The sequence below is a fragment of the Grammomys surdaster genome, unplaced genomic scaffold (assembly GCF_004785775.1).
Source record: "Grammomys surdaster isolate TR1022 unplaced genomic scaffold, NIH_TR_1.0 572, whole genome shotgun sequence".
Lineage (NCBI taxonomy): Eukaryota > Metazoa > Chordata > Mammalia > Rodentia > Muridae > Grammomys > Grammomys surdaster.
The window spans coordinates 218,065-273,434 of record NW_021604991.1 but is presented as its reverse complement, the minus strand read 5'-3'; the positions used below and the strand labels follow the sequence as shown (position 1 = coordinate 273,434).

Here is a 55,370-nt window from a genome sequence, read left to right as displayed (position 1 = left end):
ACAGGAGAGAAACCTTACAAATGTAGTGAATGTGACAAATGCTTTACCCAGAAAGGTGATCTTATAAGACATCAGAGAATTCATACAGGAGAGAAACCCTATAAGTGTAGTGAATGTGAAAAATGTTTTACCCTAAAAAGTGAGCTTAGAATTCATCAGCGAATTCATATAGGAGGTAAACCATACAATTGTAGTGAATGCGACAAATGCTTTACCCAAAAATGCAGTCTTAGTGTTCATCAGAGAACACATGCAGCAGAGAAACTGTATAAATATAGTGAATGATATATTCTTTACCCAGAAATGTAATCTTAGCACTCATTAGAAAATATATACAGGAGAGAAACATTACAAATGAGGTGAATGAGACAAATCCTTTATAAGTAAATATTTTAGAAGTCATCAGAGAGTACATACAGGAGAGAGACCTTATAAATTGCAGTAAATGTGCAAATATTTCGCTGTTGACTTATCTCTTAGAATATATCAGAGAACACATAGAGGAGAGAAACCATACAGCTACAATATATTAGAAAAGTTCTTTTCCAAAATCTCAGATCTAAAAAAAATATCTTGTAATCATGGAGGGAAAAAGTTTCCACTGGGAAAAGTGTGGCATATGCTTTATTCAAGCGGTACTTTTGTGGCACTTCAGGCTCTGCACTATGTCATGTCATCTGCACTATGTTTCTTATGTCATGAACATAAGAAACTTGTGAAAACCCTTATGTAAATGCTCAAATCTTAGGGACTATTAAGCACTTATGCTAAGAGAACTTCCCAAAATGTGACAATGAAAGAAATTTTTCTTTAAACCTTTTTACTTGTTTACCCTTCAAATAGTTCATAATAATAACCAAGTGGGGAAGCCAGAAAAATGTGATTATTCTATAGCAGTTCCTTGGAGACTGAAATATCCATTGCAAAGGGGATTACCCACTGATTAAGATTGGTAATGCTCTCAAAATAATGACACCAATAGCATTCTGTATGTCTAATTCAGATGAAAAATCTCAGACAAATTATACTTCTTAAAAGAAGATATGGCAAACTAGGCCGCCAAGATACGATGTTCTTTATCCTGTAGATAGATGTGCTTACAGATAATACAGTTTTTTCCAAATGTCCAGTATTTATAATCTGTATCATATGCTGGTTTTAAGTTTTAGGATATCAACTATGTTTGAATCTGTTGGCTTTGACCACTAACTCCTTGCCCATACTCCTCTGTGTAACTCCAATAAATCTCATTGATTCAATAAGTTGACTTGTTTGTTTTCAGTTTCCACTTGGGGTGGGTAGATGAATATATATGTTGCATTTCCCCAGAAAATTTTTCTCATGAAACATAGCTGAATCCACTAAGAATTTCTGCAAACTTGTAACATGACATTAATACTAGAACAGTGTTTTTCGTCCAGTGGTTGGCAACCCCTTTGGGAGTAGAATGACCTTCTCATGGGGATTGCTGAAGACCATAGGAAAACACATATTTTCAATGGTCTTAGGACTAAGACACCATTTCTTTGTCTCCAGATATGTCTGCCTGCATAAGAATACATTGAGTTGTGTGACAGTGCTGCATTTGTGAGAGAATGCATTTGTGTTAACTAAAATATGGAAGATTGTGTTCAATGCTCCAGGTTTACTGCCATAGTTGTACTAGGTAACGTCACAATGGCTCCACATTGAAAGAATGTAGAGTCTTTGGGAGCCTGAGCGATAAGCATGTTCTCTTCCTTGAATTCAAATAAGATAGAACTACCAAAGAACAAGTGAAAAATCTTCGTATTTGTCAGTAACAGGCATCATCCACTGGGTTGTGTCCCTATGTGGATCTTAACTCATATTAATAGGCCTTGATTCAACCCAAATCCAATACCCTCAGAATAATGCTTCCTATGGGCAAATACTACAGACCATTGTGGTGTCTTCTTGTCCTGTTGTACCTTAATACTACACTTTATATACTACATGAAATGAATTAGATTTCAAACTCACATAGATCTAGCTGTGTCTACCTACCAAGAGCTGAGTTTAAAGGAATGCACAACCATGTCTTGCTCATGTGTTCATCCAAATATTGATGACAGTTGCTTTCTTTGAACAAAATGGTGGATGCCTGCTTCTACTTCACATGGACACTCATCTTCATCCGTGTTTCAGTAATGAAGTTTGGTTGGACCATTAGCCATTGGGTACTGATATTAGTGATGCCTTGTTAACAGAGACTGGATTTCAAGTGTCAGCAGGCATTGAGCTGCAGTGGCTGCTCTTGGAAGCTGTGGCAACTGTGAAATCCTGCCCATAGACAAGGACAACTGAACCCTGCAACAGATGAGTTGAGCAGTTCAGACAACATTTATTAAACATACAATTAAAGAATAATCCCAGAGGGTGCAGGGGTTCCAAAATCAGATTCTGCTCAAATGGAAATGGCTGCCATGAAATGGTGTAGTTATTCAAGGATCATCAGTGAGAGGGACATTGGTCTCTGCAGTTTCTGTATAGAGAAGCCATTAATTCAGAGAGTCTATGAACATGCCGTCCTGTGTCTGTCCCAATTGTGGTTCCCATGTCATTAGTCACCAGTTCCTAAATACCTAACTACCTTGACTACTATTGTCTCATGTTCATTGGTGCTGATTCAACAAAACTCGATGGACCTTCTCACATAACTATGAAAAAACAAGAGAGCATAATTTTTATTGTTTTTGCGTTTAAGCAACAAATTGTAATTTTATGTAAGCGTACCTCAAAACTGGGATCACAAAAAGTTTCTCAAGGAGTATTTTTACATTTACTTAAATACAAATGTCCTATTCCAGTAAAATTCAAGTAATCTTTTGTATTTGTTCTTTGTAACCCACTAACTTCTCTACTGTCCATAAATCTTTGTTTCTTGGTATTTCTATTATACATCCTGTGGCTGAATGTTGTGATTGGAGTAAATAGTCCTCAAAATTTCTTGGGAATGGAAATATGAATTAGCTACATGCTCTTGGGAATTTCTAAGCTCTCCTTGTGTAAACATAAGTTCTCACATTTACCTTCTCTCTCAGTTCCTCATATTTTTGCTATTTCTACAATTTGCCTCCAGAATATTTTGAAGCTGCATAAAAGATGAAACATTATTAAATCATTTCCTTTCATTTTCCTTCAGTAGGTATTATCTGATTTGTTTGCAGTTTTAACATTAAGTAATGATTTGACAAATATGGTGCATTTGATGAGATTCTCTAATGTAGAAATTAGGGTTTTTTTTTATAATGCTTGTTTTTTATTTTTCTCTTTGTTTTTATTTATTAATCATTTTATTTGTTATTTGTTTATTTATTTGTTATCCCCCTTTCCAGTCTCCCTTCCATTAACCACCCTACCCTATCCCTCTCCTCTTTGCCTCTAAGAGGGTGCTCCTCCAACCCACCCACTCCCACCTCACCCTTCTCGCATCCCCCTTCTATGGGGCATCACACAGGACCAAGTGCCTCCCCTCCCACTGATGTCAGATGAGGCAGTCCTCTTCCATATATTCACTCTGGTTGGTGGGTTAGACCCTGGAAGCTCTGACATTAATTAATACAGTTATTCTTCCTATGAAGACAGGAACATGTTTGGGTTAAAAATTTTGAGATGAGTTGCTGGTCCCATCCCTCGACTGGAGGCCATGCCTATCTACTGGAGGTGGCCTCTACAGGTTCTATATCCCTGTCTCTGTTTCAGCTAAAGTCATCCCCGTTGGGTCCTGGGAGCCACTTGTTTCCCTGGCATCTGGGACCTTCCACTGGCTATCCTCAGTTCCTCATCCCTCCTGCTATATATTTTTATTCCATTTCCTGACCCTCTGAACTTCTCTCCTGTCCCCTCCAGTACCTGATATTGCCCCTTATTTCCTCCCTTTCCTCTCTCCCTCCCACGCGCCCTCCTCCCTCTACCTCCTACAATCACTCTGTTCACCCCCCAATGGAGGACTGAAGCATCCACACTCTGATCTTTCTTCTTCCTAAGCTCCATATGGTCTGTGGGCTATATCATGGGCATTGTGAGCTTTTGGGCTAATATCCTCTTATCAGTGAGTACAGGGGCCTTTTACATTTCATAACAATGACCCAGCTATACCACTCCTGGGAATATACTCAAAATAAATCCTCCACCATACCACAAAGACACATGCTCCACTATGTCCATACCAGCCTTATTTATAATAGCTATTAAAAGAAACAAGGACATCATGAAGTTTGCAGTCAAATTGACTAAACTAGAAAATATCATTTTGAGTGAGGTAATCCAGACCGGAAAGGACATGCATGATATGTACTCACTGATAAGTGGATATTAGCCTAAATGTTCAGAATACCCATAATACAACTCACAGACCATAGGAAGCTTAAAAAGAAGGGAGACCCAAGTGTGGATACCTCTAACACACTTAGAAGCAGGAACAAAATAATCATGGGAGGTAGAGGGAGGGAGGGACCTGGGTGAGAGAGGGGAGGGGGACAGGAAAGGAGAGCAGGATCGGGTATTGGTCGAGTCAGGAGAGAAGCCCAGAGGGCCAGGAGAATGAATTGAAATATACAGCAGTGGAAGTTGAGGGGCAGGGAGGGGGAACCTCTAGAAAGTCCCAGAGACCTAGGATATGCTATCAGGACTCGATGGGGATGACATTAGCTAAAATACTCAACAGTGGGAGATGGAACCTGAAGAGACCACCTCCAGTAGATAATCATTGCCCCCAATTGAGACAGGGAACAGCCACCGATCTTCAAGATTTTTAACCCAGAATTGTTCTTTTTTTTTTATTTTTTTATTGGATGTTTTATTTACATTTCATATGTTGTCCCCTTACCCCATCCCCCACCCACCCAGGAACCCCCTATCCCCTCATCCCTCCTCCTTCTTCTCTGTGGATGTAACCCCTACCTACCCCCCACCTCCCACCTCCCCACCCTCAAAATTCCCACCCCCTGGGGCATCCAGCCTTCATGAGGTCAAGGATCTCTTCTTCCACCTATGCCCAGCAGGGCCCTCCACTCTTACATATTCAACTGAAGCCCTGGATCCCTCCCTAAGTGCTCCCAGGCTGGTGGTTTAGACCCTGGGAGCTGTGGTTGGTTGGTATTGTTGCTCTCCTCATGGTGCCGCAAACCCTTTCAGCTCCTTCAGTCTTCACTCTAACTCCTCCATTGAGAACCCCATTATCAGTTCAATGGCTAGTTGTGAGCATCTGCCTCTGAATATGTCAGACTCTTGAAGACCTCTGAGGAGACATCCATATCAGGCTCTTATCAGCATGCACTTCCTGACTTCCACATCAGCATCTACCTTTGGTGACTGCACATGGGATAGATACTCAGGTGGAGTGGTCTTCAGATGGCCCCTCCTTCAGTTTCTGTCCCTCACTCTGTCTCCATATTTGCTCCCTTGAGTATTTTGTTGCTCCTTCTAAGAAGGACCGAATCACCCTCACTTGGTCTTCCTTCTTGATGAGCTTCATGTGGCCTGTGAGCCCAGAATTGTTCTTATCTAAAGAAAATGCAGGGACAAAAATGGAGCAGAGACTGAGAGAAAGGCTACCCAGTGACCAGCCCAACTTGGTATCCATCCCATGCATTGACCCTATTACTAATAGCATATTGTGCTTGCAGACAGGAGCCTAGCATGGCTGTCCTCTGAGAGGCTCTCCCAACAGCTGACTGAGACAAATGCAGTCTACCATTGGACTGAGGTTGGGACCCATATGGAAGAGTTAGGGGAAGAACTAAAGGAGCTGAGGGGGATTGCAACTCTATAGAAAGGACAACAGTGTCAACTAGCCTGGACTCTCCAGAACTCCCAGAGACTAAGCCCAAAACCAAGGAGCATACATGGACTGGTTCATGGCCCTGGGCACATGTGTAGCAGAGGTCTGCCTTGTCTGGTCTCACTGGGAGCTTAATCTTGTCAGGGAAGAGGGATGCTGTTGGGGGTGAGGTTGGAGTGGGTGGGCAGGTGGGAGAGCACCCTCTCAGAGGCGGTGAAAGGAGGGGGATGGAGGGAAGAACTTGTGGAGGGAGGACCAGGAAGGGGACAACATTTGGAATGTAAATAAATGAAATAATAATTAAAACAAAAAACCCAACCAAACAAATACAATGAATATGGCAACAGCTTTATCCAGAAACCTCTTGGGATACAATAGACAATTCATACAGGAGAGAAGCATTATAAATAGAGTGAATGTGAGAAATCGTTTCAGTGGGTTTAGGTCTTAGAAGTCATCAAAAAATTTACATAGGAACAAACTTACAAATGCAGTGGATGTGAGAAAAATTTTATCAATTCTTCAAGATTCCTGAGGATGAATACAAAAGCTGGGCATGGTGAGTACTGTATGCTGGAGGCAGACACAGGCCAATCTCCGCACATTCTGTGCTGAGTAAAAAGACCCTGTCTCAAAAAATAAAAAATAAGAAAAAAATTTAAAATAGAAACTTATTTACAATTTAATTTGCATCCATCACAGGTGTAAAATTAATGGTAAAATGGTATATAGTAATTGTGGATGATTATAGCCACACTTGTGTAGCTTGCAAAAGTATATGTGGTGACCTAATCACATCTTCAGTTGATCCTTATGTGATTAAAAACTAAAGGCATGTAGCACGAGAATTCACAGGCTTTATGTGTCACTCTCTTGCATAAGTTAGTGATAGAACATGGAAATTGGAAAGGATGGGTTAAATTAAATGACAAAAGCGTTGTATTCAAACTAGAAGAGAGAACACTGTTTGAAACTTCAGTACATATATTCAATGCTTGTGAGATTATGTTTAAGAGAATATTCAGGGAAACATATGAAATAAATGAAAAAAATCAAGATAAGGCCCAGCTCATAAGATCTCACCCATACAAACAGCAGTAAGATATACACAGCAAAAATGTGAGCTCCATCCCTACGAGCAGCAGAGGACCTCATCAGAACCCTGCTCATTCTGCGTACCTACCAGCCTTGCGGTTCCTCTGACTTGGTAAGTTCCAAGCAGTTATCACCTGTGCACTGATGACAAGTGACATTCGCAGGACAAGCCATATGGCTCTTAAAGGTGTGGTGAAAAATCTCAGGCCTATTTGTTCAACCCCTGATCTCAATCCATGAGGATACTGGAGGTCCCTCAGAAGAGGTTCTTTTTCAGTCCCTCAATGTTTTGAGTCTTTAGGGCATCCCCAACCCCAAATGTCCATGCTTACGGTTGTATTCAAGCTCTAGTTCTTCCCAAGCTAGGCAATTACTCCTAGCCTAACCAATTTTCCACTCCATCCCCTGACCTATCTCTCTCACACTCTGTCTCAGATAGACTTCCAAATAGCTTCAGGCTGTCCTGGATACATTTTATTTATTTATTTTATTTAGGCATAGTCACCCTACAAGCATGTAACCTGCCTACAACAGAGGTGGCTCTAATAGGTTGTTCTACCTCAATACCTAGCCCCCAATCCTAGATTCTCAACTCTTTTTTTTTGTTGTTTTCGTTTTTGTTTTTATTAGATGTTTTATTTACATTTCCTATGTTGTCCCCTTACCCCATCCCCCACCCACAAAGGAACCCCCAATACCCTCACCTCTCCTCCTTCTTCTCTGTAGATGTAACCTCTATCTACTCCCCCCACTCCCACCTCCCCACCCTCAAAATTCCCACCCCCTGGGGCATCCAGCCTTCATGAGATCAAGGTTCTCTTCTTCCACCTATGCCCAGCAGGGCCCTCCACTCTTACATATTCAACTGAAGCCCTGGATCCCTCCCTAAGTGCTCCCAGGCTGGTGGTTTAGACCCTGGGAGCTGTGGTTGGTTGGTATTGTTGCTCTCCTCATGGTGCCGCAAATCCTTTCAGCTCTCCTTCAGTCTTCACTCTAACTCCTCTATTGAGAACCCCATGATCAGTTCAATGGCTAGTTGTGAGCATCTGCCTCTGAGTATGTCAGGCTCTTGACGACCTCTGAGGAGATATCCATATCAGGCTCTTATCAGCATGCACTTCCTGACTTCCACATCAGCCTCTGCCTTTGATGATTGCACATGGGATAGATACTCAGGTGGAGTGGTCTTGAAACGGCCCCTCCTTCAGTTTCTGTCCCTCACTTTGTCTCCATATTTGCTCCCTTGAGTATTTTGTTGCTCCTTCTAAGAAGGACCGAATCACCCCCACTTGGTCTTCCTTCTTTATGGACTTCATGTGGCCTGTGAGTTGCATCTTGGGCATTTCAAGGTTCTGGGCTAATATCCAATAATCAGTGAGTGAATACCATGTGTGTTCTTTTGTGATTGGCTTACCTCACTCAGGATGATAATTTCTAGTTCCATCCATTTACCTAGGAACCTCTCGAATTCATTGTTTTTAATAGCTGAGTAATACTCCATTGTGTAAATATACCACGTTTTTTGAATCCATTCCTCAGTTGAAGGACATCTGGGTTCTTTCCAGCTCCTGGCTATTATAAATAAGGCTGCTATGAACATAGTTGAGCATATGTCCTTGTTATATGTTCGAGCATCTTCTGGGTATATGCCTAGGAGTGGTATAGCTGGATCCTCGGGTAATGCTATGTCCAATTTTCTGAGGAACCGCCAGACTGATTTCCAAAGTGGTTGCACCATCTTGCAGTCCCACCAACAATGGAGGAGTGTTCCTCTTTCTCCACATTCTTGCCAGCATCTACTATCACCTGAGTTTTTAATCTTAGCCATTCTGACTGGTGTGAGATGGAATCTCAGGGTTGTTTTGATTTGCATTTCCCTGACGACTAAGGATGCCGAGCATTTCTTTAGGTGCTTCTCGGCCATTCGAGTTTCTTCTGTTGAAAATTCTTTGTTAAGCTCTATACCCCATTTTTTAATAGGGTAATTTGGTTGTCTGGAGTCTAATTTCTTGAGTTCTTTGTATATATTGGATATTAGCCCTCTATCAGATGAAGGATTGGTAAAGATCTTTTCCCAATTTGTTGGTTGTCGTTTTGTCCTATTGACAGTGTCCTTTGCCTTACAGAAACTTTGCAATTTTATGAAGTCCCATTTGTCAATTCTCGATCTTAGAGCATATGCCATTGGAGTTCTGTTCAGGAACTTTTCCCCTGTGCCCAAGTATTCGAGGCTTTTCCCCACCTTCTCTTCTATTAGTTTCAGTGTATCTGGTTTTATGTGGAGGTCCTTTATCCACTTAGATTTGAGCTTTGTACAAGGGGATAAGAATGGATCAATTTTCATTCTTCTACATGTTGTCCTCCAGTTGAACCAGCACCATTTGTTGAAAATGCTGTCCTTTTTCCACTGGACAGTTTTAGCTCCTTTGTCAAAGATCAAGTGACCATAGGAGTGTGGGTTCATTTCTGGGTCTTCAATTCTATTCCATTGATCTTCCTGCCTGTCTCTGTACCAATACCAGGTAGGTTTTATCACTATTGCTCTGTAGTACAGCTTGAGGTCAGGGATGGTGATTCCTCCCGAAGTTCTTTTATTGTTGAGAATAGTTTTCGCTATCCTGGGTTTTTTGTTATTCCATATGAATTTGAGAATTTCCTTTTCTAACTCTGTGAAGAATTGAGCTGGGATTTTAATGGGGATTGCATTGAATCTGTAGATTGCTTTTGGCAAGATGGCCAGTTTTATTATATTAATCCTGCCAATCCATGAGATCTTTCCATCTTCTGAGGTCTTCTTCAATTTCTTTCTTCAGAGACTTGAAGTTCTTGTCATACAGGTCTTTCACTTGCTTGGTTAGATTCACACCAAGGTATTTTATATTATTTGCAACTATTGTGAAGGGTGTCATTTCCCTAATTTCTTTTTCAGTCTGTTTATCTTTCATGTAGAGGAAGGCTACTGATTTGTTTGAGTTGATTTTATAACCAGCCACTTTGCTGAAGTTGTTTATCAGGTTTAGGAGTTCTCTGGTGGAAGTTTGGGGGTCACTTAAGTATACTATCATATCATCTGCAAATAGCGATATTTTGACTTCTTCCTTTCCTATTTGTATCCCTTTGACTTCTTTTTGTTGTCTAATTGCTCTGGCTAAGACTTCCAGTACTATATTGAATAGGTAGGGGGAGAGTGGGCAGCCTTGTCTAGTCCCTGATCTTAGTAGGATTGCTTCAAGTTTCTCTCCATTTAGCTTGATGTTGGCTACTGGTTTGCTGTAAATTGCTTTTACTATGTTTAGGTAGAGGCCTTGAATTCTTGATCTTTCCAAGACTTTTATCATGAAGGGATGTTGAATTTTGTCAAATGCTTTCTCAGCAACTAGTGAGATGATCATGTGGTTTTTTTTCTTTGAGTTTGTTTATGTAGTGGATTACATTGATGGATTTCTGAATATTGAACCATCCCTGCATTCCTAGGATAAAACATACTTGATCATAATGGATGATTGTTTTGATGTGTTCTTGGATTCGGTTTGCTAGAATTTTATTGAGTATTTTTGCATCGATGTTCATAAGGGAGATTGGTCTGAAGTTCTCTTTCTTTGTTGGGTCTTTGTGGGGTTTGGGTATGAGTGTAATTGTAGCTTCATAGAACAAATTGGGTAGTGTTCCTTCTGTTTCTATTTTGTGGAATAGTTTGAAGAGAATTGGTATTAGGTCTTCCTTGAAGGTCTGATAGAATTCAGCACTAAAACCATCTGGTCCTGGGCTTTTTTTTAGTGGGGAGACTTTTAATGACTGTTGCTATTTTTTTAGGGGTTATGGGACTATTTAGATGGTTTATCTGCTCCTGATTTAACTTTGGTACCTGGTATCTGTCTAGGAAGTTGTCCATTTCATCCAGGTTTTCCAGTTTTGTTGAGTATAGGCCTTTGTAGTAGGATCTGATGACTTTTTGAATTTCTTCAATTTCTGTTGTTATGTCTCCCTTTTCAGTTCTGATTTTATTAATTTGGATACTGTCTCTGTGCCCTCTGGTTAATCTGGCTAACAGTTTATCTATCTTGTTGATTTTCTCAAAGAATCAGCTCCTGGTTTTATTGATATTTTGTATTGTTCTTTCTGTTTCTGGTTGATTTCAGCCCTGAGTTTGATTATTTCCTGCCTTCTACTCCTCCTGGGTGTATTTGCTTCCTTTTGTTCTAGAGATTTTAGTTGTGCAGTCAAGTTATTAGTGTGTGCTCTTTCCAGTTTCTTTTTGTAGGCACTTAGAGCTATGAGTTTTCCTCTTAACACTGCCTTCATGGAGGCCCACAAGTTTTGGTATGATGTGTCCTCATTTTCATTGAATTCTAAAAAGTCTTTAATTTCTTTCTTTATTTCTTCCTTGACCAAGTCATCACTGAGTAGAGAGTTGTTCAGTTTCCATGTGCACGTGGGTTTTCCATTGGTTTTATCATTATTAAAGACCAGTCTTAGTCCGTGGTGATCTAATAAGATGCAAGGGATTATTTCAATCTTTTTGTATCTGTAGAGGCCTATTTTGTGACCAATTATATGGTCTATTTTGGAGAAGGTACCATGAGGTGCTGAGAAAAAGGTATATTCTTTTGTTTTAGGATGAAATGTTCTATAGATGTCTGTTAAGTCCATTTGGTTCATAACTTCTGTTAATGTCAAAGTGTCTTGGTTTAGTGTCTGTTTCCATGATTTGTCCATTGCTGAGAGTGGGGTGTTGAAATCCCCCACTATTATTGTGTGAGGTGTAATGTGTTTTTTGAGCTTTAGTAAAGTTTCTTTTATGTATGTAGGTGCCCTTGCATTTGGAGCATAGATGTTCAGAATTGAGAGTTCACCTTGGTAGATTTTTCCTTTGATGAGTATGAAGTGTCCTTCCTTATCTTTTTTGATTAATTTTGGATGAAAGTCCATTTTATTTGATATTAGAATGGCTAATCCAGCTTGTTTCTTGGGACCATTGGCTTGGAAAATTGTTTTCCACCCTTTTATTCTGAGGTAGTGTCTGTCTTTGTCACTGAGGTGCGTGTCTCGTATGCAGCAAAATTCTGGGTCTTGTTTGTGTATCCAGTCTGATAGTCTGTGTCTTTTTATTGGGGAATTGAGACCATTGATGTTAAGAGATATTAAGAAAAAATGATCGTGGCTTCCTGTTATTTTTGTTATTAGAGGTAATGTTATGTTTGTATAGTTATCTTCTTTTGGAGTTGTTGGAAGATTACTTGCTTGCTTTTTCTAGGTTGTAGTTTCCCTCCTTGTGTTGGCGTTTTCCATCAGTTATCCTTTGAAGTGCTGGGTTTGTGGGAAGATATTGTGCAAATTTGGTTTTGTCATGGAATATCTTGGTTTCACCATCTATAGTGATTGAGAGTTTTGCTGGGTATAGTAATCTGGGCTGGCAATTGTGTTCTCTTAGGGTCTGTATGATGTCAGTCCAGGCTCTTCTGGCTTTTATAGTCTCTGGTGAGAAGTCTGGTGTAATTCTTATAGGTCTGCCTTTATATGTTACTTGACCATTTTCCCTTACTGCTTTTAGTATTTTTTCTTTGTTTTGTGCATCTGATGTTTTGATTATTATGTGACAGGAGGTATTTCTTTTCTGGTCTAGTCTATTTGGTGTTCTGTAGGCTTCTTGTATGTTTATGGGCATCTTGTTCTTTAGGTTAGGGAAGTTTTCCTCAATAATTTTGTTGAAGATATTTACTGGCCCTTTAAGTTGGGAATCTTCATTCTCATCTATACCTATTATCCTTAGGTTTGGTCTTCTCATTGTGTCCTGGATTTCCTGGATGTTTTGAGTTAGGAGTTTTTTGCATTTTGCATTTTCTTTGACAACTGTGTCAATATTTTCCACCGTATCTTCTGCAGTTGAGATTCTCTCTTCTATCTCTTGTATTCAGTTGGTGATGCTTGCATCTATGACTCCTGATCTTTTTCTTAGGTTTTCTATCTCCATGGTTGTCTCCCTTTGAGCTTTCTTTATTGTTTCTATTTCCAGTTTCAGATCCTGAATGTTTTTGTTTAATTCCTTCTTTGTGTTTTCTTGCATTTCTTTAAGGGATTTCTGTGATTCCTCTTTAAGGGCTTCTATCTGTTTACTTGTAGTCTCCTGTATTTCTTTAAGGGAGTTACTTAATTCCTTCTTATAATCCTCTATCATCATCATGAGAAGTGATTTTAATTCTGAATCCTGCTTTTCAGGTGTGATGGGGTGTTCAGGGCTTGCTATATTGGGAGAACTGGGCACTGATGATGCCAAGAAACTTTGGTTTCTGTTGCTTATGTTCTTGCGCTTGCCTTTTGCCATCTGGTTAACTCTAGTGTTACCTGCCCTCACTGTGTAAGACTGGAGTCTGTATTTCCAGTTATCTTGCTTATTGCAGAGCTCCTCGGAGTCCAGATGTCTCTGTGGTCTTATGCTCCTAATCTCCTGGGTGGAAGAACTCCTGGGACTCAGGCCACCTGTTGGATCTGGAAATCCTTCTGCTCTGAGTGCAGTGGGTCCTCGATGACTCAGGATTCAGTTTCAGCTGCTCTGAGTGCAGTGGCTCCTCGATGACTCAGGATTCAGTTTTTCCACAGGACAGGAGCAGACTGACTCTGTGTCTGCACCAGCCCAAAGGACCAGGCAGGAGTGGAAGGGAAGTGGAATTCTGGAGGGGCGGGGTTTGGGTAGCTGCTGTGCCCTGAATGTCCCTGGCTCCCAGATGTATCTCTGGGGCTTAGGGAGTGAGATGGATTTCTTACCAGCTGCTCTGAGTGCAGTGGCTCCTCGATGACTCAGGATTCAGTTTCTCCACAGGACAGGAGCAGACCGACTCTGTGTGTGCTCCAGCCCAAAGGCGATTCTCAACTCTTAAGGATAACATCCCACATTAAAATCCCAGCCTCTTGACCTAAAATCACATAGCAAAAGACAACTGGAACCAAAGCAATATTTCAAGCATTAATAAATATCCCTAGCCCAAAATCACTAGAACAATCACAGTCCTCCCTACAACATTCAATTTAAATGAAATTGAAAAGACACAAGTCAAAATAGAATTCAAAGACTCTAAAACAAGGTCAAAGGGCATAAAGAGGAAACAAGGTCCTAAACTCAAAGAGAACAGGAACAAACTGATTGAGGGACAAGAGAACTCTTACAAATGGCTGAGAAAATAATGAGGATATGGCAGGATGTGAACATCACAAGCTACAGAGAGAGAGAAGTCTATGAAATCCTCAATTGGAAATAAAACAAGAAATAAAGAACTCCGTAAGCCTGATCGTAACGCTATAAAGAGCCTGTTCATTGAGCTGTAGCATGCAGAAGACAAATATCAGTGTTTCAAAGCAAGGAGAAGGAACTGGATCACCCCATCAAATAAATCATAGCATAACTAACTAACTAGCTAACGAATAAATAAATAAATAATAAATAATCAATCAATCTTGCTGCATTTTTGAAGCAATATTAAAACAAAAAAGTGAAATTCATGCCAGGCACAGTGGAGTAAGTCTTTCAGCCCAGCACTCAAGAGGCAGAGGCAGGCATAGCTATGTGAGATAGAAGCAAGCCTGATATCTGTGTCAGGTCACAGTCCAGGCAGGGATACAGAGGGAGACTCTGTTTCAGAAACAAACAGAAAAGCTAGTTAAATGTCCATCCTACCAAAAGTAATCTACATATTCAATTTATTCCTCATCCAAATTCCAGTCTGTATGTTACAGACAAGAGTGATAAAGTGATGTGCCAGGCACAAATGCCCTTTCCCTTGAAAATTCCCGCAGTTCTGTGCCCATTTTCCTTACCATCGTGATCCTGACCGTGAATCCTCTGTGCACAGAATATTAAATATTATAAACTCATGGCATCATTTCATATTTTCCTCACTACCAAAATTCTGTTGTGCTATCGTTATATTTTCGCTTATATGAACTGCGGCTTATGCTGATGTTTTCATTCATGTTATGGTTGTTAGACTTTTTCTCTGAGGGGTTCAGAACTATCAGATATCGGGGTGAAACATCCTACCAGATCCAGTTCTGGTCTAGCTGGCAGCAGGCATTGATTGGGGCGAAGGGTCATGCAGAGCAAGTCCAGCGCAGCTTGACAGCTGGAGCTGAGTAACAGGAAGCCTAAGACTGAGTCAGAGGGACAAGTATCCCTGGGGCGCGGATACCCTTAGGACTAAGAGAGTGACGCAAAAAGAAAAAAGGCTGGGTGGAGTCTACAAAATAAGGAAGGAAAGCGCGGAGTTTGAAAGGCTTTAGGGGAATCATATGACCATAACCCGAGTGTAGTGGGCGGATCTAGAAGTATCCCAGGTCAGAGTGACAGGAAAATCTACCATTCCTCTTGCTACCTGAGTGAGCCACGTGTGTCCTAACCACAGGCCGGTTTCCACGTCGGAATTCTCATCGGACCTTGGAAAAGTCTCCTCAGACCCGGTTCCCTGGCTGCTGGCCTGGGAGAGTCAGCAGTCAACAGCGCGGCGGCGGGGACCGCAGCCCGGCGACCCTGGAACCTCCCAGGTCAGAGGAGCTGCGGGGCTGGGAACCGGGCGGGAGCGGAGCAGGGGGTGTTTTCCGCAGCTGCTCTTAGGAGGCGGCTCTCACAATGCTGTTGTGGATATCTTACCGATGTCGGAAAGTTTGAGATCTGGTGTTTATCGTGGTGGGTTTGTTTGTTTGTTTGTTTGTGTTTGTTTGTTTTTAAACCCTACGGTTACCAGAATATTCAGTCATTAACTCATTAAAAATGTGGTAGAGCAGTTGCGTTATCTGCTGTTTGCTGGGTTGGCAATTACAAAGCTCCTGGAACGTAAATTCTTTTATGCTTTCTAACTTCCTCGTATTACTAATTGCTTATTAAAAAGAATGCCTTCATCCCTGCTTAACAGGAACCCCCAGAGAGCTTTGTGAAGAAATATTTTGTAGAGATTTGCTGTGAAGAGGGTTGCATAAGAAACCGGTGCAGATTTTATTGAACCGGAAAATATGCTCTATTGAGCGCTACAGTTAGGGCTATACACATTAACATTTACTAAGCAGACTTTTTAGTGGCCATGAATGTTTCATCTGAGTTTTATGCAGTTTAGGATGTACATAAAACATTCAGAAATGTGTCTTCATATGCTGAGTTTTTATGTTACACCTTAGACCAGGCAAACCCAGTATTGCTGTGTGAGTGTATCACACCACACTATTTGTATAATTAGAAAATCCACTATAGTTTAAAATAAAGTTTTAGAAAGTATCTTTTGAATAATTATTATCAATCACCTGTATCAGAAAATTGTCTCCTTAGTTGAAGGAAAGCACTTTGCCAATACGCATGTAGCCAAGTTGTTGTTTTTTATTTTAGGGTTTGTTATTCAGGGATGTGACTGTGGACTTCTTGTAGGAGGAGTGGGAATGCCTTGACCCTGCTGACTGTGCTTTTTTGCAGAAATCTCCCTTTGGTCAAATGCAACAGTCTGGTTTCTGTGGGTGACAATAGTTTTCTTGAAGTCTCCCTAGCTTCTTCTCAAGATTCCTGGGAAAACGACTCTGCATGTGTCTGAGCTGTGAGCGAATGAGTCTCACATCTCACAGAGTGAAGTGAAATCGTTAGATGAAAAGGGACATTCTTTTTTTTTATTGGATGTTTTATTTACATTTCATATGTTGTCCCCTTACCCCATCCCCCACCCACCCAGGAACCCCCTATCCCCTCATCCCGCCTCCTCCTTCTCTGCGGATGTAACCCCTACCTACCCCCCAACTCCCACCTCCCCACCCTCAAATTCCTACCCCCTGGGGCGTCCAGCCTTCATGAGGTCAAGGATCTCTTCTTCCACCTATGCCCAGCAATGCCATTCTTATTTGTGATATTTTCTCTCTCCCTCATGTTTATCCTGTTGGAGGCATCATTTATTTTTGTTCCATGAAAAGTTCTGAGTGCTTTCTGATGAATTTTTTCCATATGCAAGGGCCCACTACTCAGTCAGTGCTGCTCACCTGTGAGTCTGAGAGCCCTGGATGGTGAAGAGAGGAAACTATAGCAAAGGATCCAGGTATGCTAGAGGGATGGAGGAAGGGATGAGGAGGGGCACAAGTCCCAGTACAAAGAGGACATGAGATTCCTTTTGCCAGATTCTATTTCATTCCAAATATTTCTGGACAATTTCACAGACAATAACATCAGAATATTCCCATTGTAGGTATTAGAAGACTCTCTATGTGAGAATTAATATAAAGAGATAAATGTAATTTAATTTGGTTTTGTATGTGAAGGGTGCTGTCCCCTTCTCATTCACATCACTGATCATATCTTCTTATCAATCTAAATATTTTCATTATTATAGCTTTAGTATTCTGTTTAGTCAGATCAGTTGTTGCCTCTTAGTCTTTCCTGCTCTTCGAGTTTTGGAGCATTTTGTAGATTTTTTTAAGTTCTCTTATCTTTTATGGTTAATTTCTCCATTTCCTAAAATAATGCCAGCAGGATTTTGATAAGATTTGGTTAATATCTGTGAAGACTATAAAGTTACAGCTACACTGCCTTCCACTGATAACTCTGTAGTCTGTCTTTATGTTAACAATACATGGTTTATGTAGCTTTAATTGTTGTATATTTTGAAGTCACCTCTGGGTATCCCCCGCCTCTCAAAATTTTTGAAGTCTTATGGCTCTTCAATTTTAAAAATTTTAGGAAGATTTTCTTTACATAAAACATACCTATAGGATCTTGGTACCAATTTCTTACAATCTTCATAAAACACAAACATGTTTTTATATTTCTTCACCCGTTTGAATGAGAACATGCAAGTGGTGAGTCAGTATTCACATGTTTTTAATGTATTTTTCTGTTCTCTATCTACTGTTGATGTAGGCATTCCAGGACAATGGAATTCTTGGAGAAGACACTTCTGAAACATTGATCTTTCCTAGGTTAGTAGACTTGTTCTATTTCTAAGATATGGTCACAGTAGTGCATGCTGGTTGAAGTTTGAGAAGATTGAGCATCTTTTACTGTTGTGTGCATGATTCTCTGCATCCCTGCTAGGTATCATTAGTTTTCTGTGTTGTTCATGGTTATCTTTCTCAATAGTTGACATGAAGCTTCCTGTATCACTGTCTATCTGCTTCCTACAGTTCTGTCATTGATTGTTTCATGTATTTGGACATTGTTTTCTAAAATTTGTGTGTTGATAAATAGCTTTCTAGAAATGGAACATTTGATCCTTTGTTAATAAACTTTGTTTTGTGTGTTGATATGTCTGGCTTTTCCTCTTACCTGCCACAGTTGTGACCAACCTTCTTCACAGCAAATCTTTACAAAATATTTCTTCACTCTAACCCTTTGTATCCTTACATTTGAAGTAAATATTTTCATAGAAAGTATATATTTTGAGTTTAGTGTGTTTTTGTTTTTCTTTAGAAGCTGTATCTCATTTTCATGTTTGGTTTGGGGAATAGTATCTATGTTCATTCACAAAATTACTGAAGGAATATAGAAACACCTAAAACCACTTTGTTCATTTTTCTTTATGACATTTTTTTCCTCTTTCTGGGTTTCTTTGTATTTCATTGATATTTTGCAGTATATTTCATTCCTTGAGAAACTTGAGTAGTATTTTCTCTAGGTTCTTGTTTGGTCCTTCACAAAGTTGCACACTGCTTGGCTGGTGGCTTCGGTGAGTTGAATTCCTATGACACTGTTTCTCTGTGTTCTCCTTCCTACATTGTCTCCAATTTTTGTTATTGTTTGGGACCTTGAGTGTGGACACTGGCTAGACAGGAAGAAGATCATGGTGTACATGAAACGTGCATTTCTTTGTGACTAAATGTTTTGAGCATGTACTATTAAATTTTGGCTCTTTCAACTGTTTTTTTTTTTCTTTCACTTTTTGGAATTACAATATTATTTGCTTTGTGTTTTATTTTTAAACTTGGGAAAATCTGCAGATTTGTTTATTATACTATGAAATGTTTGTGATAGATATCTTTAGTCTCTAGGCTGATTCTTCATACACTCAGTTATTACAATTTCCCTGCAAGTTTTTAATTGCATGCAATCCAGTTGGTGGGATCTAGCTTGTGTGTCTTGTTAGTTGGTGATCTGTTCAGAAACTAGGCCCCTATGTCTGTATATGGATTTATTTTTCCTTGTGTTCCTCTGTAAGTTTCACCAATTCATTAAATTTGACCTGATTTCATTAATTTATATGTTATTTACTTTTCCATACAGCACTTGTTGATAAAGCTGTCTATTTTTGTAACATAACTTTTGATGCATTGGTGAAATTTAGTTGATCCTAGATGCTTGGGCTTTTTCAGACTCTGCTGCTCTTATTGCCTGGGTGTTTGCCATGCTGCTTTTTTTTTTACTTGTACATCTGCAATATCATCCAAAATCACAGATGCTATGACTCAAGCTGGCTCCATGTTTCTGGGGTTACTCAACATACTCATGATCTTTGTGCCACCATATATATTTGTAGGACTTTTTTTTACCATATCTGTGAAGTAAATCATGGGGAGCTTGTCGGTGAGTTTTAAGTTAATCATGTAAATCTTCAACACTGAGATTTTTCACCGTAACATATTCAATTCCATGTGCATGTTTTCCATCTTCCCATGTCATTCTTTATTTCTTCAATGCATTTAAGTTTCCATTTTAAAGGTCTGTCTTGTTTTTGGTTAGTTTTTTAAAAAACTATTTCTTCTTTGTTTACTGTTCAGATTTAATTGAATACATAAAGCAATAATATAGTGTAAGACTTTTCTAATTGTGTGGTTTTATAGATGATAAAAAATTCTTCCTCCAAATAGACATTTATCTCCTTTAACATCCTATTTGTATAAATTGTTTGCTTTTTATAATTAACAAATGGTGATATTTATTTATTGCATTGCTCTGTTCACTTACAGCGTTAGCCCTTTGTCATCCTCTGTCCCATGTTGGGTTAGAAATGTTTTCTTCCCAGTTGTCTTCCACATATTTCATGAATGATTTTTGTCCAGGATTGGGCCAGGTAGCCAGGATGTCACATGTCCATAATTTCAATTGTCATGTCCTATAGCAAGTCTGTTTTTTATGTGCCACCTCCCCATCTTCCAGCTCTTGAAATCTTTTCTTTTCTCTACTATAATATTCTTTGAAATTTAGATGTGGAGGGTATGGAATTTCCATTATAGCATAGGCAGTACGAAGTCAATGGTTCTCAGTATTTGAGCAGTTGAGTCTCCTTCTTACATAACTGTTGCCCACTGAAAGCACAGTTTCTTGGACCAAGGCTGAAAGTAGTACCAGGCTATGGTGTGAACAGAACCATACAAAGGCTGCTTGAGTAGTTGAACACGTAGATAATGTCAAGCCCTTCTAGGACTTACGATCTTTCCAATCACTGGCTTTTGTTTCTGCATATTTCCTTCTGTGGGGCTGGCCTCAGAATCAGAAAACCTTCTGTTACCCACAAAATCATTGACACGATGACACCGTTGGGCATACCTTGCCTTGCAGATTGAGATTATAGCACACAGATCCAAATGTGGGTATGGCCATTTTTAACATGGCCCCTTGCCCAAGCCGGCATGGCAGTTTTTGACACTGTGAGGGTCCAAGATATATTTGTAGACATTGTGTGTGGTCTGCTGAATTCTAAGCATCTTCTTATTGGTATAGGAAAAAAACAAAAAACAGGTGAGGTTGTATGTCAGGTGTGTAGCATATTATGATACTGTTAGGTGTCAGCTTTCTCGTGGATTTATAACTTTAAATTGCAGAATTCTATTTTTTAAATAAGCAGCCCACTTGCTTTCTTACTCTCCCATATTGTCTCATTTAAAATTTTCTCTGTCCATGAACTGTGTACCCACTGATGAAATGTGTTGGGTGTGAAGGACACACTTCTCTGTTCTGATTAGAGGGAATTGATTTCAGCTGTCCTTTTGTATTGTTAGGTTCAGGTTTGTGTCTCGTTGTATTCATTGGGTACAGGTATATTCCTTTTGTTCTCATGTTCTTCAGAGGACATATTTTTACAAGGGACATATGTGATATTTAGCCACAGGCTTTTCAGGGATCTATTGTCATGGTCATGTTTCTTTTGAATCTACATATTTGTGTCTTAACACTGATTAATTCTTAGGTGCTAAAAGAGTCTTATATTCTTGGCATTAAATCTGCTTGTATTCCATTCTCATGTAATTTAGAGACAATCTCTTTGTCTCTGTACATCCTTGGCAACATCCTTTGATTTTTCTTTGTGTATATTTGTTTGGACTTAACTGCTTTTTGGGTGTTGAGGTAAAGCTATGATGATTTCTAGTGTTCTTTTTATTTGAGTTTGAGACAATATTCTTCTTGTGCGGTATTAGTATAAAATTTGTTTAAAGGAAAGAAGCCTTCTTTGGTGAATCTGCCCATCTCTCAGACATCCTTAGAGCAGTTGTTTACTACTTAAGTCTCAGTACTGCTTAATGCCTTTCCTAGGTTTGTAGTGTAGAAGATTGAATTGTTCACTTGTTTCTAAGAGGTTGTCCTTTCTTCTTCAATACTTGTGTGTGTGTGTGTGTGTGTATTTGACTTTCCACAGCACTCCATAACGTATCATTGATGTCCCTAGCATACATTACGATGTTCCCTGTTCAGCTCTAGTTCCCTTACTTGGGGATTCACATTTTTAGTTTGGATTAGGTGAAAAATGGATCCTCAGATTTTTTTTTTTTGGTCCCTTCACAGAAACAAGTCTGTTGCCTTGACTCATTAAAATATCTTTGAGACCTTATTCTATCATTTTCTACACAACCTTACTAATATCTTTCTATATACTGTTTCAGAGTGACTTGTTCTTATGCCAGAAGCCAGAAACCACATAATTATGGACAAATGCTTTTTACAACCAGCACCTCTTATTGCCAAAATTTCTCAGTGTTTCTGTGTCACCTCATTTTTGTGTGTCTGTATCTTTTATGAGCTGGCTGGCACTCAGGGTTATATTCTAAGAAAGTTTCTTCAGTAATCCATGAATTCTCTCACTGTTCATTGATTTGAGTGTCTACAATAGCTAATTAAGGAACAATTAACCAAGTGCTGTAGAGGTGGCTCAGCAGTTAAGAACAGTTGTTCATCCAGTTTCTAGGCTCAGTTCCAAGTATATGCATGGTGACTTTACAGTCTTCTGTAACTCAGGTTCTAAAGGATCCATTGTCCTCTTATGGGTACTGCAGGTATAGCAAGTAAGAAATGCACTGTCCTACCTCCAGGCAAACACCCATACATAGCAAATTAAAATTCATAAATCTTAAGAAAAAGAAACAGTAAATAATTTGGAGGTATTATATAATGATTCAAGTTAACAGTACAGGTAAGAGTTTAGAGGTTTTTCTGCTAGTGTGAGAGTAAGTGTGGAGCCTGAATAAGTGATTTCAAATGGCCAAACTTAAGGAATAAATGTCAAGTCAGTGATATGTATTGGTTTTTATTGTTTTGTGCTGGGGACCAGCCCTGACTGTTCTCCTTTCTGGTTCTGTTTCAAAGGTAGCAGAAGAGGAGAAGAGTGCTGGCCAGGGAAAAACTTGGTCTTGGGAGATATTAGGGTTGCTGTTTGAATACATTTACCTGTCTTAAGTCTAAGTGACTTTCCTGTGGTAACTGACCTGCTTGTCTGAGTTCCTCTGAGGCCAAGAAAACTTTAGTCTCTTGCATTTATCACCTCACAGTAAAACAGTGGGGGATTAAGTAAAGTAGCCTTTGTTCTATCTTTACAGAAATTGTTTGATTCTAACTCCCAGCTTGTTAGTTGAAGTCACAGGAAGAAAAAGGTATAATTTGAAAAGTGATTTTAGCCTTTATTTGTAAGTTATCTGTAAAAAGTTTTTCTCTTGCTCTCTAAAATGTTCTCCAAAGCTTTCTCTAAAAAAGTTCTCTGCTCTCTTCTAATCTTGCTCTCTCCTTCTGCTGTGATGTAACAATGCCCTTGCTCCAAATGCCATCAATCGTTCTTTCATAGTCTTTTGTACTCTTTCAGTGAGAATATGTCACATGGTTTATCCAAGCATCTTTATATACACACACACACACACACAAAGTTCACTAGAATTGAATAAGTTTACAACAGAGATGTTTACATGCATATCCAATTAGTGTAATTATCTAGTTAAACATTCATTTTCTGTCACTAGTTCTCTAGGTTCATGGAGAGTTAAAGAGCATAACTAAGTTGACATTGAAATTCCATATAGATAAGCACAGTCAATATTTTATACTCTGTCCTTGAACCTAGAGTAAATTTCTAGTTCCCTTTTTATGACCTGTGGTTAATTGTTTTACAGTCTCTTGGAATGTGTTCCTGCTTTCTATCTCAGAAGGAATTAACTGATGACACTTGAAGACTGGTCAAGTACTCATTGCAGTTTTGACATCAGACAGGACTTAATAGCAGTCCTATTTTAAAAGATTTTAATAATTACTAATATAATTTTAGGAATTCTTATAGGATCATCATTAAAAATTAAGCAATCATCTATTTGTCTACATAGCATCACTATAGTGACAGTACATCTTCCTTGTTAAGCACAAATCTGCTCATAAGGGTGAGTTAATACCTAGAGATTATTATATATATTTTTACCAACAGGAAAGGCATATTAATAGCAGGAATCTTTCCTCAAGTGTAATTTCCTTGGCCTTGCCTAAAGGAGCGAATCTGTCCTAAGTTTACAGTCCATGGTGGAACCCTCTAAATAAGATCACCTGCTAGTTTTTAGCTTCTTCTACTTGGCTTCTGGCAGTTTGGGGAATTTTATTTATGTTTGCATCATGTGTTTGATCAAATTCACCACATCTTCCTCATCTCCAGTTACCCAGTTCAGTAATGTTCTTCGCATCTCCATATTCACAGTTTTTATACTTACTGGGTTTGGGTTCACTTCATGCTTAGCTTTATGTGTGTGAGCTACATTTCTGAAGAAAACTTCCTCTGCCTCTTCCAATGTCAAGAGTTTCCTATAATATCTCTGGTAGTGGTGTGATGATACCTTTAACCCAGGCTGGCATTTGAGCTGGCTTAATATTGTACAGTGTATTTTCCTTTAGGCACAACAGGTTCCATGGAATTGGTTGTGCGATGAAAATCATGTAAGAGATATGGAAACCAGATCAGTTATGTCTGTTGAAATTTGATCAGAGCTCTGAGTCCCATGGTAAAATGAGCATGCTCATATCACACAAGCATGACCCCTTTGGGTGGCCTGGCAAAGTTACCATTGAACAAGGCAAGGGTGGAAGGCATAGAGGCAGCCATGGAACTTCTCAAGGTAGAGGGGCTGCAATGATGGGAAACAGGCAGTAACAGGACCAAGAGTGTGATCAGTTCTTTGCTGTGGCTCTTCAGAATATGGGGGTCTGAAATTCTGCTGTGGCTGTTTTAACTCTGTCAGAAGATAATAGATCACGTGAATTAGGGCTTATCCTGATGTTAGAGCATGGTGTGCTAGAAGATTTGCCTTATCTGTTGTCTGAAAACGTGGTGCTCTTGGACATTGTGGCAATTACAAAGATGCTGAACTTTAACTTCATCCATTATTTCTCACTTTCCTGCTTTACGAGTTGCCCATTCAGGAGAATAGCCTTTCCTCTCATCGTGTGGCATCCCTAGAGAGCTTTTTAGATCATCACATAAGTAGCCACTGTAGATTTGATTGAATAAGGAAGTATATCTTAGCAAGCTATACAGCTATGGTTGTTAACTGTTACTGAGGAAACTTTTTTTGTCCCGTTAACTTTCTGGGACTTATATGTATCTGCAAATACCACGTTCAAAAATGTTGTTTTATATATTTGGTTCTTAATATTGCAGCTTAGAGTCTGGAAAAGTGAGCATGTATCAGGCCACACTCTTTTTACAGTTATTAGATGTACTATAGGTTAGGGCAAAATTCTTACCTGTGAATCGCCTCAGAGCCCTGGATGTTGAACAGAGAGGAGACTGTAAGCAAGGGATCCAAGTGTGTTAGGATTGTGTAAGGTGTGAGGTGGGGCTCAGGTGACAGTAGAAAGAGGACATGAATTTGGTTTTGTCAGCTTGTATTTTATTAATGGTTCTGGAAAATTTCTCTGAGAATACTCTTAGATGTGGTAATATGGGTTTCCTATATTAGGTTGTACAGTAGGCAATCAGATGTTCTCAGTATTTGATTAGCTTTGAGTCTCTGAAATAGCCTTTGCCTACTGAAATAAAGTTTCTTTGATCCAGACTGAAAGCAGCAACACACTCGCTATGAGTGTGATTCAACACTTTTGAACTTGTAGGAAATGTCAGTAGTGAATTCTCTTCTAAGTCCTGTTATCTTCATAACATTGGCATTTGTCCAGGTTCTCTCTGTAATCTGTTCTCTGTCCCTCCCCTCCCCAACTGTTCCCCCCAACACACACCTGGTAGGGCTCTCCTGAGATTGAGCCAGAAAGCCTTCTGTTACCCACAAAACAGTCTTGCTACTATCACAGCTATGGGTATGTTTTGCCTGAAAAATTGAGATTGTAGCAAACAGGATCCAAATTTAGGTATGGACATTGACAGTTCTGCTTCTCATCCCAGTCTACATAGCAGTTTTTGAGACTATGAATGCTACCACCAGGGAGTCCAAGATATTTGTAGATAGTATGAGTAGTCTGATCTGAGGTTTTTTGTTTTGGGGGGGTTGGGTGTTGTTATGGTTGTTGTTTTGTTTTCTCAAGAAGGTTCACTTGCTTTCGAACTCTCCTATATTGTCCCCTTTAAATTTTTCTCTGGCCTTCTTGAAATGTGTACTCACTGATGGACTGTTTTGAGTTAGTTCCAATTAGAGGAGAAGAGTTATGAAGAGTTACAGTTTTTTTTTTTTTGGAGTGTTTGCTTTAGCTGTGCTTCTCTTTGTCTTTATGTTCTCACACTCTTGGAAGCTTTTATACTCAGCAAATGTCATATTTTACCACAGGGTTTCTATGTGTATATTGGCATGATCATTTTTCTTCTCTCACTTGTGTGTACATATTTGGTGTGTTCCATTGATTAGTTTGTAGGTGGTGAAAGAGTCTTATGCTCTGGTGTTAACTCATCTCTGTTTCCATTTCCATGGAATTTAGAGACAGTCTCTGTGTCTGTGTAGTTCCTCGAACCTGCTCTCTGATTTTTCTTTGCATATAATTGTTTGAGCTTTCCTGCTTTGGGCATTCAAGTAAATCCAGCTTTATATAATCACTTTCTAGTGTTCCTCAGATTAACTTATTCACTAGTTTCTAACAAGTGATCATTTAATCTTCAATTCTGATTTATTTGTGTATTACTTTTCACAGCACTGCATAATATAATGCTGGTGTCATTGATGACATTGGAGTACCCCCTTTTTATCTCTTGTTCTAATACATAGTCATTTTGTTTGTTTGTTTGATGGTTGTTTGTTTCTATTAGGTGAACAAAGCTTTGTCACTACTTTAGTCTCTGCACAGAGACAAGTTTGTTATATTGAATAATTATGTTATCTTTGAGTCTCTTTCATTAATTGTGGAGAACCATTTTGCCACTTCTCTGAAGCAGAGAAAAAAAGAGAGAGAGAGAAAGTCTACCTGCCTAGCAGAGTCAAGACAGGGCAGAGCCTGTTGGCAGATTTCCTGCCTGCTGAGGTATGAAATGATAAGAAGAGGTGCACTTGAGGCTCAAGGTTAGGGACTGGAGATCCTTTTCAGCTTGGTGGAAGGAACAGAGGTTTTTAGGGATGGGAACAAATATCTCCTGTACATTTTAACAAAATCGTTTCTGTTAGCTTGTGATGGTACTGTATCCCATGGTACTGTAGTATAAGAAAGCTATGAGAAATATACTCACAGCTGGCATGGTATGAACCAAGCAGCCCTCCCATACCTGTCTCTTGAATCTTTTTTTTTTTTTATCTTTCCTATAATCAGCTTCTCTCCCCGCTTAGAGACTTTATACTGTCCAGACCAGTACAATTAATTACTATATAAACTTACTAATATCTTTCTACATTCTACTTCAGATTGACTGCTTTTCATGCTTTTAAGCACTGAGACATGTAGCTGTGGACAAAAGTCTTTCCAAACCAGTGTCTCTTGCTGCCAAACTTTTCAGTATGTCTTGGTCACCTCACTTCTATGTGATTTTCTTTCCTGAGCTGGCACTCAATTTGACACTTTAAGAAAAGGTTCTCCATGCTCCATAAAGTCTGGCTCACTGTTCTTTGACTTAAATCTCTATAGTAAAGAGTTAATAATTAAGACCAGGAGATGTAGCTCAATGGTTAAGTGCACATGTGTTTGCAGTTTCCAGATTCAGTTCCCTGTACTTGCCTGGAGACTTTCTATCCATCAGAACTCAGATTCCAGCCTTCTTGTGCCTGCTATAGGCTCTAGGTGCATGATGTACACAGACCTACATGGAGGTATTGAAAAGTATTCAAGATAACAGTACAGGAACAAACATAGTGTTGTCAGTCCTGACGTGAGAGTGGAGATGGAGCCTGGATATGTGACACAACAGCCGACATCTTAAGTTAATATTGGAAGAATTAGGAATTGGAAGAGTTAGGAATGATCCCTGTTTAAGATAAATAAAGTTGTTTGTGTACATGGACCCTACGGTGCTGAATATCCTATGTTCATTGTAATATGGCAAAAGATTTATCATATTGATGATGAAGTTAGGCACATAGTTGTTAAGTTTTATGAAGAGCCACCCTAATTGTGGAATAATTTACAATACAGGAAAATGTTCTTACCCAGCATCTGCATTAGCATAATATGTTGGTTTAAGGGCTCTGTTTTAATTGTGTCCTAAATCAAACACAGCAATCTCTTCCATGCTATTCTTTTGAGAAGTACATTGAAACCAAACACATTGAGTGACATTCTCATAGTCATGCTCACTCTAGTGCCTGGGGGACCTAAGCAGGTACATGGTTCTGAACAAAAGAGGAAGACATGAGCATTTGTCTCATGGGTACATGAAACCTCCCTTCAGTGCCACATGGAGCCTCTGGGGAAGACCCTCTCTTGATTCTCTGTCCCATGACTTGCTACTCAGATTTTCATTCCATTCACCCCCCCCCCTTTATGGTCCATGCATGTTTTGAGGGAGGTTTGGGGTGGCTACCCAGGGTATCATATATTCATAATTCTAACTACCCTCGTCTATGGTAGTAGGAGTTACTGTAACTCACCCCTCTTCCTCTGACTGTTACAGCCTTTCCTTCCACTTCAGTCTTTGTACTCAGAGGTCTCTGAAATGATAATTTGCATTGCAAATTGTGTTTGTCTCATTTATTAAGCTTTCAAGCAGCATGAGGCTATGGTTTAAGTAGAAGCATTTCAAGGCAATTCCAGTATTCCTCCATGTTGTAGTACATCAGTCATAGTTTCCTTCTTGGACCTGTGATCTTTCCAGTCTTTATAATTCGGCCTTGGCATTGCCTGGAAAAGTTCTCAACCTGAGGGTCATGACCTTTTGAGGGGGTCAACTAACCCTTTCACAGGGTCACCTAAGTCTACCATAATCATATATTTCTGAAGGTCTTAGGAACTATACACCACTCCTGAATCAATCTACAATTAGGACTGCCACATGTGGATACATCAACTCATAAGTTCCTGGTATTGTATTGAAATGTCACAGCATTATAAAGGTCAAGGACCAGTGACTTAGTACACTTAGCACACGGACACTCCATTTAAAGATATGTGCGTCTTGAACTGGAATAGTATACCTACAAATGCATTCAAATGGATTTCATTGATCAATATTCTCACACAAAGGTGTGCATGCAACTTAGAAAAGAGGTCCACATTGAAAGGAAGAATAAATTGGAGATATACAGTTTATCTCAGGGACAATTTAAAGCCTTCTTAGAGGATGATAAAAAAGTGATCTGATGACAATTTATCAGTTTAAGAAAAGCATATTTGACAGGTAGAATGTGTGTCTGTACTCCAAGACTTCAGGACACATGGAAAATAGATGTACAGTATCTTCCAAGTAGAATGAAATTAAATGTAACCAAAGTGACAGCTCCAGTGCTGCCCGAGGTACCGAGCTCGGGCGTAGGTCTGGGGGATTAAAGAAATACTCAGACTCAGGTCATTAATTGTGAGAGAATGCCAATGCCTTTACTGAGCAGTTTCAATATATATACAACAAGCCAGGGAAGGAAAAATATAAACTCAGGAAAAAACAGGAACTCAACTTGGGGGCAATAGGATATCAAGTGTAAATTCCCTTTCTGGGGCACCATGCCTTAGTCAGGATGTTTTGATCCTAGAGGAACCACAGAATGTTACTTAGTAGACAGCAGCATACGGAAAGGCTCAGCCAGGGCATAGCAGCCCTTGGGGGTCCTACACCAAAGGGTCAGATATTATATTCTAGTGTGATGGCTAATCAAACTCCATTAATGCTAGGCATCCATCATAGTACCCACTAGCCATTTGCCCGAACTCAAGTCTTTGAATGACAAGTTTGCAGTAATAGTAGTTTGGTCCTGAATAGTAGTGTTTTGTAGCAGATATAAAGGTGTTCTTTGTTTGTGCCTAGTGCCTGCAGAGGATAGAAAAAAAGCCTCAGATTGTAGTCATTTTTCTTGTCACATTAATATATCATCTTATGCTCTCCTGTCTGTAGGAATATTGGTAAGATTTCTGGTATCATTTTTGCTTTTGTGTCTTTTTATGTGCATTGTCCATAACAGGGTTGTATTTATTTTAGCTCTTAATTTTGAAAACCTTGATGTGAATAGTTATTCCAGTCAGTATTTCTGACACAGAAACTTGGAGAAGAACAATAAGAAGAATGGATGCTTCTCTGGTAAATGCTTCCCAGGTCAGTGCCTTGTCCACATTTTGCTTTTTTTGAAAATTCCTTTTATTATTTAAACCATTCAAAATTTTAGTTCTTTACCTCTTGTAATGTTATACAAAGTGTTTGTTTTCTGTGATTTATCTTTGTTCTTCTCCAGTGATCAAAATTAAATCTTGAGATCTTTCACTTCTAATGGGACAAGCACAGGCATGTCCCATTGTATTGTCACTGGATTTTATACTGTGAGGACATAAATTTCCAAGAACTGAAGACCTGAAGTTCTAAAAGAGATTGTATTGTAAATGATGTTCAAAGAATATGTTGATGGCTAATTTCTACATAGGATGGACTTGTGTACTTTAATATTAGTGGAGAAGGAAAGTCTTCTTTGCCACATAAATTGCATTTCAGGAATAGTCAGGTTTCCAGAAACAGCTCTGTGAGTGTACTCCTGCAAATACATGGACACTGACATCACTGAGCAAAATATAGAAGGGTAGAATTTATGGAAGAGTAGAATTAGAAGATGTTCACAGTCTTGAATCCTAATAGTAAATATTTCAGGTCCCTAGAGGCACAGATGATGGAAGGAGTAAGTAGCTTTCTCTTACCATAACACTAAAGTGTTTGTGAGGAGATGCGGGTTGTGTACTCTGATATCTCTTTTTGGCATTTTATGTCACACAGTGATCATATTCTTTCATAATCTACCTGTTTGTTCTAGAAAGGGTACAGCATTCTTACCTAGGTCTCAGGATGTCAACTAAGTATTTTAGAATAGAGTCAGGTAAGACCCAGCTGCATATAATGTCCATAGTTGAGCAAGGCTGACTTCTATAGAATTTAGAAGCACAGTTTTACTCATAGTAACTTGACCATCTGTGATGTGTCACTGGGATTCTGGTTGATAACAACTCTATAATTCATAATGGTACATTCCTACATGTAGACTTCACATGTGTATGTTATATTCCCTAAAAGTTTGCTGTTTATGATTCCATTATGTAATCCTGTTTCAGAGAAAAAATAAAATAAAGACTAAGACTATTTTAGGAAACATCCTTTATTAAAATTAAATTTCAGTTTTCTTTTATGTATGTTGGTACATTTGCCTGAATGCATGCATATGTGCACTGTATTTCTGCATCCTGTAGAGTTCAGAAGAGAGCATTGGATTTCAAAGAATTGGGATTAAAAATCTGTTATGTAGTTCCATGGGGGTGCTGGGGAACAACTTTGGATTATGGAATTCAAACTGGTGACAAATTGTCAGATGAAGTGATGGTAACAAATCCTTCACCTATTCTTAAGGTCTTAAGAATAATCACCCCTTCACAATAGTCACAAATAATATAAAACACCTAGGTGTGAATCTAACCAAGCAAGTGAAATATCTGTATGACAAGAAAAAAAAATAATCAGAAAATTCATGAAGAGGAGAGACCTTATGAATATAATCAACATAGTATGGCATTCAAAACATTGCTAAATGAGAGCAGCAATACTTAACTTCTGACATATTTCTACAAGACTTCTAGAAGACGTTTATCCTTGAATATTTGCTGTGACTCATCTTTATCACAAATTACCTCTTGAGGTCTTTTGTACCTAGGAAAATACTTTTGTCCAGAAGCACATGATAAACAGATAATTTTCTATTACAGGATCAGTTAACATTCAAGGATGTGGCTGTGGACTTCTCACAGGAGGAATGGGAAAGTCTTGACCATGCTCAGAGGGCACTGTACATGGATGTGATGTTGGAGAATTACAACAATCTCTTTTTTGTGGGTAAGAATACTCTTCTTGTAGAATTCCTGATTCATTCTTTGAATTAACCTCCTGTGGAAACTCTCTGACGTATCTAGAGACTCCCAGAATTAGGGAAATTCTGATTAACAACATATCTTCTTCATTGTGTTTCCTTTACATTTCTCTCCATTCTTTGCAAGAGGAACCATTGTTGTATTCAGTGTAATCTCTCCAAACATCGCATCTACTTTTAATTAAAACATCCAAGTTTAAAAACAATTAAATATTCAGAACAAGAAAATATATTGCCACACCTGTAATAATTGGAATAAACTAGTTTTACTGTTTACATTAAAGTTCTCACTTGTTTGTGAATTTAAAAATGCAGAAAGTTCTAAATAAAGAACTGTTGGTTCTGAGAATTGGGATTTTGCTTATTTATTTACTTATTGACTTGTGGTCTCTATGTTTATTACTGTTACAGCATGGTTTTTATATCATAAGTTCCATGTTAATGTGGTTTGCTTAATGAATTCCTAGCTAACCAAAGCTATACATTATCACTCTGTCACAAACCAAGAAAATAGAGAAACTTTATGTGATCCTCAGAAAGTTCCTTTTTCAAAGTCTTTAATGCTCCATCACCTATCTTTCTTACCTTCTGCAATGCACAGTGTTTAAATAGAATTCAAAGGACATTTCCTGTCATTTGATTTAGATGAGTTTTGAGGTTGTTCTCAGCATCTATGTAATGATTGTGAAACCAGAAAGACCTCTCTTGAGAGCTCTGTCCTTGAGAATGGCTAATTTACCTTAGAAAATTTCAGGAAACATGGGATATTGTCTTACTCATTCACTAATCCCTGTCATCTCTAATTGCAACTTTTTCAGAGAATCATTGCATATGTCATAAATATGAGAACTTCTTGGATCAAGATGTACAGCATATTGTCCACGAGCATATGAATATCCAAGAGAAGTCTTATAAATGTCATGAGCTTGTTAAAATCATTCATGAATCCACCCAGAGTACACCTTACAAAACTAACCTCAGGGATACACCTGTTGAATCATCAAACCTCAAGAGACATGAAACTGGAAACAACAGAGAACTTTCCAAATATAAAAACTGTGTAAAATGTTTAAATTTGTGTTCTAGAATTAGTCTAAATCAAGAAATCCACATAGAAAAGAAAGATGATGAGGTTTTTAACTCTAAACAAAACCTCATGCTCAGACAAACCAATAGTGGAAAGAAACCTTACAAATGTAATGAATGTGACAAATGCTTCATCCAGAAAGGTGATCTTAGAAGACATCAGAGAATGCATACAGGAGAGAAACCTTACAAATGTAGTGAATGTAACAAATGCTTTACCATCAAAAGTGATCTTAGAATTCATCAGAAAATTCATACAGGAGAGAAACCTTATAAATGTTGTGAGTGTGACAAATGCTTTACCAACAAATATCATCTTAGAACTCATCAGAGAATACATTCAGGAGAGAAACCTTACAAATGTGGAGAATGTGACAAATCTTTTACCCAGAAAGGCAATCTTAGAAGTCATCAGAGAATTCATACAGGAGAGAAACCTTACAAATGTACTGAGTGTGACAAATGCTTTACCCAGAAATGCAGCCTTATTATTCATCAGATAATTCATACTGGAGTGAAACCTTACAAATGTACTGAATGTGACAAATGCTTTTCTAACAAAGGTGATCTTAAAAGTCATCAGAGAATTCATACAGGAGAGAAACCTTACAAATGTAGTGAATGTGACAAATGCTTTACCCACAAATGCAGTCTTAGTATTCATCAGAGACTACATTCAGGAGAGAAACCTTACAAATGTACTGAATGTGACAAGTGCTTTACCCAAAAATGCAGTCTTCTTATTCATCAGAGAATTCATACAGGAGAGAAACCTTACAAATGTACTGAATGTGACAAATGCTTTACCAACAAAAGTGATCTTAGAAATCATAAGAGAATTCATACAAGAGAGAAACCTTACAAATGTAGTGAATGTGACCAATGCTTTACCCACAAGTGCAGTCTTAGTATTCATCAGGGAATTCATGGAGGAGTAAAACTTTAGAAATATGAATATCATAAACTTTTTAGCCAGAAACAATCTTAACACTCATCAGATAATGCAAACAGTAGAGAAACTTTACAAATGAAGTAAGAGGAAAATCATTTAACAAGGAAGATCATCTTAGAGCTCAACAGAGACAATATATAGAAATGACAACTTACAACTGTAGTAAACGTACAAATCCTTTACTGTTGGCTTATCTCTTGAATACATCAAAGAATACATACAGGAGAAAAATCTCAGAAATGCAATGTATGAGGACATGTCTTTACCTGACTCTCAGGTCTAAGGAAGTATCTGGACATTGATAGCACAGAAAGTGTTACCACTGGAAAAAAAAATGTGCCATGTGCTTTATCCAAGTAGTATTCTTTCCAACACTTGACACTAGAGAATTATTATCAACATAAGAAATTTGTGAACCCCTTTGGTTAATGTTCAGATATTAAAATATATCCCAGCATTTGTTCTGAGAGAAACTCTGAAAACGTGACAGTGAAGGAAATAGTTCATTAAAAGTGTTCACCAGTTCTCCCCTCAATATTCAATAATGAAGACAAAATGGGAAAGCCAGAAGAATGTGGTGTTGTGTAGCAGTTTCCTGGAGACTGAAATAATCCATTGCAAAGGGAAACTGATTAAGGCAGGTAATACACCTCAAAATATTAATATTCTGTATGTTTAACTCAAATGAAGAAACTCAGACAAGTTATACTTCTTAAAAGAGGGCTTAACAAACTGAGCCACTAAGATAGGATGCTCTTTATCCTATAGATATGCCTACTGATATGCAGTTTGCTCCAAGTGTCCATTTATAATCTGTATCATATGCTGGTTTTAAGTTTCAACATAGCAGTTGTCTTTGTCTCTCCATAATTGATTCTGCAGTAATTTATCATGAATAATTGCCAGATTTTCCTAATGTTAATGTAATTGACTTTCTATATTAAAAAGTAATGATAGGGGAAATTATAATTTACTAAACTGCATGTCACTGATTATGTCACTATTCTTTTCATATATCTTTTGTGTCCTCAGCAGTAGGAAATGATTTTCATTATAATTTTAATGTAATGTTAATTTGGGGAAATTCATTCTTCTTTGTTTAGGTTTTTATCTCTTTGACGGTTTTGAAGGTTTGGGTAGTTTCTCCAAATTCTACTTGTTTTGTGGTCAAGTTTTCCGTTTTCACAAATGATGCCAACAGAATCTTGATAAGAATTGCTTACTACAATCACAGGATTTAAAACTCTGTTTGGACTGCCTTTCCATTAATATCTTCTGTTGTCTTCCTCAGCCAAAACTCAGTAATTTTCACTACTATAATTTTAATATTGATTTTTTTTTGCATATTTGGATGCTTTCTCAAATTTTCATATCATCTTCACATTACTTTTTCTAGGTTGTAGGGATGGTTTGATTTGTTAAAAACAAATTGTTTAGAATATTTACATAAGAAAAACTTACTTGTCATTTGTGTTTCCATGGTTGAATGAGAATATTATACTGTGTAAGTATTCACATGTCATATATGTATTCTTCTGTTTTACATCTTCTGTTGCTGTTCTTACGCATGCTGGTCAGTGAGTCATTCATTATTGGAAGAATGTATTTCAGTTTGTCATTTCATAAGCAACTACCTGTATGATGTATTTGAGTTTTAGTTAATTTTTTGCTTGTTTGGTTGTTTGAAAACTGCACATTGACTTGCATGATGGCTACAATAAGTTGCATTACCACTGACAGTGTATCTCTGCTTTTCTTTTGTTTCATTGTTGGCAGTATTTGTCAGTTTTGAGGACCTTGTGTATGGACAATGAGTAGGCATAGTGGAAATCTCCCTGCCTAGGAGATGTGCATTTTATTCATGACAGAATGGAGCATGTTTAATGTGTACTTATTGTCCTTTTGAATTCCTTTTTACCAAGATACATGAAAATCATTCACATATTCTTTAATTTAATTATCATTTGTTTACTTTGTTACTTTTTCTCTATTTTATTCTACATTCTGGCTATTAACCAGTTGTACTATATGAATAGCTAACTGATCAATTTGTCAATTGAAAGAAAAAATTTCAATCACAATACATGGAGAAACCAATATATCCAATATATTCTATGACCAAACCACATTTATACAATATTTTTTTACTACTCCAGCTCTACAGAGGACACTAAAAGGTAAACTCCAACACAAAGAGGGTAACTACACCCAGGAAAACACAAGAAAATAATCATCTCACAGTAAAACCAAAAGAAGAGAAACACACACACACGCACACGCACACGCACACACACTGAATACTACAACAACCATCAAAATAACTGGAACTAACAATCATGGGTCATTGTTACCTCTCAGCATCAATGGTCTCAATTCACCAATAAAAAGAAACAGGTTTACAGACTGGATGCCAAAACAGGATCCATTATTCTGCTGCATACAAACACGTCCCAGCAAAATAGATAGACATTATCTCAGAGTAAAGGACTAGAAAAAGGTTTTCTAAGCAAATGGACTGAAGAAAAGCTGGAGTAGACATTCTAAAATGTGATAAAATAGATTTTCAACCAAAAGTAATCAAAAGGGATGAGGAAGAACACTTCATACTCATCAATAGGAAAAGTCCACCAAGATGAAGATTCAGTTCTGAACACCTATACCCCAAATTCAAGGGCACACACGTTTGTAAAAGAAACTTTACTTAAGCTCAAATAACACATTGAACCCCACACAATAATTATAGTGGGGTACTTTAATACCCCATTCTCACCAATGGATAGGTCATCATAACAGAGTCTAAAGAGAAAAACAATGAAACTAATAGATGTTATAAACCAAATGGATGTAACTGATTTCTACAAAATTCTTCATCTCAAAACAATAGAATATGCCTTTTCAGTACCTCTTGGAACTCTCTCGAAAATTGAACTTACAATCAGTCACAAAACAAGCCTCAACGAATACAAGATTCAGATAAACCCTTGCATTTTATCAGTTCACCATGGTTTAAGGCAGGACTTCAACAACAACAGAAACAAAAGAAAACCCACAAACTTATGGAACCTGAACAACTTTCTACTCAATGATCACTGTGTCAAAGAAGAAATAATGAAAGAAATTAAAGACTTTCTAGAATTCAAAGAAAAGGCAAAACATACTCAAACTTATGGGAATTTTGCGGGCAAATGGATGGAACTTGAGAATATCAACCTGAGTGAGGTAGCCCTGTCCCAAAAGGACATGCATGATATAAACTCACAATTAGATATTAGTGATAAAATACAAGATACTCATGTAACTTCAATTTTTTTCAAATCTTATTTTTTAATGATGGTTCTTAAATGCTTTAACCTTCCTTGTAACCCACCCACCCACCTGAAGTAGTGGAAAAGAAAGAAAAGGGGGGAGAAGTGGACCTGCTTAGGAAGGTTCTTTGGAGCAACTCCTGTCTGTGTTATCTGGAAATCAGCAGTTCAGTTCCCAGGTTAGCATGCAGCAGCAGCTTGGATACACCAGCAGTCCAGTTTGGTAGAGTTGGGTTAGCTAGAGTAGTGACAGGACCTAGCAGAGACAGCCAGGCCTCAGCCTTGGCTCAAGTCAGCAGGAGGGACCAACAGGAATATCAGGAGAAGTTCTCAGCTGTGCCTATCTCAGGGAAGCAAAGATCCATGAAGACTTGAGAACATTGCACAGCTTGCTGTAGCAGCAAGATAAGCTCTGTCTCCATCACTCCATGGAGTCCTATTCATACCCTCCAAACATCACGTGTCCTCCACTTGCCTTGCCTCAGCATGGCTCTTGCCTCAGAATGTGCCTTGTCTCAGCACAGGTCTTTGGAAGTGGCAGCACACTGCAGTACACCACAGATTTTTCTCTCTATGGCATCCCAACAACTGCAGGTCAACTACACGACATAAAGCCAATCAATACATGTGTGTCCTTAGCAAAGAATCCTTCATCACCTGTCCTTACATGGTTGCTTTAGCAGAATATCCTCTCTCCTGTGTCTACTTCAGCGAAACGTTCCTTCATGAGTCTGACTTAGCCTGTCACAACTGTGTACACTTTAATGAAATGTTCTTTCATGTATTTGTCCCAGCAAAATACCATCCAACCAACTTTCCAAAGAAGCCTTTAAGATTCTACTTTTTTCCCATGCTATATTCCAGAGACCCAAAGAAGCTAAATAAGAAGGAAGGCCTAAGCAAGAGTGCTTGAATTTCACTTAGAAGGGCTAATGAAATAGTCATAAGAGGCAGATGGAGGGAGGGAATTGAGTGGGAGAGGGGATGGGGAGGGAAATTGTGGGGTTCAGGATCAGGTGTCAGGAGAGGTAGTAGAGGTTGCTGGATTGCCATGAGAATTAATGGCATCTGCAGCTGGTGGGGTTGGGGAGCATCTTGAGTACATGCCAGAGACCTGGAATATAGGAGGCTCCCAAGAATCAGTGGGGGTAACCTTAGCTGAGACAGTAGTGAGGATATAGAACCTGAAAAAGCCACCTTCTGTAGCCAGACAGAAACCCCGGTAGTGTGATAGGGACACCAGCCCACTCACAAAACTTTCAACCCAAAATTTATCCTATTTTTAAGAAATGCAGGGATTGTGGATGGAGCAGAGACTGAGGGAATGCCCAGTCAATAACTGGCCCAATTTAAAACCCATCCCATAGGCAAGCACCAATCCTTGACACTATTAATGACACTTTGGTATGCTCGTTGACAAGAGTCTAGCATAGCTGCATTCTGAGAGGCTCCACCCAGCAGCTGACTCATACATATGCAGACACCCACAGCCAAATAGCAATTGGAGCTTGGGGATTCCTATGGAAGAATAGGAAGAAGGACTGTGACCTGGACTGGGATAGGAACTCAACAGGAAGTCCAACAGAATCAACTAACTTGAACTCTTTGGGCTATTAGAGACTGAAGCACCAACCAAAGAACATACACAGGGTGGACCTAGGCCTTGTTGCACATATGTAGTCAAGGTGCAGCTTGGTCTTCGTGTAGGTACTGAACAACTTGAGCAGGAGCTATCCCAAAAGCTGTTGGCTATACATGGGATATGTTCTTCTAGCTTGGCAGTCTTGTCTGGCCTCAATGGGAGAGGATGTGTCTAGCCTCACAGAGCCTTGATGTGCTGGAGTCAGGGAATATCCAGGGGAGCCCCCACCTGCTCAGAAGAGATGAGGAGGGAGGATGGGGAAGGATATGTGGGTGGGACCAGGAGGGGGACAGTGAGCAGGATGTAAAGTGAATAAGTAAAAAAACAGTAATAAAAAAAAAAAACTTGGAGATATCTCATACCAGGAACTTAATAGCACACATGAATGCTCTAGAACAAAAAAGGTAACACACCAAAGACAAGTAGGAAGCAGGAAATAGTCAAACTCAGGGCTGACATCAATCAGAAACAAAGCAAACAATACAACGGACGAATCAACAAAACCAGGAGCTGGTTCTCTGAGAAAATCAACAAGATAGATAAACCCTTAGCAAAACTAACTAAAAGGCACAGAGACCATATCCAAATTAACAAAATCACAAATGAAAGGGAGACAAAACAGAGACTGAGGTGACCTAAAGAATCATTAACTCTAACCTCAAAAACCTTCACTCCATAAAAAAATGGAAAATCTAAGTGAAATGGATGATTTTCTAGACAGATACAATGTCCTGAAGTTAAATCAAGATCCAGTAAACTATCTAAACCATCTGAAAACACCTAAGGAAATAGAAGTAGTCATTAAAAGTTTTCCAACCAAATAAATAAATAAATAAATAAATAAGTAAATAAAAATCCCAGGGCCAGGTGGTTTTAGTATAGAATTCTACCACACAATCAAAGAAGAGCTAATATGAATACCCTTCAAACTATTCTACAATGATAGAAACAGAATAAATACACTTAGTTTCTTCTATGAGGCCTCAAACACCCTGGTAGCTAAACCACACAAAGACTAAACAATGAAAGAATCTCAGACCACTTTGGCTAATGAACATTGATTCAAAGATTCTCAACAAAATCCTCACAAACTGAATCCAAGACCACATGAAGAATGTCATTCACCATGATAAAGTGGGCTTCATCCAAGGGATGCAAGAATGATTCAATATATAGAACAGTGTAATCCAGTGTGTAAGAGAAAACTGAAAGAAAAAACATGGCATGATCATCTCATTAGATGCTGAAAAAGACTTTGACAGAATCCAACACCCCTTCAAGTTAAAAGACTTGGAGAGTTGAGGGATAAAAGGCACATACCGAAAATAATAAAGGTAATATACAGCAAGCAAATAGGTAACATCAAGATCTTCACTAACCCTATATCTGACAGAGGGCTTATATTTTAAATATATAAAGAACTCAAAATGTTAGACTCCAGCAAACCAAATAACCCAATTTAAAATGTGGTAAATAACTAAACAGAATTATCAGCAGAGGAATTTGAAATCACCGAGAAGCACTTAAAGAAATGTTCAACATCCTTAGTCACTAGGAGGCAGAAGCCAGGCTGGCTGGGAATGGTTTGAAGTAGGACACCACATCAGATGTAGTTTTAAAACTGATGCTAACTATACTGAATGCTTGCTAACAGATTTTGCCTCTTGCATATTCTATGGCTGAAGACTGCCGACTTCTTTCCTCTTTAACGCTCTGGGTTTTTTGTTTGTTTGTTTGTTTGTTTGTTTGTTTTTTAATAAATCTATGGTATATTAACTGCTGTATTTTTATTTAAGTCTGTAAGTGTTCTGTTTTTCATTAAGCACTGAAAACCATTACTGTTCTGTGCTTCATTAAGCACTGGGGAAACAACTCTTACTGTTCTTTGCTAAAAATTCAACTCCTTGTGCTTAAATAAGCACTAATATCTGGCAATTATCACATGCTGTTTAGAAAGAAGAATTCAGTAAAGGATTTATCGAGAATGCTCCTTTTTCTGGCAAGCCTGAGTAGTTAGCTACTTGTGAACCAGCTAGGATGTTGATATTAAGTTCAAAGCAGTTTTTCATTCTGTATGCTCGTTATAAGCTCAAAGCTTTTACATGGCCTTGCCTTCTCAGTACACATCCGTGGCTATATCCTTGGACCTAAATGTTTTTCCTTGAACACAAATTTGTTCCAAGTCTATTTGGTTTTTTTTTTAGTGTAATTATGAAAGCTCATTGTATTTCTTATTAAGCAGCTGTTACTTGCAATATGAGAAGTGGGAACATGCTAGTCCTGATACTAACTTTATTACATCATTCTAACAAAGCAACTAAGATCATCTCTTAAATTTTTTCCCTATAATTATTTTAATCAAACCAGGAATTCCATAGAATATTTAATTTATGTAAATATCATTAATTCATGAAAATTCATCTTTATGTTAATCTGCAAGAAATCTGATCAATACAGTGGGCTAATAGCCAGGGAGTATTAAATTAATTTAATAATAACAGGAAAGGCTTATCACTTTTAAGAAGCAATCCTGAGATGAAGTCTCTTTTTAACCTTGCCATCAAGCTCACCCATGGCAGACCAAGAAAAATGGTGGGTCACCTCTAGGAAGTCTGCTGTTAGCCTTACCCTATCTTAAACATCACCTGATAATCAGGGAAATGCAAATCAAACTGACTTTGAGATTCCATCTTATACCCATCAGAATGGCTGAGATCAAAAACTCAAGGGACAACACATACTGGAGAGGATGCAGAGATGCAATCTAGTACAACCACTGTGGAAATCAATTTGGCAGTTTCTAAAAAAAAAAAAAAAAATTAGAGTTCTACCTGAAGACCCAGCTATACTGCTCCTGGGTACATACCTAAAAGATGCTCTACTGTATCGGAAGGGCTTGTGCTCCACTATGTTCTTAACAGCTTTATTCATAATAGACAGAAACTGGGAACCACCCAGATGTCCCTCAACTGAAGAATGGATTACAGAAATTATGGTTCTTTTATACAATAATATACTATTCAGATATTAAAAGCAAAGACATCATGAATTTTTCAGGCAAAAGGATAGGACTAGAAAATACTCTGCATGAGGTAACTCAGACCCAAAAGAACCTGCTTGCTATATACTACTCACTGATAAGTAAATTTTAGTCATAAAGTACAGGATACCCATCATACATCCCACAGACCCAAAGAAGTTAAACAAGGAGGAAGAGCTAAAGGAGGATGCTTGCATCTCTCTTAGAAGGAGGAATAAAATAGTCATAGGAGACAGAGGGAGTGAGGAAACTGAGCTTCATGGAAATAATATTTCATATTTTGTTGACTTAAATAATGAACTAATTTCCACATGTATGAAATAAAAGCAAAGGCCACAGGATTTGTATAAGGAAATTCAGAAATTGAAAAATAGGTCTTCTGGCTCAACTTGAATTGAACAAAAAGGGTGATCTCAATATTAGTCAAGTGCTTAGTAATGAACTCAAGCCACAGCCTGAAATGTAACACTTGACAGAAGGCATTACATGTATAGAAAATGAATTACATAACATTTGTCAAGTTTACTTTGCTAAAATTTATCACATAATTTGTTTTATGTGGTTAGAATGTCTTCTGAAGTTCAGGTGTTTGCCTGTGGTAGAACATGTTCTTGGGTCATTGGAAAGTGCCTGAATCATGAGGGTCTGACTATGAATTTATAGAAATACAAAAACAAAGCCAACTCTTGGTGATGTCTGTCACCAGCACAGAGTTTTGGAGCTATATTTTTATTTGTTTTCTCTGTAGATTTCTCCCACTCTCCATGACTGCTACAAATATAAAACTCTCTTCCCTGATGCTCCACAGACCTCTAGATTCTGTCTCTATCTATAAACTTTATCAATGAGTCAAGGACTGGCAGTAAGCCTGGAATGTGAACCATGATCTTCCTTTCTAGAGTTGACTCAGCTGTTAATTTTGCGTGCGCGCACACACACACACACACACACACACACACACACTCACAGATAAGCAGTATAGAATTCACTGGAAACAGTCTATTTTGCTGCTGATTCTTTACTGTCTAAAGATATTCACACACATAAGCGTACACACATACACTAACTGCTATCTCACACCTAAAAGTAACTCAAAGTACAATGTCTTAAGACACTTCTTTAAATATGAAGGAAAAGACAAACCTGTGTGCTCAGTGGCCTTGACAAGAGCTGGATTCTAAGAAAAGTACTGACTGGTGGTTTATAAATTCAACTTCAATGAGAACAAGTTAAGATTCCAGTTAGACTACCAGGTAATTTCTACTGTCTCCATTGCTGTCTGTGAACCATGACATGCAAAGTAGATAATAATAATAATGATAATTCACAGCCTAGATGAGGACAGGATGGTGCAGGATGATTCTGAAGGAGATAACTCCATTGTTTCAATCTCTGTGAGATCATCCTTGCCATTAGCCTTTGTTTTACATGTGTTAAAATAAGGCGAGAGAGGTTCAGGGTGGAGTCTAGATCACATACAAATTATGAATTCCTATGTAACCCAACTAAAACATATTTTTACCCACTAATCAGTTCTATCACTTAAAAATACCTATCATATGATTTTCTAATAAACTATGACAACAGCAAAAATACTACTTTACAAAGATATATAGAATTAAGGTTAATATTTATCATTTCCAAAAGCAAAGTGGTTGTGTGAGTTTTGTTAATACACAATTATATGTTCTCTAAGATTAGTTTTGATTTTCCTTAGAGAGTTATATTTTCTCTCTCCACAAAGATTTTATTTAACACATCTAATCATATTATTAATAATCACTCATTTTGTGGATTTGCCAAGATTCCTTATGAATTTGTGATAAAGACCTTTGGCTTTGGAAAAAATATGTCTGTATATTATACAAGCTGAACTCTAACACACAGAGATATTGTGTCTACCTACCAAGACCTGGGATTAAAAGAATGTGTAACCATGCCTGGCACGTGTGTTCTTCCAAATATTGATGACAGCCCCCTTCTTCCAACAGAAGGGGTTGATGCCTACTTCTGCTTCACAAGAAAGCTCGTTTTCCTTTGTGTTTCAGAAAGGAAGTTTGCTTGGGCCATTAGTCACTCATGGGATGTTGATATTAGTGATGCTTTTTAATAGAGATTGGATTTGAAGCCTGAGCAGGCATTGAGCTGCAATGGTTGCTCCTGTAAGCTGTGATGATGATGACCCTGAACTCCTGCACGTATAGAAGGACAACTGAACCCTACAACAGATGAGTTGAGCAGTTCACACAACAGTTATTACACATACAAGCAAAGAGTAACTCCAGAAACTGCAGGCGTTCAACACCAAGTGTGCTTGGGTAGAAATAGCTGTATTGAGCTGCTGTGCTTATCCAAAGGGAATCAATAAGAGGGACATTTGTCTCTCAATATCTTCTTAAAGAAGTCTTTGATTCAGTGAGCCTCTGAACTTGCCCTCAGGGGTCTGTCCAGATTGTTATTTTTCCCCATATAGTTAGTCACTAAGTTTTACTATTTAACCTAACTGGCTCCTGCCTCATGGTCATCAGCTCAGATTCAACAATTGATACACCTCATATACTCATGTAAAAACAAGATAGCATAGTTGTTTTGTTTTTGCATTTAAAGCAACAAATTGTAATTGTAAGTTAGCAAACCTCAATATTGGAATCACAAACAGTTACCTGAGAAATATTTTTACATTTACTCAAATATAATGAGCATCAGCCAGTGAAATACATGAGAAATGCAAGTAATACTTTGGATTTGTTCTTTGTAACCCACTGGCTTCTCTAATGTTCACAGATCTTTGTGTCTTGGTATTTCTAGTATGAATCCTCTATTACTGTGAGTTGTGGTTGGAGTAAATGCTACTCAAAATGTCTTGAGCATGGAAACATGAATTAGCTACATGCTCCTGGAAATTTCTAATCTGTCCATGATTAAACACAAGTTATAACATTCACATTATCTTGGTAAAGGTCCTCATATTTTAACTGTTTGTACAGTTTGCCTTCAGAATATTTGCAAGCTGGATAAAGATAAGTGATCATTAAAACATTTTTTTTCATTTTCCTTCAGTAAGTATTTTCTGATTTGTCTGTAGTTTTAATGTTAGGTCAAGATTTGACAAATTTGGTGCATTTGATGGGATTCTCTAGAGTATAAATTAGTTCTTATTTTTAAAGTTTTTTTATAATTGTATTATGTTTATAGAAATTCTCTCCCATGTTTGCTTTTGTAATACAGTGTCCACAGCAATGGAAAGATGAGGACATTAGATTTTTCTGGAACTGCAATTATAGACGATTGAAAGCTGCCAGTTGTGGGCTGGAAATTGAACCTCATCCTCTGGAAGAACAGCTACTGTCCTTCACACAGAGCCATTATTTCAGCCCCTCTTGACTACAATTTTTAATGTAGAAATAGACATAAACATAGCACAACTATATACATCAATATATTCCCCCCCACCCCTGCAGAATGAATATTCAGACAGAAAAGGTTGAATGAACTTGGCTTGGTCACATCTTGCAGGTTTCTCCCCTTGTCTTTTTACAGGATTTCTTTTTATTTTGTTGTTTCAGTTTTTTTCCTTTTTTTGAGGTGGAATGAGTAAAATAACTTTATGATAGTCTTTTGTACATTGTTACATTTGAACAGTTTTCTTTAGTACAAGTTCTTAATGTTTTCTGAGATTAAACATCTATTAAGGGACTTCATAATTTTCTCATGCTCATAATGGTTTTGTATAAATTCTGCTCTAGTTTGTGAATGAAGACTTCTGGGAAAACAATGTGTCAAAGTCCTCACTGTTGTCAGGTTTCTTTCCAATATGAATTCTGTAATGGCTTTTACAAGGCATGGCGACTGAAAACTTACGTACAACATTTTTTGTTTTTACTTCAGTAGGGTTTCTTATTAGAATGAATTATCTCATGTATTTTTATATTCCAACAAGAAAGTATGGTGAAGTCACCAGACTGCCTACAGTGTCTAAAAATACCCTAGTCTCAATGGTGATATTAATTAAAGTGCTAAAATGTCTCTGCTGGCTGGTGCAGAAATTCATGAAAGGCGATGCTGATCCTGTGTGCTTCAATATAAAGTAGCTAGTCAGGATATGTATATTAGTAAGATCATAGCAAGAATGTTTTCTGAGTAACAGGAGTCTTTTGTTTGTTTCTTTGTTTGTTTGTTTGTTTGTTTGTTTTAATCTGAGGATATCCATAGAGAAAAGAGAGGCATGGCGTTGGAAACTTGGCCAAAAGCTGATGACTGGATCAAGGGGTCTAGGAGAAAATCTAGTCCTCACTGTGTGCTACATGCACATATACTCCCACATCCTTCGATGGCTCTTTTTACACTATGGTAAATAATGTAATATTTACCATAATATTAATAATATTATATTAATATTACTGTAATATTATTTAATATTACCATAATATTAATATATATTACCATTTACCTGGTAATAATTTCAGAATGGCTCAAAAACATTCTTTCCAAAACAAAACAAAGAACAAAAACAAAGTAATTTCAAAAACTCATGACTGGTCAAATAATAAGAACAACTGACTGCTGCCTGAAAAGCCCATAATGGGAAACTCCGACTCCAGGAAACATTACAGAAGAAGGGGGTAAATGACTGTAAGAGCTAAAGGATGCAGGTGTAAGTTAGGAAACCTTAACTTTTGAGATGACACAGAAGTACAGTCATGAACATGTGACAGCATTCCTAACTGTCCAAGAGTAGCACAAAATCATACATGAAATAACAGAGGAATTGATGGGGAAGAAAAAAGGCAAGAAAAGAGGAGTGGGCTGTAGGCAGATAAAGAGGGCAATGGTGAGCATTAACTACCATCTCAGTGCAGTGAATAATTACATGCAATATTTCAATATCACAATTCTTAAATAGCAATATCTAATCAAATACAAGTTAAGAAGAAATACTACTGTGTATTTGGAAGAAAATATATAAGCTTTAATACAACAAGCAATTAGAATAGCTTCATAATGCACTATTATTATTAAGCATGGTATTGAACAGTGTGAAATTTTCCCATACACATGCAAAGAGACATATCATGAAAATCTCAGTATTCATAAAAATGACCAATATGAGCAATTTAACAGCTATTACAATCAATATTCCTATGATGTACTTCACAAATACAATATAGAACATCCTGAGAATACAGAGTATGCCAGGCACATAGAGCAGTGCTTGATCAATTTAAGCTTTAATTGCAGATGACAATGACCAACAATACTATGGGAGTAGTATAAGCATACACAACATAATACATTAACATAACAGAACTAGAATTAGCTCAAAAGAATATCCATATGAATTTCAAAAATTCCATAAACAAGTGTTACATACTAGGCAGGATTGTTAACCAAAGTTTTTTTTTGTCAAAAGTATCTATCCAGAAATAGTAACCTGAGTCCCATTCTTTCCCACTGTAAAATAAATCACAGATGTTGGTGTATGAGCTAGAATACAGAAACATGCAGAGTAACATAACACAAAAGAGAAATATATACATTTGTGGACATAGAGAACTAGTTTCTGAATGTAACAACACATAACCAGGACACAGAGAATAAATTGACAAATAGTGACAAACAGGACTTCATGTCATTAAACCCTGCATGGAAATGGTCTAAAATTAAACTACAGCTACACAGCTTATACAGTGGATACATTAATCAGTTAACTATCGAAAGTCACATAATAAAACTTAGAATACCTTAAGAGTTCAATGAAAATGAAAAGCAAAACCAACAATAGCAACAGGAACAAGAACAAAAACCAAAAGTAAGACAAATCAAATCGAACAAACAAATCCCCAAACATAACAACCTAAACTATGAGGAAGTCAAAAACTTAAACAGGCAGAAAAGTACTTGAAACTACCAACAAGTATGTGCTAAGTTTGCTTCACATTATTCGCCACAAAGAACACTGTCATCTATAATACAATGAGCTTCCTTTCAAACTGGTCGTGACTAACACTAATGATAATGTATGAAAAAGAAGATAAAGACACAGTGTTAACCAGAATCCAAGTTGCAGCAGCAACCATGCAAGCCAGCACAGGCAAGTCCACATAAACAACACAAAAACTGTTAACTTCAGCGAGCCTTCACAGCAGTGAGGGAGTAGGAATTGAAGGTCATTCAGAACAACTTCAATCATGTTTAATCTACCTCTAAATATAAATAAATAAATAAATGTTTCAATTGACTATGCATTCGATAAAAGGGAAACACTTTCAGTTAATGAAACGAATGTGTTAAATTATATGAGAATTACCCTGTTCTCATTACTTTTGAATATACTATTCCTCACAACAATAACTCAAAAGAATATTTGCATCTTCCACTTTTAACTTCTAATGTATTTGAGATCTAGTATCTAATGGATTTTAGGATATATAAACAACTACCATTTATGACATCTTAATTTTTTTCTAGGAAATAAAGAGTAAAAATTATAAGCTGTCTCCATCGTGAATGTTTAAGAAATATAAACCTGGGGTTTGGCAATATGGCTTACCATTTAAAGGACTTGTTCTTATAGAGGAACTGGGTTAACTTCACAGCACCCACATTGGCAACTCACTAGGGTTCAGAAAAGCAGTGTTTTCCTCAGGCCTGCATTGTCACTACAAGAGCATGCAGTACATATAATTACATACAGAAGAATACCCAAATCCTTGAATAAAAATAAATATTTTTAAAAATATAAATAAAAATTTCCACACTAAAGCCATTTTTCCAGACTATCACCTTTGAAATATTGAACCTCCAGGGAAAAGAAGTAAAAGGATAGTGGTGGAGTTTTCCAATTATTACAGAGTAGATCAGAGCATGGTATTTAAGAGTCTTTGTTTCTGCAATGAAATATGATGGCATATGCACATTACACAATTACTTCACGATGCAGCAAAATGTAAGCACGTCTTATACATTAAAAAGAAGAGGACCAGGAGGTGCCTTCACCTTACAGAAGAAGAACAATTCCATTAAGATAAATATTGATTTTCTGTTAAATATGAGGGCCTTTGCACATGACTCAGCCAGTACTATGCAGAAAATTATTTCTGATATATTTCACATCATGCAACATACAGTCAAGGTCAGAAGGGCATCCACAATGGGATGCTCTTTGGAAAAATAACTATAAAAGTAGATAGAAAATACTGATCTCTTTGGACTGACCAGTTACGAAGCACAGGAATCAAGAGTCTGATGTCAGGAGGAAATCATCTGAGATTAATAGATTTCAGGTATCAACAAATCCATGGGCACAATATAACTCCTGTGATATCAAATGCAAAAGAGGGAGAAAACTACAATCTGCATCTCCTCACTGAAACATCAACTGTAAATTGTATAATAAGGGGCACATGTTCCACTGTGTTCATAGCGGCCTTATTTGTGATAGCCAGAAGCTGGAAACAAGTCAGATGTCCTACAATGGATGAATAGATACAGAAAATGTGGTTCATTTACACAGTGGAATACTACTCAGCTATTAACAAAGACATCATGAGTTTTGCAGGCAAATGGATGGAACTAGAAAATATCATCCTGAGTGAGGTAACTCAGACACAAAAAGACATGCATGGTATGCATTCACTAATAAGTGGGTATTAGTCAAAAAAGTACAGAATACACAGGATATAATCCACAGAACTCAAGAAGGCTAACAAAAAGAAGGGCCCAAGTGAGGATGCCTCAATCCCATTTGTGAGGGAGAAGAAAGCATTCACAGGAAGTGGGTGGGGAAAGAAGGGAGGGACCGAGGTGGGAAAGGGGACAGGGATGGGAAGAGGGAAACAGGATCAGGTGGGGTACAGGACTAAAGCCCTGAGGACCAGCACAAAGAATGGAAACAAGCAACCTCAGGAGGTAGGAGGGGTGACCCTCTAGGATGTATCAGGGACCTGGGAGGTGAAAGACCATCAGGACTCGATGGGTGAAATGCCCAACAGTAAGGGAGGGAATTTGTACTGTCCACCTCCAGGAGAAAAACAGGACATCAAGTGGAGGAATGGAGTTGCCATTCCACATTTAAAAACTCTGACCCAGAATTGTTCCTGTCTAAAAGAACTGCAGGGCCAAAAACTGGAGAAAGGCCTGAAGGAAAGGAGGTTCAGTAACAGGTCCAAATTGGGATCCAGATCAAGGGGATCAGGCTCCAAGGTCTGACACTATTACCAATGCTTAGAGACAGGAACCTAGTATGGTTGCCCTTCGAGAGGTCCAACAAGCAACTGAAAGAGTCAGATGCAAATACTTACACCCAACCAATGGGCAGATGCCGAGGACCCCTGTGGATGAATTAGGAAAAAGCTGGAAGGAGCTGAGAAGAGTCACCCCATATGAAGACCAACAGTCTCAACTAACCTGAACCCCTGAGATCTCTCAGACACTGAGCCCCCAACCAGGCAGCATACACTAAGTAGTCCGAGGCCACCAACACATATACAGCAGAGACTCAGGAGACTTGGGGCCCCAGGGAGTGGGGAGGTCTGATGGGGTGGGATATCCTCTTGGAGGTGGGGGAAGAGGAATGGAATGAAAAACAGTCAGAAGGTAGATCAGGAGGGAGACAATGATGGGACTGTAAAAAAAAATTAAAGAAAGAAAAGAAAAGGTATTTGGAAACTAAAAAACTGTATTAAGCCTACTATAATTATTATTGAACATTCCAATTTTCTCTTAGGAATAGAAATAATTTTCTTTCCAACTGGGTCTAAAAAAGAAAGAAAGAAAGAAAGAAAACAAACATATCTGAAGAGACAGTTCTTGTCCTAAGTCATGTGGATTAGCTAAAGGTAATTGGGGGCCTAAATTAAAGCTTTAATTGATTCTTTGAAATATATTTCTCGGTGCTGGAGCAATAGCTCAGTGGTTAAGAGCATTTATTGCTGTTCAAAAGGATCTGCTTTGATTCCCAACAACCAAGTGGTGGCTCATAGCTGTCTGTAAATTGATTCCCAGTGTATCTGATGCCTTCTTCTGGCACTTGTGGGTACTGCACACACAGAGTACACAGGCATAACACACAGGCAAAATACATATACATTTAAGTTTCTTTCAAAAAAATGAGTTTCTCCTTGTTCCCCAACTCCCAGTTTAGTGCTCAGCCGACTCCAAGGTAGAAAAAAAAAGACAAAATGGTCATATGAAAACATGGTACATGGTCTTCTCTTGAAAAGCAGATGATGATAGAATCTGTTTATAGTGCTTACTGGTTCTATTACCCTGCTAAGCACTATACATTAACTCATTGAATCCCTATAAAGTCTCTAAAGAGTTCAATTTTGCTGATTATTTTTTTAAGATGGGAGGAGAAGCTTTTAGAAAGCATACTATTATCAAGATCCTGCAGCTAGCCTTAGATTCATCTGGTAACCAAGCCCATGAGTTTGTTGTTATTGTTTTTTGTTTTGTTTTTTCTTTTTTGTTTGTTTGCTTTACACATCCCTGTAACACTTTCATGAATGAGAGGAAAGCTGCTTCAAAGCTTAGCCAAATGTGTAGAAATTAGTAGGCATGATCTCTTTTAATCGTAATCCATAGAACTGCCCTTGAGTCCTTCTCACCATGGCTGCATTGTATTACTAGCACATGTGAGTATTTTGATGAATTAGGCAAACACTTCAATTGCCTATACACTGCAACATCTTTCCTTCAAAGGTCATGGAATGTAGACTGTACCTTCTTTGTCCAGCTTGTCTGAATGTGTCATCACTGTCTGAGAGGCACAGAAGTGGATGCCTTCCTAGCAGGAGTAAAGCCTCCTTTTCCATATCCAGCTTCTATATTTGTATCATTGCCATGATCTGTATACTACTGAGCCAAGAAATGAAGGGGCCTATGGTCCCAGTCACCTCAGATTATGCAAGCCAAGAAAAATGTATAAATCACATGAGGGAAAAAAAAGAGCAAGCCATATATTTCTTCCATTGCCTGTTTCCCTAGGGAGTTAAGTTTTAGTGTTAGGATTCAAGACAGACTCTAATTATACTTCTCCTGAATGGATTAGTATGCCATCAAAAAGTTCATGTGTTTCCATGTTCAGGTTTCCATGAGCCAGGTCTTGGAAGGTCATTTCTGAAAACAATCTTTTTGGTAAATTAGGGCTTCTTTCCTCATTAATATATAAGGATAATCCACTCTAGAAACTGTGCATCTTCTGTGGTATCGGACAGGCATATCAGTCCTCAGCCCCATAAGGGAACTGGGTCTGGGCCATTCCCTTTAAGGGTAAGAGGGTCCTTCCCCATATCTGTGTCAAAGTTTTGTTGATCTTGGTGGTGCCAGAGGCAGTCAGCAGCAGATTTGCCATGAGCTTTCAGCTTTAGAGAGATAAAAGTGAACAAGGCATGATGGAGAGTATTTCAGGGGGACTCCTTCTGAGGGGGTACCATTCCCCCTCTTTTGTTTTTAAAGCCAGTTTTTCAGAGTTCTTGTAAAATCAGGGCGGAAGTGCCAACAGTCGCTCCTTCCATACTCAGAGAGTCGTGAAGACCCTATTTAAGGATATATAAATCTATATTAATAATCTTTTGTCAAAGGATTGTTACAGCACCACTGACAACTAATCAGACTATATAATATATCGATTAGTAATAGCTTCTTCTACTTTTTGTGAGATTACCTCTCTTTTGTCAATTAATTGTTGAGGAAAATTAGGGTTTACCTCTCTCTTGAGAATATTGAACAGAGACTTAAATTCTTTTGTGGAGAGCTTAAAATAGGATCTTAGCCAATTAGCAACTCCTAGAAACTTTTGAAATTAATTTAAAATAAGTAAACTCTCTCCCTCTGTTTTTTTTTAGACCCTTAACCTGTGTGGTTTTTTATTTGATATTATATGTATTTACCTTTCAATGTTATCTCCTCTCCCATTCTCCCCCAAAACCCCTTATCCCATACCCCCTCCTCCTAATTTTTGTGAAGATGTGCTCCAAACATCCTCCCAGTACCATCTCCCTGCTCTTGAATTCCCACACAGTAGGGGATCCAAACTTTCAGGGACCATGGCCCTCCACTTTCACTGAAGTCTAACAAGGTCACCCTCAATTCCCTATACAGGTGCATGAGTCCCTCCCTTTGTGCTCTCTGGTTGGCAGTTTAGACTTTGGGAGCTCTGGTTGAAACTTTTGATACTCCTTCTAGAAAGGACCAAAGCATCCACACTTTGGTCTTCCTTCTTCTATGTGAGTTTTATGTGGTCTATACGTAGTTTCTTAGAAATTGTGAGCTTTTGGGCTAATATCCACTTATCAGTGAGTGCATACCATGTATGTTCTTTTGAGATTGGGTCACCTCACTCAAGATGATATTTTCCAGCTCCATCCATTTGCCTAGGAATTTCGTGAACTCATTGTTTTTAATAGCTGAGTAGTACTCCATTGTATAAATGTACCACATTTTTTGCATCCATTCTTCTATTGAAGGGCATCTGGATTCTTCCCAACTTCTGCCTATTATAAATAAGGCTTCTATGAACATGGTGGAGCATGGGCAGCCCTGCTTAAACACTGTAGGCCTAAAATCAGCCATAGGCCTAAAATCAGCAATAGGTCTGTCATACATGTATACTAACACCAAGTCTTGGGTCTCAGTGGAAAAACATTGAAACAGATGGCTATAAGCTAATGTCAACAGGCAGCTTTTGTGGAAATTTATAAGCCTGAGTAGTCATAGACCTTGTAAATAGGTAGCCTTGGCAGACAATACCAACTTAGATAAGGACAAGCGAGTCATAGGCAGAGTCATAGTGAATTGTCCCCTGAACCTTCACCTAGCAGATACCCGGTTCTGAAGATATCTGTATTCCCCCTGGACACCCACACTCCAGTGTCATCCCCTTCCCCACATCCTGCCTTTCTGTGTTTATAACCCCTGTGTGAATTAATTACGATTTGAGAAAAAAGAAAAAAATTAAAAAATAAATAAAAAATAAAAAGAAAAGATGAATAATCATACAAATAGTTTCTTATATTCTTCCTCTTCATTGTTGTTCATTATAAAAGCATTTAATAAAATATTATACTACTACACTATTAAAAAAAAAGAAACTGTGCATCAATATATTCTTTGACTGTCTGGTACAATAGAAAGCTGTTCAGATCAGCAGGTCTTAGGTTCATGAATAATATTTGCCCTCAAAAGTATAGTTAGGGAATGATACAATTGATTCAAGGTTGTGCTACAATGGAGACAAGATTTAAAGACTTAAACTTGGCAATCACAATGAAGAAATGCAGGAACATAGGAGGCAGTTTAGAAAATACTACCAGAAGCAGTGAATTAAAGGCTGAATGATTTCATTACTCAATAATTTTCAAAGAAATATTGACATGACACCTGTGTTGCATTATCAGGGAAATGGCCACTTTTCTGTTGCTTTTCTGTGAGTTTCTGTCTTAGGAATAATGCCAGAACTCTTCTTGATAGTTCATACCAAGCTGTCAAAAATACAAAACTAAAATTAATACAACTCTGTTTAGGAAGAAAGATAATCCTCTTATAAACATCCAAAACAACATATAAGAACATATGGCATAAGTTCTGTCAACAGCTTCATAGGCAGGAAAGTGTGAAAAGGTATTTTTAAAGTGGTTAAAAAAAAAAGGGACCTGTCAATCATGTCACTGCACCAAGAACAACTGGTTCAAAATTTCAAGAAGGAGGAAGGGAACTTGAAAATAGTCATGAAGTAGCACAGGTCATTTATGAAAGCATCCTGATAGATCATAATTAGAGCAAACTATATATAAAAAAAATCTAAGAGAAATTATCCATGCAAAGAAAAATCACAGACAAGTTTCAAGGATGGAATTAGACAGAGATATTGTCTAAGGTACTCAGAAACAGAATTCAAGTTGATTTCATGTGATAGATGCAAAACTGTTTCAACACATAGAAACACATCAATGTATTTCACCACATATTTAGGCTCAGAGAAAGAAGGAACATGACAATACCAATTGATTCACCAAAAGCCTGTGAGAAAATAACACATTTTCCCATGATAAAACCTCTAAAGAGGAAAACAGAATAAAATATTCCAGCATAAAAAAAGATGAGACAAACTTAAGCTTAACATTTCACAAAATTAGAAAACTGGAAAAATTCTATGATAATCAGAACAGAGACATGAGTGTCAACTCCCACTGTACTAACACAGCAAAGTGGATGGGTGAATGCCCCACCAGAGTGGGAGAAACAATTTTTACCTGATATAATCAGGAGTTTTTCCCCAAATATAATTTAAAAATTCAAAACTTACAGATATATCAGGTGTGGTAATATAATGTCTTTAGTGTAAAAACACACAAGAAGTAGGTGCAGGCACTGTGAGGGGAAGCCAGACTGATCTACATGGAGTGTTTCAGTGTTCAGAAAGGGCTACATATTAAGATGTCATAGCTTAGTAACTGTTTTATTGCTATGAAGAGACACCATGACCAAGGGGACTCTTATAAAAGGAAATATTTAATTGGAGGTTGCTTACAGATTCAGAGGGCAAGGACAGGATCAGCATGGTAAAATGTGTTGTGGTAATTACTTAAAATCGGCCTCCAGTCAAGCCAACTATCTAAGCTGTAGCAGCTCTGCCTAGCTCAGCCACCATGTTCCATGGCCAGAGGCCACATGTGCACAGCAGCTAGAACTGGCCAGCCAGAAACTCCAGCCCTGCCACCCACGAGACGCCAGCGTGAGAGATGGCTCTGCCAATCTTCCATGCTGTCTCTGCAAGGCTGGGCATTTCC

The 55,370-nt window shown here is 38.1% G+C and overlaps 2 protein-coding genes across 2 annotated transcripts in view; both read left to right on the top strand.

The window, feature by feature from the left end:
* Positions 1 to 1,262, top strand: part of LOC114633266 (zinc finger protein 813-like) — a 5,891-nt gene extending 4,629 nt beyond the window's left edge. Inside the window, exon 3 of the mRNA XM_028781863.1 lies at positions 1 to 1,262. This exon is cut by the window's left edge and continues 995 nt beyond it. Within this exon, the coding sequence (XP_028637696.1) occupies positions 1 to 285 (285 nt within the window). The 3' untranslated portion in view covers positions 286 to 1,262.
* A 15,579-nt stretch (positions 1,263 to 16,841) lies between these two features.
* On the top strand, positions 16,842 to 35,550 carry LOC114633265 (zinc finger protein 501-like). The gene is made up of 5 exons (XM_028781862.1): positions 16,842 to 16,953; positions 17,772 to 17,830; positions 29,638 to 29,751; positions 31,395 to 31,521; positions 32,374 to 35,550. Exons 3-5 carry the CDS (start codon positions 29,722 to 29,724, stop codon positions 33,585 to 33,587), a joined length of 1,371 nt encoding a protein of 456 aa, XP_028637695.1. The 5' UTR covers positions 16,842 to 16,953; positions 17,772 to 17,830; positions 29,638 to 29,721; the 3' UTR covers positions 33,588 to 35,550.
* The last annotated feature ends 19,820 nt before the right edge of the window (positions 35,551 to 55,370 follow it).

What these genes read in the sequence shown, in the direction of transcription:
- LOC114633265 (XM_028781862.1), top strand. Translation starts at nt 29,722, where the DNA reads ATGGATGCTTCTCTGGTAAATGCTTCCCAG. An exon ending in CTCTGGTAAATGCTTCCCAG is followed by an intron (nt 29,752 to 31,394) that starts GTCAGTGCCTTG and finishes TTTCTATTACAG; the next exon opens with GATCAGTTAACATTCAAGGA. An exon ending in CAACAATCTCTTTTTTGTGG is followed by an intron (nt 31,522 to 32,373) that starts GTAAGAATACTC and finishes CAACTTTTTCAG; the next exon opens with AGAATCATTGCATATGTCAT.